We start from the raw sequence: 58,099 nt of genomic DNA on the forward strand, positions 1-58,099 counted from the left end.
CTGTCTGGGTTTCCAACATCCATCCATCCATTTTCTTCCGCTTATCCGGGACCGGGTCACGGGCGCAGCAACCCAAGCAGAGAAACCCAGACTTCCTCTCCCCAGCCACCTCCTCCAGCTTATCCGGGGGAACACCAAAGCGTTCCCAGGCCAGCCGACAGATATCCAGCGTGTCCTGGGTCTGCCCCGGGGCCTCCTTCCGGTGGGACAAGTCCGGAAAACCTCACCCAGGAGGCATCCTTGTCAGATACCCGAACCACCTCAACTGGCTCCTTTCGATGTGGAGGAGCAGCGGCTCTACTCTGAGCCCCTCCCGAACGGGCGAACTTCCAGCCACCCTTCGGAGGAAGCCCATTTGCGCCGCTTGTATTCGCGATCTCGTTCTTTCGGTCACTACCCACAGCTCGTGACCATAGGTGAGGGTAGGGGCGTAGATCGACCGGTAAATTGAGAGCTTCGCTTCTACACTCAGCTCTCTCTTCACCACAACAGACCGGTACAGCGTCCACATCACTGCAGCTGCTGCACCAATTCGTCTGTCAATCTCCGGCTCCTTTCTCCTATCACTCGTGAACAAGACCCCAAGATACTTAAACACCTCCTTTCCAACACTGAAGTGCAAATATCTGCACATTCCTCCAATGTCCACTTGAGGCTGGCACACAAAACGAGTCGACCCCTGTAGACTGCTGTGTTAAAATGCCCAACTTTACAGAATCAAAACGCATGGATACCTTCTATGGATAGTTTGTCCATTTATAAAAACTGTATGGATGGAGACATCCACCTGCATCTGGAGTTCGAGCTGTGTTGTAGGTGGGCCAGCACAAACAGCTGTAGCCAGTAGGTGTCACTTCTACTATCTGGAGTCACTGAACTGGACTTTTCCATCATGTTTCTGTTGTTTGGATCATGGATAGGATTATCTGACAAATAGCAACCCTGCAAGCAAGTTAGTTGGGGCAGCAGCATCATCTACTAGTCTCTTACATCTATTTAATGTTTTAAACTTAAAGATTAAAGTAATGTTACCTGTAGAGTCAATTTGATCAAGCTTGCTAGCATTAGCTGATAATTTAGCACTCCACCCCCAAAAAAATAAAAAATAAAAAATAAAAATAGGATTGACACCACATGGAGCTATTTAAAATCCTGTGGGACCAAATTATCTTATGCAAACACAAGAAAGAGATTAAAAAAATACTTTCTTCAGCTTGGCATGTAGGAAACAAGCTTTCACGTTTGTAAATTTTTGAGTTTCTTTTTATTATTATCTACAATTTGAACTATTTCTGTGATTGCTCTGGTTTTAAATATCTAAATGTGACATCCACCTTCTAAGAAAGTACTGACTAGTAATTGGTCAGTCACTGGCCTGTCTGTCTGCTACTCCACAGGCTCCGTAATTGATCTAATCACTAACTACTGGGACTGCAGCCAGTGAGTAATCTATTATTTGCGCAGACACGTCTGCCATTTTCTGCAGCAAGGTTAGAGGTGAGCCAGATAAGGAATCAAGCTTCAGAATCAGTTCCTGTCTTTAGTTTCTCCTTTGCTTTTTATGGGGGCTGCTGTAATTGTGAGCTTAGGTGGAGTTCATTCCTCAGCTTGGGCCAAGCTGCACGGCAGGTAAAGAAGATTTTGGTCTCCGGATTGAAAGCTGATTTTAGGGTTGTACTCAAGGTCCTGGTTATAATGTATATTTTGTGACAGGTTTGGGGGCTGGGTGATGGTACATACCACAGTAATATTACTCACATATTGAATTGTGAAACATTGCCAAACGCTGCACTAGAATTGGATTCATTATTTGGCATATTCACTCAGTAGCTTTAGTGCGGCTGTGTTCTTTACTGAATGTTTGCTGATGTTGGAATTCCCACTTTTCACCAGCAGAGGCCAGTAAAGGTAAAGTAATTCTCTCCCATGCACTCTTATACATACTCATAGTAACTGATTCCTGAAGATGGAAATCTAGATGTAATGAAAAAAGAACAGTAGCTGTACTGTATTTTTTAATAAAGCAGTGGAAATTATATAGTTTATGTTGATGAGATATCATGCAATATTGATCATTGAACATTTAGATCAAACCCATTCTAGCTACTATCTTAATGATCTGTTAATGTTTCGATGGAGGATGTTAAGGTTAACTAAAACACTGAAACTGAAAAGGCCAGAAATCACTCCTGTAAAGGTCACAGTTCACTGTGCAGTCCTGAGGAGCAGGTTAAAGCTCTAACATGGATAAAAAGCTCCTGTTTTTTTGTTTTTTTTGACCAAAGCTAAACTGATGAAAAGTAGAAAACTTTTTGGTAGTAAGATGCTCAGTTCAAGAGCCTGCAAGTCTGATGGCATGAAGGTTCATTAATGCCTATACAATCGGCAGCTTGCAGCACCATGAATGCTGAAAGGTATATTCAAGTTTTAGAGCAGCATGTGGCTGAAAGTTAAACTGGCCTGCCTGGAGTTCAGACCTTTCATCAACTAAAAAATAAACATCTGGATCATCATGAAAAGTACAACAAAGAAAACCTATGATTGCTGAGCAGCTCCATCAGATAACAGTGGGATAACATTCCTCTTCCAAACACCGAGAAAGAAGACAGGAAGCTCCACGGCAGTAAACATGACCATGTCCCATTAAATTCAAGATTACTTTATTTTGTTCTTATAATTCTCAGTTTAACCATTTCATTTGTTTATATGTGTTTTACTGTGTATAAATATATATTGGTTACATGATCTGGAAATGACTGCAAAAATAAAACTTTAGAAACTCTTGGTTTGATTTTTTTCTAATTCTAAATTAAAAATTCTGAATGATTTAACTTACAAGTTACTCCCATAAGCTTCTTATACTATAAAGGCTGTAGATGGAAATTGTTGTTTCTAAGTCCCACAGCTCACCAGTAGAGGGCAGTAGAGAGCCTTTATTGTATGTATGATTATGACACAGGGGAGGTCAAAACCTCACTGAAACACCACTGAGTAAAATGCTTAATAGATATTATAATATTTTATATATATTACAATGTGGTATGATTTTCGATATTTCTGTGCATTCTCAGAATGCTCTGTTGTTCTTTGTTTTACTACTTTCCTGTCTGTAACCTCATTACAACTTTATTTCCTCTTCATTATGTTGTCCAACTGAAAAATTATTTTAATTACAAACAGTTCTAACATATGCAGAGGTTTATATGCATATTAGTCTTGTATTGTTCGCTATATATGTAAATCCATGAATAAATACAATAGTGAATTCTAACAGCTGTTATATTGTAACATAAATAAAATGGCATTAATAGGCCATTTAATGACATAATGCACGCAGTACCTGTCCTGCTATTGCCTACTGTTGTGTCTCTATTGACAGATTGCTGTATTAATATTAATATGACATTTATTTTTGTTGCATTTTTAGTTTCAAACTAAATATTTAAGTTACTTTTAAATAAACCTGATAATCAAATAAAACAAAAAACATATTTTCATAATTATATAAAGAGCTTTTTTTTTATTGAAATCCAATGAGACAACACTGCTCTGTTAAACAACAGTCAGATGATATATATAAAAAAGAAGAATACTGGTCATAATAAGGCAAACGCTTCAGCTTTGTAACACTGAAATCTTTTGGAGAGGTCTGTAACACTTTCACACACAAACAGTTTCATTCAGCATCTGTTTCTCATTAACACTGAACACCATCAAAAGGCTTTTAAAATGAAAGGGACTTCCTGCTCAGCTGCGGTATCTGTGCGAGCGTATCTTGCGGCTGAGGGTTCGGGCGATGCGGTCGACGGCGTAGCTGATGTGTCCCTGCTTCTTGTCATCTGCAAGTGACAGGCCCTCGATGTTTCCGCTGTACCACAACACCCATCCGGCCAGAGACACGAGTAAAAACAGGGCTCCTGAGCAGAGGACACAGATTCATCATTTTTTTATTACTAGGTCATAGAAATTCATCTAAACAGAACAATTACAACCCCAGCCCATTTAATGATCTAGTCTTGAGAAAGAAGCAAAGATTATCTCCTTAATAAAAATAATAAAAAAAGATGTAGAGCACGTGTTGTTTTAAGCCTTTTTCTGTAATAGTTGATTTCCACCCACAAGTTTTCTCATATTTTTGTGTAACATTTTATCTCCTCATCTATTTTGTTGCAGTTCTATCATAAAGGTCACTCTACTCCTTTCTTGTGCTCTGTACTTCTACTGCACAGTAAAAGTTCAAATGCTGTTTCATATTTGTAGAGTCTGGCATTTGTTTGACTTTGTTGCAGTTTAGCCTTTGATATTGTCTGATATTCCACATAACTGATATTTACATAGTTTGCATGGTTAAGACCACCTGGACAAAATCACAAATCACCAGGAAATGGTAATTACATCATTGGTGTCATATATGCAGTTGGCTGGCACATTTTGGCGGATGCATGAATGGATGAGTGGATATTGCAGCCCAGCTTCCAGCCAGGAAAGAATCTGCAAATAAACTTTGCAGTTATTCTGAAAACAGCTGACTCGACTATTTTCACTGCTGTGAGAAATCTGCTTTTGAAGCTCCATCACTTTGAGATTTGGCTCAGAGAATCACATTTTGTCTGTTCCCTGAAGGTAAATGGAGACATGGCAGTCTCTCTCCCACCTATCTTGAAATTGTCTGCCTCCAGCATCAGCTCCCTGTTTGGCACCATTGTCAGAGTACTAGCTTTTTAGCTAGCGGGTGCAGAGGAGGTGTGTGTGTGTGTGTGTGTGTGTGTGTGTGTGTGTGTGTGTGTGTGTGTGTGTGTGTGTGTGTGTGTGTTGGTGTACAGCTACAAATATGCAGACAGCTATTCACTGAGTACCTGAAGTTATAATAACTTTTGCAGAGAGCTAATTTTGATGCTTTAAAGTTCACAGAGATGTGCAAAATTCCTTCCTCTGCTTGTGAATTAATGTATATGCTGCTATGACTGTGAGTTTATATTAATTCTAATAATTAAGACCCATTTCTGTAATATACTTACATATCTATATTATTGCTAATATATATTGTAATATATCTATATCACTAAAGCACTTCTGGATGGATGCAAACTGCATTTCGTTGCCCTGTACCTGTGCATGTGCAATGACAATAAAGTTGAATTCTATTCTATTCTATTCTATTCTATTCTAATTCACGCTCCAGTTGACTCGTCACTTCTGTTTAATGTCAACCCACTTCTGTTTTTGATTAAGCCACACAAGCATACCAGAGTAGACCAACACGTCTCCAAGGTCCCTGTCTTGGATCTTCAGATTGGCGAAGACCCCCACCAGCAGAGCGGCTCCACCCACTACATCCATAAACACGGCAAACGCCAGGGCCAGTTTACAGTGGGACAACCCAGTATATTCACCCATTATTGAGCTGGGAGGGAGGAGGAGAGGAAAGACTGTTACAATCTGACAGAACCACAGGTGAACTAAACCCGCTACAGGATCACTGATGCTTCCACATGTACTAGTGGAAGAATGATTCACGTTAACACTGACAAAATTAAACATATTAAATGTTTAAATTAAATGTTGTAAATACACAGAATTCAGACATTTACATTCTGATCAGAGTTTAGATTAAAGCTAAATACATGGGACAGAGGCCTAGAATCTGAAATGTCAAAAGAAGGAGGGACTGCTTTCCTGATTTGGTCTCTGAAAGAAATTTATGATCCTGGTCTATGAGAAGCTGTAAATACAATATCAGTCTCCTACCTGCAAAACTGGCCTCCAAAACCTGCTGACAAAGATGACACATTCAAATATTTTAGGGATTTTGAGCATCAGTGATTCTGTGTTAAACTGAACACCACTCCTGAGCGTTCTTAATCATAGAGTACCAGATAATGGTACCAGATAATATGAAGGCTCTAGCTCAAGTGGTTAACTAGATAATTATATTTTAAGACAGCCTTCCAAAGATGATTTCCTAAAAGACAAAACAAAACTGTTTTCCTTCATTAGAAAGCTAGGGACAGTAGGGACCTGAAACTTTCTACTAGAACAGTGTCTTTCAGGCAGAAAGATGACACTAGCTGCAATATAATAATGTACCACAGAACCAGAAGCAGTAGGTTATACATGATTCGTGACTGAGTCTGCTTTAAAAACTGTCTCAGTTTAGTTTCAAGATGATCCCTGTTAGGGGCAGTTTAAGTTCTGGAGGTAAGAAGATCCACGTCTCTGATGACAACCTGCAGCTTCCATAGATGCTCCATGTTACTGAACCAAAAGCCTTAAGAGGAACCACGAGGTTACTGTGTTAGTCACTGATTGTGTGAGCATCTGCAAAGTAATCTAAGATCGGCAAATGTAATAAAATACAAAACTTTACATGTTTAATTTCTTAAGACTATGGAAACAGTGTAATGTTATCAGCTTCTTATCCCAAATTTGAATTGCCTGCTCATCATAAGAGGGTTGATTTATGTGAAAGCTGCCTGTGTGAGACCCTTATAAGACTATACCAAACATATCAAATCAAACCAAAATTTATTGATATAGCAAATATTAAAAACAATAAAGTTAACCATAGTGCTTCACAGTCAGTAACGCAGACACACAGCTGCATTTTGAACTAACTGAAGCCGGTAAAGAGTACACTGTACACAAAGGAGTACGGCGTCACTGTGTTTGACAGGAGGATTCAATCTTTTTGCAAGCGGTCAACTAGACCCAGAGCTGTTTCTGCCTGGTTTGTAACAGGAGAACATAACAATGTTCTCTTGGATTATGAACTAAAGTTAATTTAAAGACTTTCTTTCACACATAAACTTTGACTCACGTGCTGCTGTTGTCCGTTAAGTTATAAAAAACAACGCCTCCGTAGACGGGTTTGTTCTCTCCACCGTGTTCTTCACTTCCGGCTTGATCTGCGCTCTTACTCACCTGCAGCCACCACGCCCTTCTGGTGACACGTTTCCGGTCCGGATTTCACCCTCTTCTTCTTTTTCTTTTCCTTTGCTTCTTGGCATTTTACAGCTTCATAAACGCAAAGAAATTTATTTTTAAAACGCACTTTTTATTGTTATAGTTTCACTGTATTTATTTAATGTGAGTGTTTTATTGATTAATAAAGAATAATAAGGTCCCTTTTAACACTTTTTAGATATTTCTTTTAATTTGAATGGAAATCTTTTAGGGGGTAAAAAAAAAAAAAAAAAAACACCGCCCCTCTGCGCATGTGTGAAACAACTAAATCTGCGCGCGGTACACCTGTTCCCGCCAGTATAATCAGGTAATTGCCACCGGGAGTGTGCGAGGCGGGCTGTAGGGCCGCAGGTGTGGCTGGTTTCAGGTCATATTACTGAAGTATAACTGCGCACAGAACTACTGGAGACAAATAATAACAGGTTTATCCAAACACGCGGTTTATTACCGCTCTGTAGCTGCTGCCCGGCAGACCTCTCAGCCATGAATCCTTCCACCAGCAGAGAGGATGCAAGCCCACCAGGTAACAACATGCGGCCCATCCACTTGCCCACAGCAGGCGTACGAGCGCCAGGAGTCAGACATTTAAACTTTTACACCTTCTCCAAGCGCACTCTTTCTTTTTCTTCCCTGCACATGTTAAAAGAATGAAAAGTGGACTCGCCTTTAGCTTTAACGCAGCTAAAACCTGATCACAAACATTCCTGAGAAGCAGTGCTGGCTGCCCTTTTGTGTCCTGACATCACTTTTACTTTTAAATACACGGTTCTTGTTTGTTTGCTAGTTTTCTGTAATGACTGTTTTATTGATGCTCTGCTTCCTTCTTTTCGCTTCACTCTTTGGGCTTTCACGCCGTTTTTCTAAAGCGTAAGCGGGCTACCAGGCTATGCGAGTAACCTCGGTGAGTTGTTGGTTTATTAACCTTAACAAGCGACTGATAAGCAGTAATTAATCTGCATTCGTCAACCATAAGAGTCTCTTTTTAAAACGTAAACTTTCGCTTCGTTATTTTGTTTCATATTATTATATATATATATTTTATAAATATTATGTCTTTGAATTTGGGTAGGACGTTAAGCTAGTAAAGCTAAAGGGAAAAGGTATGAGTTTATCAATTATAGCAAAATTCTGTCACTGCTACTTATTTTTGTATTATGCTTTGACTCGGGATTTTGAAAAACTGAATTTATTAATCTCTATAAAAATGACTTTTTAATTGAGAGCATTTCCTAAATAAGGCACAACCTTTGGGGATGAGCAAGAGAAAATAAAGTTGTGGCTGAACGTTGAAACCACAGAATTATTACTAATGTGGCCCAATAATAACAATAATTGTGTGTGTGTGTGTGTGTGTGTGTGTGTGTGTATATGTATATGTGTGTGTATATATATATATATATATATATATATATATATATATATATATATATATATATATATATATATATATATATATATGCCTGTACGTTCAGCACTAAGGCCTCAGTGTGAACTTAGTGTTTGTGTATGAAACAATAGATGGTGGACAGAGAGACACACTCTTGTTGTGTGGAATATCACCTAACATATTAAAATGTTCATACTGATAATATTTATTAAAGGCAAGATGGAAACATTTTTCACAGACTTCAGGTTTATTAGTTACTATTTTTGAGTTTTTTCCTCTTTTCTTTTTTTATGTCAGAGCACTACATGCCCCAGTCATCATTAGCAGCTGCAGCATCATCTTCATCAGCAGCAGGAGGAGGAGGAGGAGGAGGAGGTTTATATCTAAATGCCTACGAGGTCTCCTTTCCCCTGGAGGAGAATATAGAACGACCTCCTCCCTATCACCTGAACCAAGGCCAGCAGATGATGGATGGTATGTCACTGAAAATGTTTGTAATTCCCAAACAGTTGATGCTTTTGTTAAATTCTTTGACCAAAAACTAGAAAGAACAGCTTCAATCACATCCCGATTGTTTGATTTTAAACACATGGTGCTGGTTTATAGAAGCAAAACTACAAACATGTCACTGTCCAAAAACATTTCGACAAAACATGTATTTTTTGGCTTCCTGGTATAATACGTATTCATAAACTGTTAACTTGAGATATGTATGTATGTATTCATTATTTCCCGTCTTTTCCCTCGTCTTCCTCCTCCTGCAGAGCCAGTGGTGCAGGAGCCTCCTCACTCTCAGTACAGCACCTTCATCCTGATCTCTAACCTGCGCGCTCACCTCTACGTCACTCTGGAGAAGAACGCCTGGCTGCAGAAGCGCATCGAGGAGCTCGAGGAGGAACGCAACTTCCTGCGCTGCCAGCTGGACCGCTTCATCGTCAGCATGAGGAGTCCTGAGGGTCAGGCTCGTTGACTCTCACCCCATTTAAAGTTTTCAGAAATAAAAAAGCATTTGATTTTGTGTTTTCCCAATTATAGAGTGGAGCGGGGATGCCCAGCGTGGTGTGAAGATCCAGCCTGCCAGCTCTCCTTCCCCTCCGTCCCCCATGACCACCAGGTCCGGGATGACCCTCAAACGCATCCAGGGATCAGGATCTCGGAGCCGCCGCAACGCTGGTGAGGAAGATGCTGACACACGTATGTAAATGAATATGTTCTAAATGCTTAACTTTAAAGTAGAGAAGTCTTTTTGTCATGTTTTTGTTTTGTTGGGGTTTTTGTAGCTGTAACCAAGCAGGAGTTTCACGTGGAAGAAGACAAATACTACACCGAGGACGAGTATGTGGAGGAAGAAGAAGAAGAGGAGGAAGAGGAGGAAGATGTGGACTCTTCAGTAGAGAAGGGGATTAGGAAGAAGGGCAGAGGGCGGGTCAGTGGAGAGCCAAGGATGAAGATGAGGAGGGTCTTCAGGATCACACACGGGAGGGAACGACAGAGAGGTGAGAGTCATGTGACAGAAGACATGATGTAATATAACTATAATTCACATAAATCTTGTTTTGGTTCTGATGTGAAAAGTTTAAAAAACAAAAGTCGTGTTAAAATCCAGAACTCTGTTTTTAATCCCAAAAACATTTTTATCCAAACTCCCCCATGTTGTCAAATATACATAATATGGGCTCGACTTGCATTTCTAACCCCAGCTAAGAAGTTGTTATTAGAAACTCATCATTCTGAATCAGCAGGAAACAAAAACGCTACAACAACACTGTGCTGGAGCCTCAGCCTCCTGTCTATGACACACTTACTTCACTCAGCATTTTATGTTCCTTCCATCAGTTAAAGACCCAGACGGGGTTTTGATCCGTTACAAGAAGATCCTGTCCACCTACCAGCGGGTGAGGAGCATGTCCAGAGCCTTCCAGATCCACGGAGTCGACCGAAACACCATGGCCTCCACCTCCCCCATCGCCGAGCTGCTGCTGGTGGCTCCAGAGAAGGTGAGGACTCCTCTGATTTCCTGTTTTATTGAGCTGTTCTTTCAACTAAGTAATTTGAAGAAAAATAATAATAATTTGCCATCTGTATTGTATCTGTGAATTTCCACTATTTCTTTTTTAAAGTCTACATTTTAAGGAACTCCAATGATTCACTCTAAGTTTATCACACTTTCCAAGTAAAGCGCTTAGACTCAAGGAGACGTTTCTATTAAAGTTTCTAGTGTTGAAATAATTCTTTGCATGTAGGATTCTCTAAAAATAAGAAAACTTGATAGGAATAACTGCATAGAGCTTCTGTTTGCATATTATAAAACTGAAATTATTTTAGAATCCGTGAACAGTCCAACATTTCCTGCAGGTGTCAGAAGTCGGAGAGTTTGAGGCGTCGAAGGAGAAGCTGTTGGATTACGCCCGGAGGTGCTACAAGACGATGGATGACGAGACGCACGCCAAAGTCCAGACCATGAAGAAGACTCACAAGCTGCTGCCCATCTCCTACAGGTTCAGAAACTGAGAGCGGAGCGAGGCGGGCAGCAGGACCAGCTGGTGGGAGCTTTCTGCACTTTGTTCTCATTTTTCTTAAAGTCAGAATATATAATAGGATGTGAGAAGATTAAATGCCAAATTACAGGGCATATTCTGATTTATTTATTTATTTATTTTCATTGAACTGCTTTATTTATGTTTTTGTTTGTTTTTCCTTGTGCAGCTATTACAGTTGAGAGTAGTTTTTTACTCCTCTGAGCTATGACAGTGTTTCACACTGAAGACTGAAGTACTTGTTTTTTGGGGGGGTTTTTTGTTTTTGTTTTTTTTGCTTTACCCTAAAAATTAACTGAAGAATTAAAAAGAGAGAGCGCATATGTTGTTAATTATAATAACTCATCTCTGAGGTATTATAATTTTCTTGAGGGAACCGTCTGATTCATCAGTACCTGCAGATATTTTATAGAGCAGGTATAAGAGACAGAAGTTCGAGTAAATGTGCCTCAAAGTTTTGTTATATAAGAGAGAAATATTTATTATCTTTATTTTTGGCTTAGTGTTTGATTTTTCCTTTTGCACTGAAATGATGTACATGGATTTTTGATGTTTCATTAAAAAAACTTTATTCATTGATGTGTTTCATACAAAAGTTGTTTAAGTTAAATGTGAAAGTATTAACGGTGATGTGAATTTTTTTTCTTTTTTCAATTCTGATAACATAACATGTAAAATGCAATACTGTACAATAGATTAAATAACCTTAAATGTATTAATGTATTGTTTTCCTGACTCTGACTCATTTGATGTAATGAGGCTGACAAAGTGACAACGTGCTGAGCTCAATGTTTACAAACAAAGTCATTAAGAGCTAAAGAAATCAAATTAGACTTAAATGTTTTGCTAAAAAGATGTTATCTAAAAAAAGAAAAATTAGACTTGCAGACTCTAGCGCCCTCCAGTGGAAGAATTTGGGGAATTAGTTCATTAATAAAGAGAAATTGTTATTAGGGATCAATGGGATCCAAAACATTTAATATTGATCCGGGCTCAAAACATAAAAATCTTTTCCCAGTTTTTTTTTCATGTACATCTAAATGTATATATTACATATGCGTTTATTATAGGTCTATTTTATGCTCCACATCATTTGGGATTTGCTTGTAATTTTATTTATTTTATTTTTTCACTAATCTAATGATGAAACTGACCTCACAGCCCGTTGTTCACCAGTGGGCTAGTTTCAGTCATTATGCAAACTGAAGAAGGCTTGCTTTTTTTTTTTTTTTCCAAAATGACGCCTCTGACTGTAACTGCGTGTGTATAAGCGTGTAAAACCTGAAGATAGTCAGATTAACAGTATTTTTGTTTCTATCTGCCATTCTGCAATTCATCTCATCTAAACAATAACGTGGAGCACAGCGTGACGTGAAAAAAGGCACATACCTTTGACGTTACGTGACGAACTCTGTATTCCTCGTCCACACGTAAACGCAAAAAAGGAGTTTTTAAAAAAATCTGTTTTCGTTGATTCCAAACGCCGTTTACGTGTGGACGAAACAGCTGTGTTTTCAAAAATACCCGTGTAGGTGCGGACGTAGCGTAAAAGATTTAGTAGTTTATTTCATTACTACCTGTAATTTATTGCAGATTAGGCTACTTGTATTTGCTTAATTGTTTGCAAATTGTTTGAGGTGTGAAATAAACCGCAATGGAGCAAAATATGGGTGCGTGTGGTTGGAGGATGTGTTCGTGCGTGCGTGTGTGTTTTACATTTTTCTTGTAAAACAAAGGGGGCCTGGCAAAAAAAAGTTTGGGAACCACTGCACTGATCTATGAGCCTTTCAAGCATAAAAAAAGCACCAAACTCAAGAAATAGTTCAGTTTTGTCTACACGCAAAGATCCCATTTTAAATTGTGTCTTAGACACTTTGTAACTTGCACCCTGTTGCAAAAACACACAATTTGTTCCCATTTCTTTACTTGAATCCTTCCAAAATGACAGCAAACATCCAGCAAAGACCTGAGAGATGCATCTGACTCTTCAGTTATATCTACTGTTCACTAAAGAAATGGTCTCAGTGGAAAATGGCTGTCAGGAAGCCATTCTTAGCAAAGGAGGGGGAAAAGGGCTGAGGTATGCCAAATTACACAATAACTCGAATGCACATTAAAGGCAACTGGTCTAAAGTAGTGCTGAATCCAATTTTGAAGGTTTGGCTACAATTTGTTATCAATATTTGCAGGAGTACATGGGAGGTCACAGGAGAGTTGTGGCTATGGGCATCTGTACAACCTGGTGGAAGCTCTGTGATGGTTTGGAGCTTCATTTCAGCTGGTTTGTTGGAGATCCTATGAAAACAGGTGATATTGTAATAACTGTGAAAGCAGCTGGGAACAGCTTCATTTTCAGCATGACAGCATGGCTCAAGACTTTTGCACAGTACTCTATGTAATAATGCCATTCATTAAATTGTCAAAGGAGCTTGCAAAGAAAAGCGTCTGGACTTCTTTAAGTTGCTTGAAGACGTTTCACCTCTCATCCGAGAAGCTTCTTCAGTTCTAAGGTCAAATGGTGGAGAGTCCCAGATATAAACCTAGTGGGAGTATCCCCCCACAGAGGGACAAAAGGACCCCCTGATGATCCTCTAATCGCCTAAGCCAAGGTGGGAAACTGGGCGTGGGTCCCAATCAGCCAGAGTTTCGGGTGTGTTCACTGTGAAACCTGGCCCCACCTTATCATGCGAATTAGAGGATCATCAGGGGGTCCTTTTGTCCCTCTGTGGGGGGTCACTCCCACTAGGTTTATATCTGGGACTCTCCACCATTTGACCTTAGAACTGAAGAAGCTTCTCGGATGAGAGGTGAAACGTCTTCAAGCAACTTAAAGAAGTCCAGACGCTTTTCTTTGCAAGCTCCTTTGACTACGATGACCTGGATGACTGAGAACCTTCACAGACACATTCATTAAATTGTTATTTGCAATATGCAAAGAGGTCTCAGTTTTTTGACTAAGCATTGACTAAGCGTTGAATTATGCAAAATATTCAAACTTGTACCCACTAAAATAAACAGCTTGTATACGTTTATATTTATGTATTTATCTATTATAAACTACTCTTTTAGTTTTTAGCAGAAAAACAACATTATAATAAACGTTTACTGTCATGGCGTTCAAAATAGAAAAATAGAAAATAAATGACAACTGCACAAACTTCATTTCCCACAAGACATTGCAGCACACAGGGGGTGCGTTTAGTGTCTGAGGGGGCGGGGGGAGGTCGTAAACTCAGTTTACCCTTTAACCTTTCTGAGCGGGCCAATCAGAGCAGGAGCTACGCTGGAAGTAGTAAAACCAGCCTGTTTGGACTGACAACCGGTTTCACCGAATAGAAGCGCGGGAGCCGCCTTCGGTGCCCAATCACAGTCGAGCTAGGCGGAACTCTTGTCCAACAGGGCATCGGAGGAGGAGGTGTTCCTGGTAGCCATCTTGGATGTGCGGAGTGATTGTTTAGCGAGAAGAATTGACATTTTTTTTAAAGGAAATAACCCTTCGTGGTGAATCGCTGAAGATTTAGCGGAGTGTGGCGACTGAGGAAAGCACTCGCACCTCGGAAAAATCCAGGTAAAGTGACGGTCGAGCCAGAAGTGATGAATTTGTGTGCCTTCCCCCTATTTTCTCTCTCCCCCCTCTCCAAATTGTGTCTCCCACATCAAATAGCGCAGCCAGTGGGAAGCTGCAGCTCTCGGTACTGCCAACAACTTCAAGTGTGCGCGTTTGCATTAGAGTCGGAACTTCCTCTGCCGAGCCGCGGTGTGTAACGCGAAGTTGAGTTTGTTTTGAAGTGTATGTGCTGGGCTGGAGCTGCTCTCAGAGTAATGATGCCCGCATTGTTTGTAAACATCCCGGGCTAACAAATACTACTCCCCGGTGCACAAACGCCACCTGGGTGTCTGCTCAAAGCCTCTCAAAGAGCAGCCCGGCTGTCAGACACGGTCATAAAAGGCTAGGCGTCCTCTGTTGGTCCAAACTTAGTTCAGTGTGGACAGGAAGGGGCTGTCTCCAGATGTGTGCAGATGTGTGTAAAACTAATGCTGGAGCTTATTTGACAGTGTTTCTTTATTGTAGTTCTGTTATTCAGACTAGGACTCAGTTACTAAACAGTGAGGCTCTTTTAAGTCGGAGTCCAGGTTTCCCGCAAAAGTTTTGATCCCAGAAACCGAGTAGAGGACAAAGAGTTAGCAAATAAGTACACACAGCTGGGAGTTTAGTTAGCTAAGGTGGTTTAATGTGAGATTACCTTTAGCAAGCATACAAAGTTCAACAGCACCACAAAGGCTTCAATCACCTATTAATCCCAAACCCTGAAAGTTGAACTTCCTACATAACTTGTCATCACAGAAATAGAATACAATTTTATTTATGCTGCACCTTTTAAAAAAAAAACACAGTTTACAGAATGCTTTGGCAGACATACAGAAGTGGAATGATCAAAGTGTAGATTAAACTAAAAATAGGCAGCATACATAATAAACAAAACAAGGAAAAGCTGATAACCAGAAGACAAAGTCACAAATCACACAAGTGTTTTTTAACTTGTTTTTTTGGCCATTTCATAGGCAATAATGTACTTTACGCAGGGGGGGGTCTCTTTTTGAGGGGGTAGCAAAATTTGTCTTATGCAGGAAAACCCTGGCTTTACATGCCGGAGTCACCTGGAGTCCTTTTTTAAAATTTTTGTTTATACAGTGACAAGCGTTTGGCAGTTTCTCAAAGAGGTTTCATCCACCTCCAATGGAAATTCCCTTCTTCCAGTGCTGCAACAAAATGATTTTATTTTTTAACCGCTTGGTTCATTTGTTTTGCAGCTGGTAAAGCATATCACACATTTTTTGTTTTTAAATCAGTGGTTCAAATAAGGTACTGTGTGTACCAGTCATGATTAAAGCTAAAGGCCTTCTTCACATAAAATGGCCTTTGGGTCCACACATGGATAATAAACCCTCTGGAGAAATACTTTTTTTCCACTCTGGAAGTTTATCGGGATGTAAAAGGTGATGACAGTGCCGTTTGTTTTTTTTCTTGGCATTTACCTCTATGTGCCTTGTATCACTCGGCATCTAAACTCAAAAACTAAAGGTGTGCAAATCTCTGACAGTCTCACTTTAGCCACAGGACAGGAACATAAAATAAAATTGTATAGGACATGTGCTCCATGCCTTGAATGAGTGAACAATGATGAAACAAAGTGTGGCCTTTGTGAATCCATAGATTTCTCCCTTGTAACTGGGGATCAGTACATCTGTAGTAAACCTATGCTGCAGAGACCTCTATAACCTATATGTGCACCTACTTAGAAACATAATTACATATCATGTTGACACAGCCCACAGCTACTGTAATTGGCCTGTTCAGTACCTTGGACTCCTCCTTTGCATTTCAGCTACTTTTGTGTTGCAGTTTTTAAATAAATCGGCGAGATTATAATAATCATAGCCTCAATGTAAGGACTCTCAGATGTCAGCAGTTTCAGGAGGGAGGGATGTGAGGGAATGTACAAAGAAGTTGAAAAAGTTGAGGGTCAAATATGTTTGCCTGTAGAAAAAAAACCCATCACAAAAGTCCCAGCATTTTTTTCTATCAAGGCTGGCACTGCATCTAAAATACCAGGACACAACCACAAGGTAATTAACGTGTAATGCACCACATACAAGCATGAATGCCTGCAGGCGCGTCAGCATAGGTTATGTTATAGGCTGTCATTGCAGAAGGTTAAAACAGCTGTAAGAAGTCTTCTGTCATCATGTGGTAACCATAGACAGCCATCTTTAAAAACATTTTACAAGCGCTATACAAATACAGGCCATTTACCATTACCATGTTTTTTTACATTTTCCAGATATCCAAATATTGACTGCAAAGTTTTTATGTTTTGTACTGCAAATGTAATAATGTACCAAATACTGGTGGTCAGTCTTGGTTGTTAATTATCTGTATCGTCCATGAAAAAGTCATGTCAGTTGATTACTAATGTGTCCTTTGAGACAATAAATAGTGATATTGGCTGCCTCTTCAATGAGTTCCTCATCCCGTGGATGGACTTGGACTGCAGCTGGTAGCAGTTGATCGTGCTTACGTAGCATGGAGGAGGCTAACAAAGCAGCAGCAGCAGTTCGGTGGTGTTTCATGGCTGGTACACCGCAGCTTTTCTTTGTATGTTTGCAAAACCTTTTTTATTTAACTGCAGACTGTGGTTAAAGTAAGCTGATGTGACTGAAAAGTTCAGCTGAGTTGATGCATTGGCTTCAATCTTTCACTCTTATGTTTGGTCATTATATCATGTTGAAACTAGAGTGATGTTGGTTTGGTTTCACAATGGTTAGAAAGCTTTTATTACACGTAGGGTAACATAAAGCGGCTCAACTCAATTAGAATTTTTTCACTTCAGCTGTTGTCTTGAACAAAAAGAATGACTTGCAGTCTCTTCCTCTGAGATGGAGCTTATTAATATAACTCTGCTACTGGATCAGTACCCTGTATCAGCAGATAGCCACAGGCAAGGTGTTTGAAGCCTACTGAAAATGGAAAAAGGTAGGATGCATGCATTTTTACCATGCAATGCTACTGCCAGGGAACATTTGCTAATCATCATTAACCAAAGAGTTAGAAGAATGCATGCTACCTACCTGACAGAACAGTAAAAGGTGTCAGATGGTACTCCACAAACAGAAACATGCAAAGAGAAAAAAATCTTGTGTGGTGCACCTTTAAAAAGTAAATTGAAACAAGATCCAATGCAAAGGAGCCATTTTTGTTTTTGATTGTGATTAAATGTTCATCTCCTCCTAATTTGCATTTTAAGAACAGGGGTCAAACCTGCTGCATCACTTTTTGTCTCGGACACACTTCCTGCAACACAAATAAAAATGTAAATGTTTTTTCTGTAGCTCTTAGTTTCACTCAGCTTATGTGTCAAAAGAGCATCACAAGCAGTAGCGGTGCCGGCGTCGTCACATATGCCTTTCTTTAATGGCCCGTGTCTGAACCTGACAAGTGGCGTGCTGCTAGTTTGCGCCTTAAAGCTGACACAGCATCTTCTCAGCCTCACCTCAGGCTGCTCATTAATAACATGTCTGCACCGCCTGTCCTTACTTGACTTTGTTAAGTGTACTTTGGTCGCTTTCTGAGGCATGAGGATCATCTTCTCAATTTGATGGGTGTCCAATCAACGAAGCAGCTCTTATGTCTTTGAAGTTAGAATTGAAATATTTCAGGATCTATATTCATCTGTGTGTGGCTTTTTTCGATTATGCTGCTTATCATAAGGTTTTGGCTTCTTAACCTGCTAGAAAATAGAAAAGAAATTTATTTGTTTTCTGTTTCACTCCAAGTCTAAACATTTATTATCATAATTATAACATTTTTGGCTCTTGGAGTTTGACTCACTGTGTTACCTTAGTGCTTAAATGGTTCCAATATCTCAGACTTACAGTTGTCTATCGATTGGCTTATAATAATTAATTAATAAATCCAGAAAATTTACTATCAGCATTGAAGACATTATTGTTCTCGCTGGCTGCTTTTAAAATCGAGGGAAAACTTGAGCAGCCCGGTTTTACATAAAGTAAGTTAAACTTCAGTGATGTCAGTCCGTCCAATTAGGAAGCATAAACCACCAGGAATCCATTTCAGCTGCTTTAGTACAAATCTAAGTGACAACAGGTGCACTGGGGCATCAACATCAAGACGACCCCCAAAAAGGGAATGGTTTAAGCAGGCAGACCATTGCTCTCTGCTTAGCCCTCCCAACTTTTAAGGGTTTTTGTTCCTGCTGGTAGCATGAGGCAGTAACTGCAACCATTCAGGTGTGTGCAGGTTGTCCAGCTCCTCCAGCGAGACACGGCATCACAGGAAGCTTTGCTGTGTCTGATGTTCCCGTGTTGGTGCTATATAACATGGACTATATTTGTCCAGGTTTAACATTGCAAATGATCAATCATATTGCTATAATGTCATAGTTTTGAGATGTGGAAAAATAATCTGCTAGTGTCCACAAAAGTCAGAGAAAGCAGGCATTTAGGTTTAAATTGTGTTTGTAGTTACAGTTATGGAGTTGCGGTTTGGTATGTGGTGTGATGGTGCAAAACTATGACATCACAACAATGAGCTCGGTCACTGGCAGTGTTGAACCTGGGACATTAGTTTTGGCGATCTGGGAACAGTACCAGCACGGGGATATCCGACCGTGTGGAGATGCCAGGAGAAGTTACATGAGGAGAGCTCATGGACAGGACCGTTGGTTGTTTTGCAGGGACAAAAATAAATCTGCATAATGATAAATCATTGAACACAGAGCCATCTAATGAAACTGTTATGTAAACACTGGCCACTGGTGCTGGTGAATCCCTAACAAAAAACAGCATTGTTTCGGTAGTGACCATGAGGCTGACCTGTTGTGCGATCAGTAATGATGAATAATAGCACATAATGCTCGTCCTTCATCGACAGATTGGGTATCAAATCTGAACTTCTGCAGCTGATTAAGTGCTCCTCTGGCTTGTGCCAATTTGCAGTCAAATTAGTTCTCGCTGATTGCATTTTCCCCCTGCCGATATTAACAAACAATGATGGTGATGATTGCTTTAATGAGCTTAAAGAAACTCGCTCACTGTTCACTCACTTGTGAATGTATATAAATGCCTTTAATTACTGACAGTTGACTTAATGACTTTGTCATATATAAACCCTTAAAGCAAACTTAATTGTTAGTGTATGTAACCAGAGAGAGGCACTGAGATGATGTTCTTAATCAGACCTCTGTTCCTGCATTATGCTTTGAGTTGCTTTTAGTGTTTTAGTGCAGCTGTAGTCAAAACAGGTTCTCACACAATATTATGTTATCAAGGGGCAGAAGTAGAGTTAAATTACGATTCCACAGCATGAATAAAACATCAGTACTGGGCTGATTAAGATTGTATTTATCTGACAGAAAGAAAAATAAATTCATAAAAACAAATGTGCAGTAATTACATTGTATTGGCATTTCAAGTAAGTGCGATCCACCTGGAGGCATTGAGATCATTTATCTGCAGTCAGTTGTATCTCGAATCACCTGGAACCCTAAATGACCTTCCATAGTACTATGACAGTATGAAATTACAAAATACCTTAATGCCAGGTTTATATTTACAGTAAACTGTCTCTGAAGGCCTGCAGCTGGTATTATATTTATTCTTGTGCTGACTGATGAGCTCTACTTTCCAAACATTTTTATCTACACAGGCCACCTGCAACTGTAACTGCATGCAGAAGTACTTTAGGGCTGCTCGGTTATGGCAAAAGTCCACATCTTATGGTTTAGTTTTTCCAGTAATTGTAATCTGTATTATTTATTTAGTTAGTTAATTTAATTTATTTCAGAGGTGGAGGCGGTGGGGACTGGATGATCCGCTGTTTACAGCATTGCTGTGAAGGCAATGGGTGCCTTTGGTTCATAATATAAGATAAAACAAGAGCTTTGTAGCAACCGTTCATTATAAAACTAATTGTTTTATCAAACTGTGATTGAAATTAGGCTCTTATTATTGGAAATATTAGATTTTTGTTTTAATCGCTGTATGTTTTAATGAAGTCGTCATCAGTTGAGTTTAAGAAGAAGAAATGTGAGGAATGACTTTGGTGTCTCTCTGCTATGAAAACCTTGGAGGCCACGTGCTCAAAGCAAGCTTTTGATGAAGCCACTTATATTCATAAACGGCTTTTCTGCCATACCTGTCGTACCTGCTCACCTCTATCTGATCTGCTCAGCGCAGCAGTGTTAGGTATCACTGCTGAGTCAGATTGAATCAAAAGGTCTGCCCTGGAATGGCGGCTGTCAACTTTGTTGTTGCTTTTTTTGATTTTCAGCTGCAGAAAAGTGGCGGGAATTCAGTGTGCTGCCAACAAAAACACAGTTTTTCAGCAGGGCAACAAAAGAAGAAAGAGAACCACAATTTACAGTAAAGTCACAAACTATTACAAACATACAAAGAGAAGCTGTTGGCATCACAGGTGTGAAATATCTCGAGACTGCCGACACTTTGCTTGCAGCTTCCTCCGTGCTCCTTTTGCTCTCGTGCTAACAACTGGTGCACTGCTGCTGACACATGGTGAGGCAAACGCAGAGCAACATAGAACTGAATTGAATAGATTAGCACATTTTTACTGATACTCAATCCAGCTTTTTGAGTCAGGATTGGAGTGATGCTTCCCAGCTGGAGACCTGTACAGTAGTCATAATTACAACAGCATAGAGCCAGAGCCATATGTAAGTAAACACCTCAGTCACTGGGTGAGACACCCTCAGAAATCACAAACAAAGGCACTGGGAACTTTTAATGATCCTTCCACCCACAGAAACATTTCGACTTTTGCTTCCTTTAAAGAAGCTTCCTCACCAAAGGTTCTCACTGGAGAACCAAACTGAGTTTTAGAAGCTAATGAGGACAGTTGTGTCCACATTTCTCCCTCTGTCCTCAATCCATCCATCTTTCCACAAGTCATCATCGCTCTGCATCCTGCTTCCTTTCATTTTTATATTCTTAGTCTTTCTCTGTGACACCTATCCTGGGATTTATTAATGCAGACTCCTGTTTTTTTTCCCTGCAGTGAAAGAAGGCATGAAGACATCATCCTAGTCATCAGTCATGGCCGATAAAAGGAAACTCCAAGGTGAGATTTCTGCCTGAGTGTGTGTGTGCATGCATGTGCATGTGTAAAAGGGCATTAGTGAGATGATCAGGTGCCAGGTGGATTAGGTTAACCACAAATTACAATAAAGATCTCATTTGATCTCAATGAAGAGTTTGTGTTATGTGTGTTGCTGTTGGAAAGTCCCCTGATGTTTTGTCTGTGATAAACTCCGCCCATGTGTCACTCTGACCGGAAAAAGATAAATAGTGCACGAGCACACCTATACCTGCTTCGTTGGCAAGCAGTTTGTTTTGCGACCAAAAGTGGAAAATTTTCTTTGGTTTATTTCCTTAATTACGTCACAGTGCTTGTTTAAAAGAGAGCCAGGGCTTGTAAACAAAAGTCACATGTGTTCACAAGCAGCTTGTTTGTGGAGTTACATAAGTGTTCATCCTGCCAGGTTAGAAATGTTTGGCTTCACATGCAAGCTAAAACAAATCTGGTTTTGGTTTTCTAACTTTAACTAAAGCATGGGAGATTTACCTGCTTTGTTCTGTGTCAAATAAAAGCACAGACGAAAATACGGGAGCATCAGATGATTGGTTTAATGTGCACAGGGCTCGCAAAATTTCAAAATCCCTGGTAGCCCTTCGGGCAGACACTCTTCAGTTTTTGATAGCCCAAAATAAATTTAAGTAGCCTGAAAAAAAACAGAGGACAATTTTTTGATGGATGTTTTGTTTTGTAATAAAACATCCTTTAAAAAAATAGTTAAAACACAAATTACAACAACTGTATAAAAATTATAATCATCAACTCAAATATTTGGTTCTAATTGAACAGAAATTTCTATGAACTTGTAAGAACTGTGTAGAACATGAATTAGTCTGTGCCTGAATCTGAAATTTCCACTGAAGTCACGGGTAAGAGGTAAGTGGAACCAAGATCTAGGCCATTTGCTTTGTGTGCAAAGACTGCTACATTTTGCCAAAGTTTGTCATTTTAGCTTCTTTCTGTTTCTTTAGTCTGGAGTCAGACTGGATTCTTTCCTGCCCTCCAGTAAAATTACCTACATAGCTCATTCTCCTCTCAGGTGCTTTTTATGTGTTTGCCTGCTTAAATCAGACGGCCTGACAGTTTCAGATTGCCCTCCACTGTACATCAGAACTAACCACTTTACAAAGTCGGGTCTCTTTGAAGTGTGAATGCACATTTTCTGTTGAGTTTGTGCAATCCGAACATGGATTCCAAACATAACTTGATGATAAGGACAGAAAACCTTCAAGCACATTGATATCGATCTTCTTAAATAGGGTTTCACTCTGCTTTACTTTATTTTCTCTTATATATGTACCACTACGTTGATAGGTACCGTATTTCCCGGACTACAGAGCGCACCTGTATATTAGCCGCACAAGCTAAAATCAGGGGAAAATCCTGTTTTGTACATACATTAGCCGCACCTGACTAAAAGCCGCAGGTGTTTCAATGTTGACTTATCATATGTAAGAGAATATGCACAAAGGGAATTGTCAGGAAAGAGATGGCTGTTTGGAGACACACGCCTTTTATTAATTATTTTGAAAAACAAGTTATGGGTACATATTTGCATAACTTTTTAGGTATATGTACAAGTAGCGGTAATTACAAGTACGAAACATGTACTGTGCTTCATAAATGAGTAACAAATGTAGTACATAACAATAACCTACAGCACACCAGAAAAATAGATTCGGACTACCTTTTCGGCTCAGGTGCAGCGACACGGCTTTAACAAGAAGAAAAGTCAGTCATTCACCACCATCTTCCCCAGTGTCGGATATGAACAGGCTCAGGATGGCTTCGTCATCCACTCTCAGCTCCTTTCCTTCGTTGTCACTTTCAAAACCAAAGAAATCCTCGTTGTCAGTGTCAGAGTCGAACACCCTCTGAAGGGCCGTGGCGGTGTCCTCCTCTTCATCATGCAGCAGTCCAGCCCTTTGAAATCCGTTGGTGATCATGGATGTTTTCACACTTTTCCACGCTGTCAGAATCCACCGGTGGAGTTGGGCATAACTTGCTTTTCGCAAGTTTATGGCCGCTTGTCATCCACGCCTCCCGCTGAACGTGTAGCGCTACTTTGAAGTTTGTTTTTCGCGCTACTTGTACGGCACTATGTTGCCTGGCGGATGGACATGTGACCAACATACTACTCTTGAACCCCGATGTGTGTCCGATCACATGCCCTTCCGCCAGGCAACGTAGTGCCGTACAATAGCGGAACAAATAAAACAAATCGTCTTACGATATGACAAAAATCATGGACAATCCATAGAAAAGCCGCACCTGACTAAAAGCCACAGGGTTCAAAGCTTGTGCAAAAAGTAGCGGCTTATAGCCCGACAATTACGGTAATTATATTTGACATGTATTCCTGGGAGAAAAAATCTGCACATAAGATAAAAAGGTAATATTTTGATCTGTGAGTTATCCAGATCTACTCAAGAGGAGTTCGTGGGTAAGAAACAGAGTCACTGGGTAAAAATTCAAATGATTTTTGATGTGAGTTACCAACACTTCTTTTTAAATAAAATCAAACTAGATGGTGCTTAGCTTTTTGGTGTTAGTTCAGTGTGCCAAAAAATTAATATGAGAAACTCACGACCCAGTTACTCAGAAAACAAAACCTGTTGTGAGCAGTTTCATGTAGGAACTGTTCTCTACCTGCTGTCTCTGTCTATTAGATGTAACAGAATGGGCAGGATAGGATAAAAAGATCCTTAGTGGATCATTTTATAAAGCTGCTGAGGTTTCTCACAGTTAATTCAGCCTGTACAAGTTTGTCTTGGGCAGAGCTAAAATTTAAAAAGACAGTTCAAAATTACATTTATGCACATTATTACTTTGCAGGAGGAAGTATGTATCCATCAGCGATGAGATTTTGCCAAGGTCTAAACACTGATAGCGTGAACTGCCATGTAAGCTTGTTGTCAGGCAGCTTTTTATTTTGGCGACTGCAGGTAGAAGAAGGTTCCTACATGAAACTTGTGGAGTTCATGATGATTTATTTTCACCTCAAAGGTTTTGTTTTGTTTTTTTTAAAGCTAAGTCCCATCCATTTTGATTCTATTCAAAGGAAGGCAGGCATTTCTACAGCTGATATATTCAAAGCTTGGTAACTCGCATCCAAGTAATTTGAATGGATAAATTACAATACAAGCCAGAGGGAAGATATGTAAATTTGATTTTGGGGTGAACGGCGTTGTTTTAAAAGTTCCACATCCTTCCTGACTGCATATGTTATCTATTTTTACCTCCACCAGGAAGGTTGTGTGGAAGGTTTGTTATTTGAATAAATAAAAATAACAAATTTTGTGAATTTTTATGTATTTAAGATTTGGATCTGGAGTCAGAAATCCATTTTGCATCAAATCTTCGTAAATAACCATAGAAACTGAAATAAGGCATCATTGGCTGGCTGACTGACTGACATCACTGACTTTGGTGTGCAAGGAAATTTTCAGGCTTGATGTTGACATGCAGGGTCAAAGTGCTGTCGTTAAATTTTTGAGTGAACTGTGTATACACACAGTATAATCATTTTTATTTCCCTCATAAATTTTTCTGTCTCTTTGCATTTCCTGTTTTGGTTTAGTGAAAATGTTTCTACCTGTTTTTGTGCACAGGGTGACATTGCATCCGTGCACGCCGGCAGACATCTGTGCAAAAGTCTGCTCACTGCTGACACACTTTCACAGAAACTAGAGCATGTGTCAAGCTCTTTGTTCTATACTTTTATTTTGAAAATTTAAACAAGTACTACCACACTCACAGCTCTTGGATGATAATGCTGGGATAAAATTCTGACACTCACCACAACAAGTCTTGTAACCTGAACCCAGACCTTTGTGTGAATACCAAAAAACCTCGAGGCTTTTTTCTCCCTCCCGTCGATGTCTTTAACTTTGATGGGTTTCTCCAGCCGACGCTTGTCGCCGCAGGCTAAAAAACACTTTTTTGACAGGATTCAGCATCACTCATCCTATCACATGATATTCCCGTGAGTTCTCCGGTTGAACAGCTGTCACATTAAAAACAAAAACCCATATACGTATCCCCCTAAAATGTTGTCATGAGTAAAAAAAGATCAAGCTCCAGCACGGCCCCGGCTCTGTCAAATTGTAATGTATTATTACAGAGGAGGTAGACTTTCATCTAAAAATAACACAGCCACGGCAGTATCTTAACATCAAGGCTGTTTAAGGCCAGGCTCAAGCTGGAGTTTGTTCACACAACTTGGCTACAGCAGCGGGTTTCTCTCGACCTCACTGGTTGCTGCTTATTTCCTCATCACTCCTGTTATCTTCATTAGCAAACACACAGTGGATCAAATAAAAGTCTGATGTATTTAAGAGATTAGAAATACAAGGGTATGAAATCAAAATGTTACTTTCGTACTATGAAAATATGTCAAAATTATGGAATTTTTAAATATTTAAACATCACTCTTATACAATCATTTTGACTCATTTCTCAGGCAGTTACGGCTACAATGTCAGTCTGGTATAAAAATGTAGGAGAAAGGAGACCTGTCATAGCTTTCTCTTGTGACTTATCAGAAAACAGATCAAACATCCAGGGTACCAGTGCTTATTTCTGTTACTCTGCATCATAGACATTAAATTAGTGCAGTTGTTGTTTATTTAGTTCAGGGTGGTGGGTGTGCCTGAGCCTTTTCCAGCTGTCGTAGGGCGAGAGGTGGGGTGGACCCAGCACAGAGCTCCATTCATATCCTGGGTATACATGCAGCCGTGCTAATGGAAATCTGCTATTTTCCATAATATTGATATGTCCCAAGCTGGTTATAGTAAAAGATCCTGCTAAACAAAAATGTGATTGTAGCATTTGGAGTTAGTGTAAACATATTTTTAGCTTGCAAAATTTCACGCTGATATGCCCTGTATTTATGGGCTTATGAAGGATCAAAAACACGAGGGAGAATAGGAGGAAGGTACTTTCGGTGGCTCCCTGGATGTTTGATTTGACGGTGCTGGGTGCTTTCTCTCAAGCGACCACTCATGTGTATCTGGGCTTGGGACTGGACAAATTTCACCTCCATTCTTATGTATTTTGGGTCTATAACTCTGAAAATACCATGAAGGTAAAAAGTTAAAGTTGCAAGCTGGCTCCTAGAGACTCCAAGTCATCACCCTTGCTTGTGAAATCTCATTTTCTTTCTTAAAGCTGAGCATTTTCCATCTCTGCCCTGGGTTTTAGAAATCAGATGTCACAGTTGACGGGCAGAAAAAATGAGGATGCTACACACTCATGCAGTAGTAACCTATCAAGGTTACATGCCCAGTGCATAACCTGCTTTATCATCTGCCTTATGTGGGATTTACAGTCGCCCTGTTTTGCAGATCTATGCAAAGAATTTAACCGACACAGAGAGTACCGAGATCAAACACTGTCCATAAAACATGGTTGTCACTGTCATGTCATCCGCTGGTTTCTGTACTCTGCATTTTGAGGCTGTGTACAAACTACCGCTTTACCAAATGAGCATCATGGTGTGTTCATGGTGCTGCTGGAAATACATGTGAAACATGACAAGTTGGGAATATCTGTTTAGGAGGTGTGGTGGTTTTTGGCAGACCTTTTTCCCTCACTTCACATGTGCATGCATTTTAGTACAGTCTGTGAACTAGTCACACCCTTTATCTGCTGATTTTTGTTTCTGGAAACAAATTTTCCCATCCTTATTTTTGTTTTCCTGAACACAGCTGTTTGTCTGGCTGGTGTCATGTGTACACTAAATGAATATTTTCCACTTTTAAATGGGAAAAAGTGAATATTGGGGCTGGAGGCTGAAGGGGTTGGTGGTGGTGTGAAGAATCTCACCACTCATACCAGCGACCACAGTTTGTGTCTCTCACGGGACCAGATTCTACACTTGGCCTGTGATATTTTATGTTGTTGTTGAAACTTTAAAAACATAAATGGTTAGGTTCAGAAAATATGTAATAGTATTTAAAATTCTACTATGAGACTGGGCTGTACATTTATGATGATCTTGATTTTCCCTGACCAAGTAAACCATGACATAAAGCTGTAATTGGATGAGATACGGGTGAGCATATCATGATTTTCCACTCCAGGACTTACATTGACATTCCTCTGCGGTATGTAAAAAGCAGAATGACTAGGCTGATGTGGTCCAGGTCAGAAATGTTAAAATTAGACTGCAAGCATTTTCCTGTTTACATTTGATAGCCACGAGCTAATCCATGCGACCACAGAAGGGAGACGTAAATCTGTTGAGCCTAAATCTAGACGTGTTTGTCTCTTTCTGTCACTCCCTAATCGCTTCTGACTCTTTAAACATCCACCACACGCTATTCATGGAGCTGCATTTCTAAGATATTGGGAATTAGCTGCTGTATATGTGCCACCACTTGCTCAGGAGCATAATGTGCCTTTTACAATATGCATATTTCATGAGATGCCAGCCACAGTTTTAAGTGCCTTGTTGTTATATGGTGCATTTATCGCTTCTCTTTGTGCCCGACACAAAAACAGCCCTCCAGTGGCCTGTTTTTAAGCTGGAGCCACTTTGCTGAGCAGAACGCCTCAAACCTGGAAGCAGGAATATATTGATGGTAGAAAAAACTCTGGTTTTAATCAAATAACCAGTACAGCTAGAGCTATGATCGGCAGCGTCAGTGCTCATATACTAAATAATTTCCCAAACATGACATTTCTTTTTATTATTCTGTGCTATTGACTACATCTCATACATGTTTAAACACAAGTCAGTTTAACTAAAAAAAGAGGTCAGTGATGCTCTGACGTGATGAATCCGTTATTATTTATACTCTGTTCTTCCCACCTCTTATGAAATGACTTTGATGAGGAAGTCATGTGTTCTGGCTTTGACCTGCTTATACAGCTTCTTTGAATTAGAACGGAGACACATGTCTAATATGCTTTATATGAACTTTTTGCTCTTTTTTGGTCTCCTCCAGGTGAAATAGATCGATGTCTGAAAAAAGTAGCGGAGGGAGTGGAGCAGTTTGAGGATATTTGGCAAAAGGTAAGAAACAATCATATTATTGGGACTGCAACTTTCTGTTTTTTCATTTTGACTCAAAGATATCCTGCAATGGAGTCATGGTAGGGATGAGAGGGATAATTGCATTTTAATGCTGCAGTCAGTTGGTGTTGTGGCACAGTGATTGTCTGGGTTTATGCTTTACTTTCATATGAAGAGGAGCTAAAGTGAAAATCTAACAGTAAGACGCATTAAACAACTTAGCTGCTATAACTTTGTCTGTAAATCGAGTTGCCACTTAAAAGAGAAGGCTGATATTATTGCATGTCATAGACTGTATCTAATAAATATAGAGGTGACAGCTGTGACATCACCTACTAGTTGTGTACTCTGCATTTGGAAGCTTTCGTTATAGCATGTTGGATGCTGCCATGCTGGTTCTTGAAGCATGTGCGACCATATTTGAGTGAGAGGGTGGTGTGCTAAGTTATCAGCAGGTTAGCAACATGCATTTCTATGTTACACAGCTTCAGATGTGTCCACTAGAATCTGAGAACCTGGAGTTTTGTCTCAAACACAGTTTCACAGGCAGTTAAGAGAGACGCAGACAGATCTGCCAATATTTTAATCGTGGCTCAAGAGTTGGGAGTTCGCCTTGTAATCGGAAGGTTGCCGGTTCGAGCCCCGGCTTGGACAGTCTCGCTCGTTGTGTCCTTGGGTAAGACACTTCACCCGTTGCCTACTGGTGGTGGTCAGAGGGCCCGGTGGCGCCAGTGTCCAGCAGCCTCGCCTCTGTCAGTGCGCCCCAGGGCGGCTGTGGCTACAATGTAGCTTGCCTGTGTGTGAATGGGTGGATGACTTGTTGTGTAAAGCGCTTTGGGGTCCTTAGGGACTAGAAAAGCGCTATATAAATACAGGCCATTTACCATTTTACCATTTACCAAAACGCATTAAACAGAAAATAATATGTTCATACTTTTTTAAAATAAATAGATTTTATAAACCCTTTTGCTTAACCCACGTGACCAACATATGCCACAGTTAAAGCTGATATGGCTGGACACACTGTGTGATGACACTTTCTAAATTACCCCAAAAAGTTCGAAATTATATTCTGTTACCTATCAGTGCCTATCTGAAAGCATGCATGCATCATATTAATATATATCTGGGGTAAGGCAATGTCAAGTTCTATCCCATATTTACTGAATGTCTTTATTTTGTATAGTCTACAAAGGTATAAAAAACAAGAAATGTCTAATATTAGAAAATGTTCAGAAAAAGTGCAAATGCTCCACATGAGGTCCGTGATGTTCTCTGTGATCAGTGTTCAGTCCTGACAATATTCTGTTTGCAGTTTTAAAGAAGAATTCAAGAAGCATGTTTGTAAAAAGGTCTTAAAAATATATTAATCGTTAAGTTATTGTTCACAGATTCTCTGCCAACCAAGTGATCAATTATTATTGACTGCTCGTTCCATCTGTTATCATTCAGGCTCTGCGGGGACACTTTCTCCCTCTCAGGCTATTTGTTGCTAATGTTTCTGTGCAGCATTAGTTTCATCAGACTCCTGCATTTATTAACCTTAGTAGTTAATAAAGGTTGCCATTACCACAACAGGATGTCCAATACTCATGAGACTTATAATAAACAAAGTGAATACAGCTGTTATTAAAACAATGCTTTGCCCAGAGCGCACAGCAGCGCCCACAGTGAACATCGGCTTTGCTAATAAAGAGGCACAAAGTCATTAGCGCATTAACAAAGATCCCAGTTGCCTTTTTTCCCTTCATTACATCCACTTTTTATTGTGCTGTTGGCAGTTACTGCGTTTCCTTATGACCTTCCAGAAGCTTGTGTTCTTCATAAATACTCATGTTTGTTTGGATGACCTTTGTTAGTTTTATGTCTCACTTTATTACCCATTTAGTTCTTAGGTTTATGTTTTTGTCCTACTTAATCATGTTGTTTTTGCTACGTAATCAGTTAGTAGCACTAATCTAATTAAACAGGATAATTGTGATTTTAAGAGTATGATCACATGCTTTACTTGCAGGCTGTAAAGCTTTCAACAGATTGGATGATTTTTAGTATGGTACATTTTGAAAATGAAGGCGTGCACTGCTGCACTTCAGCTTTGACCCTTTGTCTCTGTCTGTCTCTCTCTTTTTTTGCAGCTTCACAATGCAGCCAACACAAACCAGAAGGAGAAATATGAAGCAGACCTCAAGAAAGAGATTAAAAAGCTACAGGTAAGGAACAAAGGAAACCAGAAAATAAAAGTTTTTCCACTGACAGGTTGTTTGAGGTGTTCTGGGCTCCCACAAAGCTGATTAAATCAGTATAACTTCAGGGTAGATGTGTCTGATTTTAAATAATTCCAAAGTTTAAAAAGTCAGAGAAGTCAAAAAGCAATCTCCATTAAAAGACAGACATATCATTGTCATGTTGAACTTAAAAAACGAACAATAAAACCCCTCCAGCGTGCAAGCCGTCATCAGCAAGGGTAAACAGATTTCCTGGAAGCAACCATTGTTTTTTCTAGAGGTTTTTCACCTACAGTTTGACCAAAAGCTGTAAGATCTGTGCAGTCTTCTGGTTTAAAATGTTAATTTGATTATCTGAAAGCCAGTTATAACTTTTGCTTAGTGTCATGGTGCTACATCAAGCTGGAAGATCCAGTGATTGTCACCAAACCACTGCTGGATTATGGGAAGTTGGTGTTTAAGGAGGGTTTTAATCTGGTCATTCCTTCGAGACCTCCTGAGATTTGTTAAATGATGCTTCTCCGTAGTCTATATTATGACACAAATCAATATATATTTTGAATCAACAGGACAGTGTCTCTAAAGTCTGCAGATTTTAACCAGGAAAACAGCCATTCGGTTATTAAAAATGCACTGAAACGCTGGTTTTCCTCTTAAATAAACAAAAGTGACATAGGTGTTTGCCTTCCTGAGTCAGCAAACCTTTAACTTGAGTTGAATTCACAGGTTCAGTGACATTACTGAATGAAGAAGCTGGGAATACACCCCAAACTGTAACAATTCAAAACACATCAGGCGCCAGCAGAAAACACTTGAGCCTGATTAGAGTTGTTTTTTTCATAGCTTTTATTATCATGCATCCTGTAATCAGCACCACGTTTGCAGGAGCAAGAGACTCCTCCACTGAAACTCCTCCACCTCTGCAACCGACTCTGCTTTCTGAACCGCCCACAGGTCACACAAGTTTTGACATCACTGAATCAAAATGAATGCAAATGCGAAAGGGTTGGACCACTGATAAGATTATCCACGCAGACCCTCCCTTTATTGATAACTGATTAACGAGGTGTATTTTAAGCAGACTGGGGTAATGTTAAAGTCCTGTAACAAAAAATGGAATCACAGAAACTTCAAATAACTTCTGGAGGCGTGGAGAAAGCTGCGTAAGCATTTTATGCCCACTGTGAAAATCAAATCTGAAAGTAACAATTCTCTGTTCACACTTAGCGACACATCATAACCTGTTTTGTTTCAATGGAATTTCTGAGTTTATTGTGCCTTAACATGAAAAATATGTTGTTCACTTTCTATTCTCGGCAGTGTAAGTAGGAAAATGCCACTCTGTGAAATGTGCTTCATTTCCAGCCTGAAGACAAGAACACAGGACCAAAAGCATCACAGTCACATATAGCAGTGACTGTTTTACCTTAATAAGTGACCAGAAACGGACAATAACTAATTGGCTGGAACCTCTTTGCTCTTTTGGCCTCTTCAGTCGGGTTTTGTTTAGTTCTCTTGTTTCTTCTCCTCGCTTCATCATGCTTTCAAGTTTTTCACTTACAAGCACACAAACAAAAATTAAGGAAAAAATTCAAAGAGCACGTAGGAATATCCTCCTGTTTTCACTTGTTCTGGGTTATAATTAACTGTTCAGTGTATTTTGTCCTCTTGTTGTCACTCTGTGGGCCATACTTCCTTTGCTCTCTCCACTTTGTTTGTGTAGATTTCTTGAAAGGAGGAGATCATTATTAGATGGCACCAGTGTTCAGGTGGCTATTTCAAATGCAGGGAGCATAAGGACAGCTAATTTCTCCTTTTATTTTCAGTCAGACTCACATTTTCTAAGGATTTTTGTAAAAACTGATTCAGCTTGGACTTGTTACCCTGATATTCTCGTTTCTAAGTTTGCATGACTGATAGGGCTGCAGCTGCCACAATAAAAAAAACAAGCAGATAGAAGTAAAGTAGAATTATCTTTTAAAATTAGATAACAGCATGGTGACCTTTCCACAGGTTTTCTGGAGAGACAGGCCTCTGGGAATGATTGAGTTGATTTTCTTTTCTTTTTTTGTGATTTCTGTGAAGTCACTCAGTTTAAGGCGGGGCTATCGTTACTCAGCTCCTGACTCCTTTTAGCACCAGGTGTGAATGGGTTCTAATTTGTGGCCAATCAGCAGTGAGCAGGTGAGACAGAAGCTGCTGATCTTAACCTGACGTCTCTGAAAATGGACTGTGAAGGCTGAGATGTTTGCTGACTTGAATCATTTAACCTGCCACACATAAAGGTGTGTGTTTGTAGCATTAAATATCATCTTGCTCAGCCTGAAATGTTCAGTGTTGTCATGAGGACCAAACTTCACGCCAAGCCTGTTTGCTGCATGCAGACATCATGTTCACCACCCATGACTGCTGGAGAGGAGGCTGCGCTCCTATCACAGACTTCACTGATGTATCTGTGTCTCTCTCTGTCTCTTTCTCCCTCCTCTCCCGCTATGTCCCCCCCTCTTTTGCCTTCTTCTTCTGGTCCCTCAGCGTCTTCGAGACCAGATCAAGACGTGGGTGGCATCAAACGAGATCAAAGACAAAAGGCAGCTAGTAGAAAACCGCAAACTCATAGAAACGGTAAGTAGAAACTGAGGATGAAGGTCATTATGACACGTCCTCCAGGGCCTGTTTACACTCTGGAGGACTATTTGTTTTGAAATCTGGAAAAAAAAGTCAGATAAACAAGTTTTATGAGATTTTTTTTTCTTTCTTTTTTTTTCTCAAATAATTGAAAGTTGTGCTAGGTTAGTGGTCTTTATGGAGCCATTTACCTGCAGTTATCCACTAATATTTGGCCCCAGTAATATTACCACTAAGAGCTAATGAAAAACAGTGCATGTTTTTAATTAATGTTGAGCTCTTATTTTATATATGTTTATATTTTTTGGGGTGGATTAAAGAAAACGGTTCATTGTTTTCAGTTATTTTTGCTTTTTTATATTTTTCCAGCTCTGTCAGTAAATTTTTATCCTTCTAAAAGATGGATGGAGCAGAACTGACCAATTACTATAACCTAATCACAGATATCAGTCTTTACTGGGTCTTTGCTGAATAATGCTGCTTAAAGTTCTCATTGAGGACAATGCAGCACAAGCTGCACCAGTTCTTTAGAAATGGATCCTTTGGGTCCAGTAAGTCACAAGATGGTCTCTCTATAGATCAGGCTTGTGGTGTATCCCAAGGATATTCAGTCAGATTGGGATCAGTGAGTTTGTAATTGACTTTGATCTGTTTTTGCGTCGTCCTGCTGGAGGAGGCGGCTGTTGTTACGGAGTGCTTAAAACTTATGTCTTAAAAAAAGAGAGACAATGTCCAGAAACAGGATTCCCCAAGGCTCAGTCCTAACAGAGTGTCCGTTTATTGTTTGCAGTACAGTGGCTGTAACTGAGGAAGATAAGGAAAGTTTTCCCGGATAGCAGATTGCCTGTTAGTTTATGGAAATGGAAAGTTGCAAATTTTTTGAGTTTAGTGATTGTTTTGTTTTTTGTTTTTTTTTTCATTAGTCATTGCCTTCAAGTGCTTACAATGCCAGCTGAGCTAGAAGTTTATTTTTTTTATCTTACATTTCTGTTTAAAATCATTTTGAAATGTTTTAAATGTTCCTTTTTATTGCTGTAAAAATTCTCACCGCACCTTCAAATGCACACAGACGGTGCCGCCTTTAGAAGCTCAACAACAAACAGAAACGGTGTGAACGTGTTGCCAAAATTATTCCCTAGATTACTGGCTCAGATTAAAGAGCTGCGCCCATTTTCATCTGCTCCGCTATCTAACACCTGTCCTCCAGGCCTCGGAGCCACGTGAGCCTTTGATGAGGGCTTTTGAGATGGACTGAATGTGAACCACCTGCCTGCACAATGAGGGACCTCTGCAACTCAGCAGAGGTCCCTTTTAGACGTTCTTCGAGTTTTCCTGCAGTTTTGTTGGTTGACCTGAAATTACAGTCCTGCAGGAAGCGGAGGGAGCTTGTTAGAAACATGTTGCCTCAACAGCAAAAGATCATTCACAACCTACTGGGTGTTTACACAGAAATGTGACCAAGATGAACTTGCAGTTTAGAGCCGTGAATGCAGGGTTGGTGTTGAAACCGCTGCAGGCAGAGAAGAGACTTTAACAACATTCAGTCACAGACAATATGTCCCATTTATCAGCCGCTAAGAGGCGTTCAGGAGCTCTTCGAGTTCAAGAACTACATTTATTAAAGCAACGCTTTTGTTGGTGTTCAGATTATTTAAGAAATCAGTGGAATAAATGACATTTTCTGCAGTTCTACACACTCAGTGGTCACTTTATTAGGTACAACTGTAATGCCATTTTTAGATGGTTTTCACTGTTGTGGTGCTTTATAATGACAGGTGTTTGGAAAATTATGAACCCTGCATTTTTATAGAGGATTACTCTAAACCCTGAAAAAGGGTTCAACAAATTATAAGAACAAACCTTTGGTTTGTATTAGGGGTGTCAATAATAATTCATATTTAAAAATGAAATATTCATGTCTAGTTCCAATGATCATGTATTTAAACTGGTTTAAAGTTCCAGAGCTCCATTTATTTCCATTTGTTCAGGCACTGTGTCCATATGAAGTTGTGAAATGAAACAAGAGAACCACATTACTCCACGTGCATAAATCTATCCACTGGTTGTCTCATCTCTGTAGCGTCTCAAGTGTTTTCCTCTAATAGTCAGCACCTGTCACCACTGCTGCACACCTTTTATCTGCACTCATTTAAGCAGCATATATAAAGAAGCGCCATCCGGTGGCTGGAGGTGTAAACACAAACAAAGATATTTAAAAACGGCCGAGTAGCAGCAGCGTAATGTTAAAGACTCGCTGTGCAGTTTATCTGAGCTCGACAGCTTAGCTACACATTTTATGGATGATTGCAATAAGGTGACAGTGCTGAACTAACAATCCTGTCACAGCAGCAGCTTCTTGCTTCTAGGATAAAGCCTCTAAGTTAGACTCAGTTACTCGCCCAGGTGCTGCATTTAAGCTCCTCAGCGAGCTGTACTGTTTTGCCCTGCATCTGGACTTGCAGGCGTTTCTTTAGCTCATACCTGGTCTGATTGAGTCGCTGCAGTTTTGTGCTCTATATTAGCTGCATGACATTTTGTGTACAGACTGAGTGATGAATGCATCAGTGGCATTTCTTCATATCTGTTTAGTCACCTAATTTTTGTAAATGATTTGCCTGAGTTAACCTTAAAACACAAAAGATAAACAAAATTCAGGCCGACGGTTGACTCGTCTCCACATTTATGTGAAAATATGATGGCATGGCAGATTTTTGTATTGTTTTAAATGTCTTAAATCTGAATTCTTAGGATTTTGTTTTCTGCAATTAAACCTTTTTTATGATAATCAAGTAAAATCGAACTGAAGTTGGAGTAATGTTTAAATAAGGGGGCACAATTAGATGTTTGTGAAGATCAATATATCCCTGAAAACTGAAGTTGATCAGCTTCTTATTTATTTCTTTGTTTACTTGCAGCAAATGGAGCGATTCAAGGTAGTGGAAAGAGAAACCAAGACAAAAGCATACTCTAAAGAAGGGCTCGGTCTGGCACAGAAGGTGGACCCAGCCCAGAGGGAGAAGGAGGAGGTCGGCACGTGGCTAACGGTGAGCTTCATAATCAAATGTTGTCATACGAAAGATGGGAAATGGTTTGTTTGTGACAGGAAGAGTAGTATTTCTTCTAGATTAGTGTCATCTAAATGCTGTCAAGCATCACATTAATTTGTGTAGAGTAGTACTTTCTAATCCTGTAAGTCTAATCACCCATTTAATGTAACCACTGCTGTAAAGCAGAACAGGCGAGTCGAATGACACCGTGGTGAAATCTGTTCTTATTCTCAAACGCAGAAACTACTTTGAGTCAGCGGCTCAGTTCATGTGTCACAGCTCGGGTCTCTCATGAGGAAGTTTTCTGCTTGAATTGTTTTTAATTTTCTTTTGCAACGAAACCTGGAACTGAAAGTGAAATCAGGTGGAACTAAAACCAAAATTAAAACAAAACGCCGTCTCAGCTTTCAACGAAAACAGACTCCCATTAATCGACAGCCATTTCTAAACATGACCGTACTTGTGTTTGGCGCTCTATAAAATGTGTCGTCATTCTGATCATCAGAGTAAAAAGGCTGATTTTGAGCAGAGATGTTAAAACGGCGAATCACATAGTTAATTAATAATTTATCTTATTTGTCAGGTTAAAAATGTCAAAATTTGATGCCCATATGGAAAAGATATATATAAATCTTATAAAGTTTGTATCTGTCTTGTGTGAAACTTGTATGAAAAGCATATAAGTGTGAAAACAGATATAAGATCCCTTGAAAAATTATATAATGAAACTTGTATGTTTTGGATACTTACTAAAACAATATATGAAAGTAATGCGAAAGTGGCCACTTTCATGAGTAAATCATGTAAGCCTTATATGATTTACTCATGAAAGTGGCCACTTTCATGAGTAATCACATAAGTTTTTACTATTTCTTTTCCGTGTGGGTGGTTTTGTTTATACACTTGTTTATTTCATCTTAGACTTAATGGGGATTTCCCCCAAGTCTCAGAATGGTGGGACTAAACTTGTATGTATATTAGCCCATCTATAATAAAGGCAGTAAATCAATGTTGCCTTTATTTATTTATTTATTTATTTATTTATTTATTTACCCCTCAGTTGTCAAACACTGTTTGGGGTATTGTTGTCACCCTGCCGGGTGGGCAGGCAGTGTGGACACAAGTTTGTAAATGCAGTAACTCAAGAATGAGATGCAGGAGTTTAAAATTGAGTCTATAGGTATATTTCCTAGGAGGCTGAGGAATAAGGCTGGTGTCCAACAGTGTGTGTTGGTGTTTTGTGTTCCCAGAAATCTCTTTTTACATTTTTTCTGTGCATTTTATGAACAAAAATATCTATTTTGATTGAATAAATGAAATCTAATGTAATAAACCTGCTTAATTAAATTTTAGTCCATGCTTTGGGAATCCTTCAGCGATGGCTGTGGCTCATTTTCAGGTGTGGCTGCCAAAACATTCCTCCGTTATGGAAAAACTTATGCTGCACGACACATTTTAAACACTCAATGACTTCCTCCTTTTGTTTTGCCTTTTGTAATCTTAACAGCAAAATTAGGCTTTTTAGTTTAATACTTGCTGTTTTTTACATGTTAAGCCTGGGTAAAAAAAATTTTTTAAACTTATCCGAACCTACTTAATAAGCGAGCGAAGGAAAGTCCCGTTTTTCCACTATTAAAAAGCCACTTCTGGATCTAAACATGGTTTGTTTCGTCAGCCGATGATTCCAAACGCCAAAGAGTTGATTTTTAATGTCATCCAAGGTTTACAATGGCAGCAAATATTTAAAGATTTTAATGATAAATTTCTTCAAGAGCCGATCTAGTTAAAGGTCTAATAACCAGCTGAGTTTTGTCACACCGCTGCCATGTTAACTTTTAATGTCTTTTCTTGCTCAGAATACGATAGACACTCTGAACATGCAGGTGGACCAGTTTGAGAGCGAAGTGGAGTCTCTCTCAGTCCAGACGAGAAAAAAGAAAGGAGACAAGGAGGTCAGTGTGTGCTCTCATCTCTGATTCATTCATTATTTTCTTCTCTACTCGCCTCTGAGGTTCTTTTTCTCTCAGCCTTCTCCCTCGTCTGTTTACAGCTGACACAGATCACTCGGTCAGCCGGCCTTAGCCTTGCAGCCTTTCTCTCTCCTCTTTTATCTCCCTCTCTGCTACAGAGGTCAGATAGTGTGTCCTCCATTCATCTTCTGTCTCTATCCAGACAAGGGCAACTCTCCTGACTTCCTTCTTTTGGCTTTCGTTTCAAGTCCTCTTCAGGGATCTCATTTATAGAGAAACCTGTGGATGACAGTGCAGATATTGCAAAAAGCATGAAAACTTTCAGATTCCATGTTTGAGTTTATAGCTCATGCTGAAGAAAATACTTTTGTTATGTCACAAAGTGTTTGCAGCCGACTTTGTTAGCCTCGCATTTAGTTGTGAGCACGAATTTTTCGCCGTGGACGTTTCATAAATGAGACCCAGAGGAGTTTATTTTTATCTGTATCTTGTGCGGTTAGTTTAGCTGGCCAAAAGCGTAGGACCGTCTCTCTCAGCAGAGATCTTCAGAGTTACTGTTGCACTGTACTGCTGCTGTAAGATTGTGGTTTTCAGACCAAAAGTTTAAGGCTTAAAATTTCTTTTGGTATAAAAATCTTCACACAGGGTCTCTCTCTCTCTCTGTTGTGCTTTGTACTTTGATTTTTAAATGTTCAAGATGCAAGAAGGATGAATTTAAAAAAAAAAAAAAAAAAACAAGCTACAAAGTGTGTGCAGAGATAAAGAGGGGTTCTGGTTAAATCTTACGTTTATAGGCCACTAAGTTGGCTCCTATTAGGACATGTTGCCACTCGCCACTTTAATAGGTCCTTACTAATACTGAGCTGGACCTTCTCTTGCCTTCAGAACTGCCCTAATTCTTCATGGCATAGATTCATATATTGATTGCGTCACACAGTTGCTGCAGATTTGTTGGCTGCAGATCCCCGATATAAATCTGCCGTTCTACCGCATCCCAGAAGGGAGCTCCATTAGATTGAGATCTAGTGATTGGAGGCCATCTGAGGACAGGGACATGTTCAGAAAATCAGTTTCAGGCTACTCTGCACAAAGAGGAAGTACTGGCAGTATAAATATTTCTTATTGTTCTCTTTGGATGAAAGAAGCTCATGACTAAAATTTTTAACATGTTTTTTATTTTATTTTTATTTTATAATTTACAGGATACCTCTGGTGATGTTTTTTCCTCTCACTGTGAGCGTGTTGTGTTCTTCCAGCTCTGTTGTTGTCCAGAAACTATTAAAAACTCGAGTCCTCCGATACACACTGCTGCATTAACATCAGACACACACACTCTTTATTTTGTTCTGCTGCCCCAAATACTTACCAGAGCACCAAATGTGTTTTAATCTACAATTGAAAACGATTTGCTGCAGACTGCTGTAGCCGGACCGAAGAATTCATACAAAACTCACAACTTTTTTTTTATTTTTTTTTATTTTTTTTGTTTTTTAGATTAACATTACAATATACATTATATTTTCAGTCTTTTAAGGCTTTATTGGGATCAAAATAGGGAAACAAAAAATAAAAGAAAACAATTTGTTTTATTAATGTTAGAGCCAAATAAACTTGTATACAGGCTTGGACCGTTTCTTAATTACACTTGTGGCCTGCATACTCATGGACATGAACGTCATGGGGTAGTTTTGGATTTTCCCATTCAGAGTATTGCTCAATGCAGTAAGTGCTGTCAAACAAATCCTTCATATCTTTGAGGCTGTGTGGATTAGAGAAAACAAACTTGTGCAGCCGATTGTTTTTAAACTCATTAAAGATGTGTGCTGCACCATGATGCCACCCTGGAAAAAACAGTACAAGGATGATCTTATTAATTTCATGCTTCTAAGTACATATAAACGTCTGACTACAACTGTAGCTGTGGCACAAGAGGCCAAAGAGTTCAGGTGTATGTTGGAGGCTTGTTCATGCCTCTGACTGTTCTGGTGCAGTGTTAAAATGCACTAAGGTGAAACATTAACACGCCACACTTGGCTGCCTGCACCAGCAGCCACACCAGACATTTCCATAAGAGTCCTGACCGCCTGTTTTAACAGCTGCTGTGTTGTTATAATCACATCAGCCCAGCTTGCTCGTGCACTCTTTTCTTTTATTCCTCAGAGGTATCTGGGTGTGTTAGTTTTATCTAAACTTATCTCTGGACAAAGAAACGCAATACATGGCTGAGAGCTACAGAATATGTATGAAGCTTTAGAAATATTAAATATTGAAGTAAGAGGTGCAGTTATGCGTGAGCTAGCTTATATGATGCATTAAGCCATAAAGTGCACATGTAGCGGCATGTTACGCTCGCACAGCCTTATAGCTGTCAAATGCTCCGGCTGCTGTAGGTGTTTTTTTTTTTTTTTTGTTTTTAAGTCCAACAGTAAATAATTAATGTAGAGAATTGGCATGCTCAAACATGTTAAGAGATTTTCATAACACAGATATAATCAATGTTTGGACTTAAGCAAATTAAAAAGTAGATTGTGGGCCTGTGTTGCCTCCTTACATTACTTAAATTGCTGTTTTGTTTTTCTTCTTCTCGCCTATTTTTGGTTGTACAGAAGCAGGACCGGATCGAGGAGCTGAAGAAATTCATTGAGAGGCATCGGTACCACATCCGGATGCTGGAGACGATACTGAGGATGCTGGACAACGACTCTGTGCAGGTGGAAGCCATCAGGAAGATCAAGGTCAGAGGCTAGAGTGATTGGTGTTTTCTGTCCTTTTCTCAGTTTTAAACATAGAATCAGCAACTAAATGTTTGTACAAAGGCACAGTTTGTGTCCACAAGATCTTCTTCGGGTGTTACTTGCAGAAATAACTTATTCTAATTTAATTAGTGTGCCAAACTTTTCCTAAAAATTAGTTTTACGGCCTTTTTCTTTGTTTTTCCATCAACTAAATGAAATATTTATACAAAAAGTGTAAACCTTCATCAGATGAATTTATTTATATACTGCCACACACAAAATTAGTTTAAGAAATGTTGTATACGAAACTTTCTTGTAACTTTCCCTTCTATCTGCACTTTCCGCAGGATGACGTAGAGTATTATATCGACTCGTCGCAGGATCCCGACTTTGAGGAGAACGAATTCCTTTACGACGATCTGGATTTGGAGGACATTCGTAAGTAGAGAAGGAACCGGGGTTTGGTTTCTGAATTCACACTTTTTATTTGTTTACGTGTAATTGTGTGAATGCCGTGAGGCTGAAAACTCCCTCAGTTTTCAGCCGATTTTCACCATTCAGATTTTAAACTGTTCTGCTCTTTCTGCTAATGCCAGCTATATCTTTTGGCGCTCGTAACATTTATACTTTTTGAAATATTAAGCATTTTATGCCCTTTTTTTTTTTGGCCCCTTGAGATGAATGGGACCACATCACAAGTGTCTATGCTGATTTAGCTCCCCGCGGGTGGGCTGTGTTTTAGCTCAGTGAGATGAGCACCCGTTCTCAGAGCGGGAGGCCCGGGTTCAAATCCCACCTATGGCAACAATTTCTTCAGCTAACAGTACAACTTTTTTTTTTTTCTTTAAAGTCTTTTCAACACAAATTTCAGTTTCTTCACCTCTTTTCAGAAAAGAGTTCAACAAGTTCACCTCCTTTAAGCAGAAAGTTCAGCTTTTTCACCTGTTTTCAGCACAAATTTCAGTTTCTTCTGCTCCAGTTTGGTTTAGTGAGATGAGTAGCCGCCTTGAGACCAGATGGTGCAGGTTCGAATCCTACCTATGGCTGCTGCCCCACATCTTTTCCTCTTGCACTCGCTCCACCCTTTCAAATAAAGCAGTTTTCACCAAAGAGATAAGCTTCTACGCCTCTTTTCAGCAGATAGTTCTGCTTTTTTTCAGATTCCACTACACGGCATTCACACTGCATTTTCACAGGAAATGCAACTTTTTCTAGTTGCACGTAATATCCTCCCCGTATCCCCAGCATCCTCCTCTGTCACACCAACCATGTTTTCCGTCACTACATCCATGAATCTTCTCTGTGGTCTTTCTTTTTTCCTTCTGCCTGTCTGCTCCATATTCAGCATTTTCTTCTTCCAGTCAATCCAACGTCTCTATTCTGCACATGTCCAAACTCATCCTTTTATATTCTCCTTTCTAATCCCGGTCACTTCCAATGGAAAATCTTAACATTTTTGACTATATCATATATACATCATATATTATTAAAATGGCCCAAACCACAGTTTTTTGTAAACAGCTTTAAACATTTAAACCTACCAAAGTCTTAAAGGCCTTTTGACTTTCACTGACCTCCCTCTCTGCCTCTGCTTTCTCCAGCTCAGTCGCTGGTCGCCACTTCACCGCCGGGGCACTCGCACTTGGAGGACGAGATCTTCCAGCAGTCCAGCAGCACACCCACCTCCACCACCTCATCTTCACCCATCCCCCCGTCGCCTGCTACTTGCACTACAGTAAGAGAACTTTCCCCAGAGTTAGCTAAAGCTTCTGTTATGTGTGTGCTTTTGTCTGTGCTAGCTGTGCACTAATAAATAAAACACTGAGGGCTTTTTAAAGTCATTTAAAAAGGATTAAGAGTAATTTGGACCCCACTTGTTGCTCACAATCATTCAAGCTTTTCTGCATATTATTTGCATCCTTGATGTTCCCGTCCCCAGTGATATGACAATTAAAATTACTTTAAAAATCCAAATGAATAAATTAACCTGCTGCTTTTCCACCAAAAATAATCATCCAGTTTTATCTCATCACTGACTGCTGAACCTGTCACTAATGGTTCTATTGAAATAATACTGGTAATCGAGGGAAATTAAGTCGATTGTTACACTCAAGTTGAGTCAATATCTAAAATATAAATGAAAGATAATTGCCTTTGTAGCTTTTGTAGTGCCCTGCCATCTGCTCTCATTGTTCTGTTGCGTTGCCTTTATATCATCTGTTCTTCCTATCCGCCCACACACAGTATGTAGTGAGAGCAGTTATTATAGGGCTCGTTTGTCTGAATAGAAGGCGTGGTATTGTTCCGCGCTGCTGATGAGAAGTTACACCGTGGCATTAAAGGGAATGTAAAGGATGAGGAAGGTCTTCAGTAGGCTGCTCTGACTCAGCTGTGAAGGTTTCTAGAAGTTGTTGAGTTTGTTCGACACAGACATACATGATGATAATGAGACGCAGTATAAGTTTGGATGTTTGCTTTACCTTAGAGTTTGCACTAAAAGTCAAATGTAACAAAACATCTGGGAGTCCCAAACTACAGACGGCTGTTCTACGAAGCAGAATCTGGAAGTTTTAGTGTTCCAGAGGTAGTTAATTTTATTAGCATTCACTTAAGCTACAGGGCTAATCGGTTCCAGAGCAGATCACGTGCAAGATAAAAGATCAACGCATGTATAACCACCCCCTACTGACCAATCAGTGCTCCAGAAAATTGCATCAGCATTCATTGTAGAACTTGTTGAACTTGATGCATGGAGGGTATAAAGTTTTTAAAAACCATCAAACATCAGGTTTTTTAATTTCTGAGTTGATACTGATCTCCAGTAAAAAATGTAGATTCAAATATGAAACTTTATTCCTATGTTGTTGTTGTTTTGTTTTTGTTTTTTTCCCCCTCAGTGGTTTTATTGATCTGTAAGGCTAAACATATATAAAAAAAAAATCCTAAAATAGGGCACCTCTTGTACTTGCTGACCTTTTGCACATAGTCTGAGCCTCAGTGTGATTTTTTTTTTTTTTTTTTTTTTTTTTTTTTTTTTTTTTCTCCTCCTCAAACATTAAATCTGTACTTGCCCTGTTAAACACTGTCACGGCTGCAGCTTATAAAATACAGCTTACATTGTCTTTACCATAAACACGTCTAAGCAATGATAGAGCTGTGATACTGATAAGTCTGTTCACTTAGTCTGCCTCTTATGTTCTGCCAAAGCACTTACAATATATATATTCATACAGTGTTTTTTCTTCTTCCCATACATACACTCGCTCTACTTTGGCTGTAGCTGCTGTGTTGCTTTCAACCTGTAGTATGTGTTCACTTTGTTTTATTTTTGCGTTGTGCTTTGATTGTCTTTATAGGGTTACTCGCTCTGCAGCCAATTTTTAGAAAAATTCCACAGCTTTTTCCGTGACACACCTTTGTGTTAACATGCACACAGGAATGGGAATGTTGCAGGATGCACATTGCAGATAGTGGGTTGATTCTGATGTACCAACATGTACACAGACTAATGTTAATGTAAGTGCACGCTTCTTAAATTGAGGTTTACTTTGCATGTTTCTGCACACAGTGCAAAAATCTGAAATGAAAGATGATCTCCATTTTCCCATACACATAAGCAGCATAAGAATTAAGCAAGACTGAGAAGAAAAAATGTGCTCGTATAAAGTTGTTGATGGTAAATACAAATTAAATATAAAGTGCATTAATTACTTAACTGCAATGGACAGCTATGGATACTTTAACCAGAAGAATTAAAACATGAGACCCAAAAAGCTCTGCAAAGCTTAAATCTGCTACTGCCTGCTTCCCCCCCCCCCCCACCCCCTTCTTTTCTTCTTCTTTTCTTTTTTCACTTCACACACATTTGCATTGGCGCATATGAGGATGACAACCATGGTGTTTGTCTCTTAACACACATGGCCCTAATGCCATGTGTGTTTTTTTTTTTTTTTTGTTTTTTTTTTCAGGAGAACTCAGAAGATGATAAGAAGAGGGGACGTTCGACGGACAGTGAAGTTAGTCAGGTTAGTGTGAAGATGCCGAAACCTCTCCCAGTAAAGCAGGAGTGCCGAAAGCTCCAGGAACATCATTACCTTCTGAGATTATCATAAAGTGCTGCAGTTATCAGTTAATTTTCGTTAAGTAAATAGTCAGACGAGTGTGAACGTCATAGACTGCATGTAAAGCCTATGTAAGTGCATGCCTTAAACCAAAGTCCATCTGGACTCTGGTCTAACAACTCTGGAGTCATCTTGGAACCAGTCTGATCCTAAACAAACTAGGAAAGAGCCAGAACCTCAAACCACAGTATCCAGAGCACCAACACTGCTCAACACACCACAAACAAAAAGTGTAAAATTTCTACATCTTTACTAAAACACAAGAGTAGAGAGGTTTGCTACAACATAGCTGAAACTGTCATAAACATCTATGGTCATGCACCGGGGCAACAACATTAATTAGTATGTACTAATATGTTGCCTGTTTTTACTACTTAAATTTTAAGCCAACCACCTTCTTTGCTACTGCAAAGATTTCTATTCAGGATTCTTTGAGTCTCCTCACATGACGTGTCTGCTTAAACCTGCAATCTCTCCAATGTCCTGTAGGGGGCGATCCCTCTGGTTGCAAAAAGACGTCTAGTTCTACATGTTAAAAAAAGCCTTCATGGCAATGGCAAAAACACTTAGGTTGAGACTTGACAACAGGATTCTTCATAATGGCTACACCTTTTAAATACAGCCAATGGTGACAGCTATATATAAATGTTGCACAGTCTCTTTGTTATCTCCTTCATCGATGACTAGCAGGGGAAACAAAGCACTATCCTTTTCCTGTTTTAAGTCCACAAATGAGCCTGAAATTTTCATGGAGATTTTTCCCTGAAATCCCCAAACAGCATACTTATCTCATCTGCCTTAAAATATATTGTTGTGTGGGTCAGTCCCTCATGTTCAATCGAATCTTTGACTTTGGTTTATGATTTGTCCTCAGCGATAAATGAGCAGTGTTCATTGTACTGTAATTAAACAATGATGTGTTATTGGGCAAAAAAAACAATTGTTGTCCATCAGATAATGGAGCAACAAGAGCAGTGCTTTGAAAAGTCATTGATTAAGACATCAGGTTAATTTTTAATTAATTCATGTATTTTTTTTATATTTTTCAGTCGCCTGTGAAGAATGGAAATCCCTCCTCTTCGTTATCCTCTTCTTCCTCCTCCTCTGCTTCTTCTTCCGTCTCGGGACTGACCTCATCTTCAATGATCTCTATGGCGACCATCGCTGGGGGAGGAAGCAGTAGCTCTGGGGGCAACAGTCATCACAGCAACTCAGCAGGTCATCTCACCAACACTTCCGCTGGCAGCTACAGCAACGCCACCCAGCAGCCGCCGCACCCGTCAGCGCAGCAGCAACAGGCCAAAAACTCCGTTAGCTCCTCTTCCTCCTCCTCAGCTCCTATCTCCAACTCCAGCACCTCCACCAACAGCCACCCTGCCTCACTGGCCGCCTCTCCACCCAATGCCAGCACACAGGAGCTCCGTGCTTCAAATTCGCAGCCGCAGGCTCCATCAGGGTCCACGCCAACCTCCAACAGCCTGGGCCTTAGCCTGGGCCTCTCTTTGGGGAAAGGCATTTCGGGCGCCGTCACCACCAGCCCCATGTCCGGAGGCCTCGGCCTGTCGGGGATGCCGGCATCCCTGACGGGCACCATGGCAGGCCTTCTGTCCAGTAACACCCCTGCACCCTACGCTCAGGCGGTCGGCTCCAGCTTACCAGGCTCTTTGGGTGGAGTCAGCACAGCAACGACCAACAGTGCTGTAGGCTCCATCGGCAGCGGGAACATGACAGTCGGCGGGCCGACATCCTCGACAGGTCTGCTGGGTGCAGCGCCGGGCGTGGTTGGCTCTGGGATTCTGGGTTTGGGCTCTAGTCAGTCAGGGGTGCAGGGCTCATCCTTGGTGTCACCGAGCTCGGTGGGAGGTTTATCCCCAGGTAGCGGAGTAGGAGTCATCGGGAGCAACGGAGGCAGCTCGGGATCAGCAGGGAGTGGAGTAGTAGGAGGAAATTCGCTCCCTGTCCGACCACCGAGCCGACAGAAGCAGAACGGTAGCACTAGTGAGTATCTAATGTCTGCGTTTTTCCAGCACCTGTAGAAATAAAGTTTCAGAGAGAAATTACACCTGAGGATGATTTCTAAGTGCATTTATGTATTTGTTTTTATTACAGGTTACAGTGCTGTGGTAGCAGACAACACAGCAGACTCCGCCCTCAACAGTGCCAGCCAATCCGCCCTCAACAGTGCCAGCCAACCCTCATCTTTGACCTCTACAGCCAATCAGCCGTAAGTAGCCAAAGCAGCTGGTTAGAGGACATGATTGTTTTTATAGAAGCATTTTAATGAAATTGACTGTCACCACTACCCTCTCCTTTTTGTTAGACTTTATTTCTTATTTGTCTGATTAAAAATACGCGTAAAAAGCATCCTTAGAGCCGCTCAGATTCCATAGCTAAAATGACTGCATTAAAGTCTTCCTATATGCACTTCTAATTAAAAGCCTTTTAACCTTCGGCCTGCACAGGAGTATTTGTCAAAGGGGATTTTATTGCGAAACTTCTGCTGCTTGTGGAAAACAAGACTTTCTGTAACTTCTTTAGATTTGTGCTCCTTTTTGACTGTGACCCCAGCCTAAACAAATCCATGTTTCCTATTTCCAGTAAGGACACTGGTCCCAGTCTACTGGGCTCTATGAGTTTGTCATCCAACTCTCCATCCCCGGCCTCTTACAGCGAGGCCAAAACGGTGAGCGGCAGCAACCTGTTGAATGGGCCAATGTCCTACTCACAGCAGTCCTCCGACAGCATCAAGGTGAGACACATTTGAACATACGAAGGTGAACAGCTATGTTTTTAATCGTTTTGGGGGGATATGGGAGTTTGATTTGAGTGTTGTTTGCTAAGAGAGCAACTTAATCTCCCAAATCTCCACAGACTATTAATTTGCATGCAGACACAATAAGAATGGCCTTTGCTTTAATTAATTCGTTCTGCCAACAGTTAAATCCAAAGGGGAGATGATTACAGTCTCATTACTGCTGTTTGTTGATTAACAGAGCTGTTTAAAGCAAATTTCAGCAAACACTGAGAGAACAGTGCCAAAAATCAATAAATGTCGACACGGAGGAACCAAATACCTGCCAAGTTAGGTTGGTACAGTAATGTTTTAAAGAGGTATGAATATACACCGATCACACACATAATGACCCCTGACAGGTGAAGTGAATGACTCTGATTATCCCTTCATCATGGCACCTGTTAGTGAGTGGGGATATCAGGGACCAAGGGAACACTATGTGCTCAGAGTTGATGTATTAAAAGCAGGAAAATTGGGTAAAAGTACAGATTTGAGCATCAGAACTGGACCACAGAGCAACAGGAGGCCTGGTATGATGAAATGGCTTTCTTTTAAATCTTGTGATTGCTGCGTGTTTGTGCCGTGCTTACCTGGGGACCATCTGGCATCAGGATGTACTATTTGAAAGAAGGCAAGCCAGCAGAGGCAGTATGATGCTCTGAGAAATGTTCTGCTGAGAAACTTTGGTTCCTGCCATCCATGTGGATGTTACTTTGACATTTACCACCTAACTAAGCATTTCTGTAGGCCATGCACACCCTTTCATGGAAACTGTATTCCCTGATGGCTATGGCATCTTCAGCAGGGTAATGCATCCACCCACAAAGCAAAAAATGGTTCAGGAATGATTTGAAGAGCAGAACAATAAGTTTGAGGTCTTGATTTGGTCTCCAAATTCCCCAGATCTCAATCCAGTTGCACAAGATGTGCTGGATAAACAAGTCTGATGCATGGATCCCTGACCTAGCAACTCACAGGACTTGGAGGAACTGGTGCTAACATTTTGGTGCAGATACCACAGCACACTCAGGGGTGGGGTTGAGTCTGTGCTTTGACGGATCAGTGCAGCAGAAGGGGGGCAAACAGAATATTAGAGGTGGTCATAATATTGTGCCAGATCATTGTAAGTTCAAAAGTGATCTCCAATTATACAGTGTTTCCATGGGGATATAAAAAAGTAAGATCATTTGATTCTTGATGAATGAAATGTTAAAGCTGCAAAATCTGAATTACTGAAAACTTGCAAAAACAACAGTTTTTGCTGGAGAATTTGCAGCCCTGTGAATTTCATACAAACTTCCTGTTGTATAAAATTTCAAGGCGGTGTAAATCTGTAACAGAGCTTATAGAGTCTTTACATAAAAGTGAAGTTGAACCATGGCGACAATATTTAATATTTATTAGTATCAGGAGAAAAGTCTGTGGGATCATTTTAGCTGGTAGGTATTCGAGACTCAGTGTGAAGTGAATATTTTACCAAAATTGAAATGTTTAATTTGCCCAGTGTGAATTTCTTCCATTTCGTATCTTTGCATACGCACAATTGAGCTCGAGTTAGCCTGTGACTAAACGTACTAATTTCTTTGGCTTTAAGTTCAACTTTATTTTTATGGAATATGTTAGACTAACTCAGTGTTTCTCCAACTGATTTTGGATGATCTGAGAAAATATGGAGAGTAAAGTAGGACTTTTGTAGGGGATGTACAGAAACAAGAGGTTTTTTGATACTAGAGTGCTGACCTCCTTCACTAAAACTCATCTTCGATCTTTTTATATTCTTCATGATTTGGCACTCCATAAACAGTCTGAATGGCTGCACTACAGACCAATCTAAAGTATCTTTGAACCACCTGGATGTGCCTGCAGACACGAGTACACACAACTTTAGGTCCACCACATAAAACCTGACCGCAGTCAACACACCAAACGAGAACAATAATTTCTCTATGGATGTGGTTGTAGTCGATTTTGTTTCTTGTAGTAACAAAAATCTCTGATCTAAGAGTTAAAGTAAATCACATTATTGCAGTATGATATTGAAGGACACTCTCCAAGCTATCCACGTACTTGCGAACATATAGTGCATTATTTTTGTTGTTGTTTCGTCATGTCATCTTGAAATCACTCCTCAAGCTGCCTGACGCTACGTCACATGCATCTTAGGAAGGGAGGGCACAGGAGCAGAGAAACCAAACAGCCCGAAAACTGAAGTCAAAGTGATTTCCATGACAACATTATCAGTGGTGCGGGAACTCGAGTTCCTGTGTTCAAGCAGGTATGATAACTCTGTGCACACGTCCTGGAGAATCTTTTTTCCCAAGTGTCTCCTTGTCTGTCCTCATCAGCCCCAAGAGCCTCTGAGCAGCCTCAAGTCCATGGCCGAGCGAGCAGCAATGAGCTCAGGGATCGAGGGAGATGTGACCTCCCTGCACCTCACCTCAGGTAAGACACACACACACACCTTGATAAAAAGAGATGGAGGGTTACCATAGAGCAGAAATAGAAAAGCTGTGTTTTAATGGAACAAAATGTCATCTCACCTCCCACTCTCAGCCGCCTCTGAACAAAAACTGCTGATGATATTATCATCCCTGACTCAACTCCACTTTTCTTTCTCTCCATTTCCAAAACCCGAATCCCTCTCATCGTCACTTCCCCTCACTCTTTCCTATTCAGAAATATTCCCCAGCAGCACTACGGCCCCTTCAGGCCCCCCATCAGGACCTCAGCCCTCGCTGTCAGAAGTCAGCATCCCCCCATCGTTGGGGGTGTGTCCGCTGGGCCCGGTTCCCCTGTCCAAAGACCAGGGCTACCAACAGGTCATGCAGGAGCAGGCGTGGACGCATATGCCACACCCATCCGACTCCGAGAGAATCAGGTGCAGTGAAATTTTTACCACCCACCTTTTCTGCAGTCAGAAAAAGCATCGTTATACACAACACACTACAGGCAGCTTCACAAACAAACAACTGTTTAAATTCAGAGGAGGCCAGGGTCAAGTCAGCTGTAAAATAAATAAATAAAAATAAAATAAAGCCCATTTCTTTACCTGAATCTAAGAAGACTCAGTAGTTCACTGCGGTACAACAGTGAGTGTCTACAGTCATCTGTAAAACACGGTGGAGACTCTGTCATGCAGAACTAAGTCGTACATACAGAAAGTCAGATTTGCATCCTCTATGCAATATAACCTGGAAGGTTACTCACTGATAATGTCTTAGTTCTGCAGCATGTCAGTGATCCCAAACACATCCCAGTGCAGTATATTCAGTTCACTGTGTTGAATAAAGGTGGTCATACCAAACATTGACTTTCAGGCTCATTAGTGCTGCACTTTTCTTCCCTCATATACTGTTTTCCACTCATAGCATAGAATGAAATGACATGAAATGTTGTACATGCACAACAAAACTGTGGAAATTCATGTTTGTGCACTTTCCAAACATAAATAAATCACTGTATCTATTCCATATTTACCCATTTACAAGTGACTTAACTTTTGACCAGCACTATACACTACAGTTGTTAAAAGATCTCCTCACAGTGACTCTATCAAAACATCTACGGATCAGATTGGACAAAAGCGCCTCAGCTCTTTGTGTAAACAATAGTAAAAAATATTTAAAAGAGCAAAATTCAGTCAACTGAAGTCAGTGGGAGAAACTGCAGCACAGGGAATAAAAACCCCACTGCTTTATTCGATTTGTGTGTAGTACAGTCTGATACTGGAGTGCTCAGTAATGTAGCCCACCTGTACACACACAGTCATAATTGCAGAAGTGATTATACTGGTACAGTATCTACAATGCAGTCAGCCCACACAGATACAATTGACATTTAAATCAAACACTCAAACCCTCTTGTCCCACAGTACCTGTTGTGCTTTACAGATGAGAGAGCGCGCGCGCACACACACACACACACACACACACACACACACACACGCAGAGCGTGGATTTTGTCTTGTTGTGATTAAAACATGACTCTGTAATAAAAGCGTGACAGACGTGTTTGTTCCACCTGTTTCTTAAAGTATAATTTACCTTCAGCTTACACGCACACACTTGTTTCTCCTACACGCACAGAGCTCATTTCCTCCACGTTTGATTTGAAGTGCTCACATTAGTCAGACACTCGCACACTTTCTGTTCTGCTCCGTTTGTGGGACTCTGTTATTTTAGGCGCGCCCTCGGTGCACACAGCTTCATGGAAACAGACAAACTGGGTTTGTCATCATTCTAAAAATACTCGGAAAAGTGCATTTAGGTAGAGAGAGTGACCCACTGCTGAATTTTCCTACTTTCTGTGAATCCATCAGGGAAGGAAAATCTTTATATAGATCATTGTGTACGTACGACCCACATGTTCCTCAACATGTGACATCTCGGTCTTCAGATCACATGTTGGTAAAATGAGTCTGCCGTGAGAATAACTCTGATTCTCACAATTAAACACATTATAAATGTTAGGCTTTGATTTTTCTTACATTTCGACCAGTTTGTAGTTTCTGATGTCACGGTGTCAGTGGTTCTGATTGCCCATCTTGACTTGGTGTTTACAAATGGGAATCTCAACCTGTTGCTTTACTTTATTTTTGCACTTGTAGTGTTTGCATTTCTTTATATTTATTTTTTTAAAAAGCCTTAAAACAGAGCTTCTTCACTTTTAACTGTGCAGAGACGATGGGTGAAGTCTGTCGATGAGGGTTGTTTAGGTCATGGAAGAAATCCTAATTGGTTATTTTGTTCTGCTTATTTTCAGCCCCATATTTTTATTCTCAAGCTCTACTACAAAAATCCATCTGAGCTTTCGTAGAGCCCATCAGTTCATCTGCTTTTAAGGCCACCCTCTCTTTAAGCCACCTGTCTTCTGATTGGCTGCCCCTGACAAATGGAAGGTTTTAAAGGGAGGTGCTTCAGTACTTTCACCTTTTTCTGACAGCACAAGTTTTAATTGTGGATTTTCTTAAACATCTAATATAGTTGAGATGAAAAACTGATTTTTAGGTAAAGATGTTTAAAAAAAAAAATGAGATCAAGACAAATTTTTTTTCATCTTTTCTGTTTCTCCCCCCTTCTATACTGAAGATAAGACTTTAGGAATGCAGCGTGTTATCTAAAAAGTTATGCTAAATTCTTGCCATTTTCTTCATTTATAAACCATTAACTCCCCTCTCTGTCTGTATTACAGGCAGTACCTGATGAGAAACCCCTGCCCCACCCTGCCTTTCCACCACCAGGTGCCACCGCCCCACTCAGACACTGTAGAGTTTTACCAGAGGCTTTCCACAGAGACCCTCTTCTTCATCTTTTACTACCTGGAGGTAAGCAGTGTTGGTCCGTTTCTGCTTAAATGTTGTTTACAGCAAACTCTTTCTGTGAGACTGTTTTAGGTTATAATTGGATCTGCTGAATCGGAATTTGGAGGATGAAGATGATTAGTTTAAATGAAAGAAGGGCCTGTTAGGGAGTCCAGGGTCAAGACTAAATTGATTACACTAAAGTCAGATTTAATTTAGGCTCATGAGGTATTTATGAATCATATTACAAGTAAAATTGAGGATTTCTTTCTCCTCAGAGCCAAAACGTGCTCCTAATTTAGTCTCATTTCTCAGCACTCGTCTTCTCCTCTCTCCCTCTCTGCAGGGCACTAAGGCCCAGTATCTGGCAGCCAAAGCCCTGAAGAAGCAGTCGTGGAGGTTCCACACAAAGTACATGATGTGGTTTCAGAGGCACGAAGAACCCAAGACCATCACTGATGAGTTTGAGCAGGTGAGAATCACATCTGTGTGTTCAGCCGCAGAGTTTAAAAATGTTAACGATATGGATGTTTCTGCAAACATTTAGTCGTGCGTTGACCGCCTTCCTCTTTGTCTTCAAACTTAGTGTTTTCTTTGCTTGTTTTAGGGAACATACATTTACTTTGACTATGAGAAATGGGGCCAGCGGAAGAAGGAGGGCTTCACGTTTGAGTACCGGTACCTCGAAGACCGAGACCTCCAGTGACGTGCAGAGAGAAGCGACAGGACTGACAGCTGAGAAAGTGAGAGATGGACGCATGGAGAAGGTTGATCCACCTGCTGACATTCCTGGATTTGACCTCAGCTCGCTGGGAAAAGGAGACGTGCGGGCCGGAGGGGGGCGGGCGGGTTTCGTCCCTCCTCCTGACCCTCCAAATCCCGCCTTACCATCCTCACACCGGCAGTGATAACCCCTCCCACTCCTATCATCTCCTCCTTTCTTCTTTCTATCTCTTCATCAGCAGGCCTTTTTTTTTTTTTTTTTTTTTAAAAAATAAAAAATATTTCCTGGCTTAGACAAATCACACAAACACACACACAAAATAATCACGCGTATAATGTTCTACTATCCCCTGCCCTCGACTCTGAGTTATCCTGTTAATTTGGCTTTAAAACTGTTGCTTCTGTTAGCCCCGCCCTTTAAAGGCCAAAGATTATTGGTCAGTTATATTCTCAGCGCAGGCTCTGTCTACTTTAAACAGACCAATGAAAACCTGGAGATGTGAACTCCATCAGTGAGGTAACACTTCTCAGACTTGCATCAGCTGAGAGAAATGAATTTTAAAATCAAGTGAGAAGCAAACGAGGACGCGTCAAAGAGGATGAGCAGCCAGCTCTTTTCTGCTTCATGAACTTGACAGCTGCTAATGTGACGCTTCGCATAACCTGAGACATAATGATGCTGAGCTTCTGCCTTGTTTTCCACTGGTTTATAATCCAGATTAATTTGGATTTGGAGTAGTGGAATAAAATGATAGCAGGGCTTCATATCCGTGGACACACATCATTTTCGTGCCCGTTAATACGTCAGTCTTTCTGCTTCAGTACAAATTAGGTGGAGAACTTGAACAGCCACATTGAATCTACAGTGAAATGCAGTTGGTGGCCAGATTATTAGGTACAGCTGTGCACTTAAATCGCTCTTCTGTAAAGTCGACCTTCATGATCAGTGTGGTTGTCTCCGTTATTGAGGTGTTAACAGTGAAGTATTGGTTAGAGGTGGTGCTAACCAGGCTCACCTGCACCCTTATATATGTAAAAGTAAAGTTCATCTCCACAACAACAAGAGCTGATTGGGGTCTTGTTGGAGTAACAGGAAGTCATTCACAATGAATGAATCTGTTTAAAAGAGGGAAAAAAAAATTTAAAAAAATACAAAATTTAGTTTAAAGTAAAAGTAAGCAGAACTAATGAAAACCTAATCATGAAATTTAAAATTATTTGCTGTTCTGCATTTTCGGATCTATTTTTCTAACTCGTTATATCATCAGACGCCAAAGGAGCTGAAATAGAGCAGCGGATATCAGATGCTGTAGGTGAGGCTATTAATGAATGAATTCATCCGCCTCAACAAGCGAGTAGAAGCTGATATTTAGGCCTAGCATCTCTTCCCCCAGTGTGGCGGTTATCATTGGAATCACAGGTGTCAAGTTCCTGAGGTGCAAAAGTGTTGGATTTCTGTGTAAAACAGCTGATTAATGAGGTCACCTGCCCTGCTGCTGTGACGATGAGGCGTCCTTTTACAGCTCTGTGAAGCCGGAGCTCAGCAGTTAGCTTCTCTCTTCTGGTCTGTTTGGGAAAACAAGCAACCAGCAGCCGAACGGGTAAACACTGGTCGTAGGTGGCACCGCAGGCCTCGCTCGCACTCCAGAGGTCCCGTTTCTTGTTATTGTTGTTGTCGGTGTTTGTTTACTTGTGAGGTGGTTCATGCTTTTTGTCCGCTGGTCTAAAAATATCCCGCCCTGCCTACTCCCGTCTATCCGCAGAGGAGGAGTGTGACAACGCAGCCGGCGAGGTGTTGGTAGTAACTGTCTTTTACCTGGTGGGCAGCGTTATGTCATAGTTTCACAAAAATGGCTTCAAACTGGGAGAAGCTTGGACAACTCAAGTTGTAATTAAATCTTCTCCTTTCCCAGTTTTCTCGTCATGCACAGTTTAAATTTTTCTGCGTTCACTCAAACGCAGCGGAGGTGCACGGGGATCCTCTCACGACTACAATAATGGCACTTATGAATACCTGCTGAAAGCTCAGTCCACAATGTTCCTCTATAGAGTTTTTGTTTGTTTTGTTTGTGCACAGATCAGATTGTGTCCACCTTCGCTGCGCTGGCTTGTCGGCAGAAATTTTCCCATCCGGCTGCCAGACAAATATACGATCAGCTGCTCATGTCAGTGTCTGTACGCAGCAGAAAGATGCTAACCAGGTGCTTCTGATAGCTTTCAACAAGCTAAGCTACAACTTTATTTAGGTTTGAAGCTTTATGCCTGAAAATACGCCAAAATGTTTTCATCCCAAGACGTCAGATACTGGCGTTTTGTCTTCAGCAGTACAGACAGGGTCGTTTTTGCATCTCTGACCAGAGCAACAGTGGACACAAAGATCAGAGAGGCCATGAAGCTCCGTTTGGGAGCTTTGTGTCCTGCTCTGTCTTGTTTATGACAGATTACTGTTGCTGCACCCAAGGGGGGCTCAAGCACACTTTTAGTAACATGTGAGAACGCTAGAGTCCCCCGCGTTCTGATCAGACCTTGGCCGGTCTTTAATCTGCCAGCCCCTTAGTGCAAAATCTGTGTGCTGCATTGGTGATCTATCAGCGCAGCTCCCTCACATAAATCAAGCCAAATATTTTCAGGACTGCGTGTGGGCCACTTCCTGTTTTGTGCCACATGTGAGAACTGACAAGTGTTAGAAAACAAAAAGCTCCTGACCTGCTCTGTTTGTGAAATCAGCCTCTGTGACATCAGCAGCTTTGACAAAATTTCTCTTTGACGGCGTCGGTATGAGACCGGGCTCATGCTACACCCGACACTCGGAGCGCCTCACACCCTGGACGTCTAAAACTGAGCAGCAGGTTAAAGCCAGGGGACGTGATCCTCTTAACACAGAGCAGCTCCAGCAGTTATCATGGTGGGTGTTGGATGCTGCCGGCAGCTGGATGGACAGTTTGTTCGTCTCCCACCAGCCTCTTCTTTCCTTCCCTTTTTCCTTCCTCCCTCCCTCGTCCTCCTCCTCCTCTCTGTGCTCGAGCACAAACAGAGCAACACCAGCACTGCTGCCCACATCTCCTCTGTCCTCCAGCTCTCTGCTCCATGTTTACACACTGAAGGGTTCGACTGAGCCGACTGGGCCCACACCAAACACAAACACACTCGTTCTCACACTGCCCGAGCTTCTTCCACAGCTGCCAGCAAAACTCAACAGCAGCTCATTTTTTTTCTTGTTTTTGACACAAAACACTTGAGTTTCTGTCTCTTCCTCTCTCTCTTAGCCGCCGCCTCCTCTCCTCTTCATGCCAGGTAGATATTTCCTTTATTTCTCAGGAAGTATTTGATAGACCATTTTATGAGGAAATGTATCCGCCAGCAGCTCCCATTGCCACAGCACAACTACAGTATATCTTCCCCTCCAGGACAGACTCTCACCGCAGGTTTAATTTCCATCCTTTCTTCTCTTTACACCACAGCGGCCCTTTTCATTTCACTCTTCTTTCTTTTTTTTTTTTTTTTTTTTTTTTTTTTGTTTTGTTGTTTTTTGTTGTTTTTAATAAAAATATCCTCCAATGTTTGGAGCAGCACCTGGAAGAGAGACTATCTTTATATTTTGTATCAAGTTTGTGATAGGTTGTGCTTTTTCTTTGTTTGTTTTTTTGTTTTGTTTTTTTTGTTCCAGAAATGGGGGAGATCATTTTAAAAGCCAGAGGAGAACGGGGACTGTTCTTTTTAAAGATCAGCGACTTCTCAAAGGAGTGTTTTTATAACCTGACACACAACTCTACACTTATTCACTTGACTGACAGTCGTGCTTTTAACTTTTTTGGGGGGGTTTACTTTTTTTTTTTTGACAAGCGGGAGGGATGAGAGGTCAATCCGAGAGCTGAAATGTGAATCTCTCTCTGCCCCTTGGCAAAGAAGTGTTGTATAGACTTCTCATCCTTCAAACTTCCTTATTTTTTTTTCCTTCAGTTGTTGTCATCAGACAGCATGGAATA

The 58,099-nt window shown here is 40.5% G+C and overlaps 3 protein-coding genes across 4 annotated transcripts; 2 read left to right on the forward strand and 1 right to left on the reverse strand.

The window, feature by feature from the left end:
- Positions 1-3,491: 3,491 nt before the first annotated feature.
- tmem238a (transmembrane protein 238a) lies at positions 3,492-6,950 on the reverse strand. Its single transcript, XM_080864036.1, has 3 exons — positions 6,818-6,950; positions 5,247-5,404; positions 3,492-3,917 (listed from the first exon to the last, which is right to left on the reverse strand). The coding sequence occupies exons 2-3, from the start codon at positions 5,395-5,397 to the stop codon at positions 3,748-3,750; spliced, it is 321 nt and encodes a 106-aa protein (XP_080720162.1). The 5' UTR covers positions 5,398-5,404; positions 6,818-6,950; the 3' UTR covers positions 3,492-3,747.
- A 351-nt stretch (positions 6,951-7,301) lies between these two features.
- LOC308384174 (coiled-coil domain-containing protein 106-like) lies at positions 7,302-11,568 on the forward strand. 2 transcript variants are annotated; one of them, XM_080862566.1, is made up of 7 exons: positions 7,302-7,486; positions 8,648-8,824; positions 9,115-9,306; positions 9,386-9,544; positions 9,631-9,846; positions 10,187-10,347; positions 10,706-11,568. In XM_080862566.1, exons 1-7 carry the CDS (start codon positions 7,447-7,449, stop codon positions 10,859-10,861), a joined length of 1,101 nt encoding a protein of 366 aa, XP_080718692.1. In that variant the 5' UTR covers positions 7,302-7,446; the 3' UTR covers positions 10,862-11,568. The 2 variants fall into 2 exon arrangements, with proteins under 2 accessions (XP_080718692.1, XP_080718693.1); XM_080862567.1 differs by having other exon boundaries at positions 9,386-9,523.
- Positions 11,569-14,303: 2,735 nt separating this feature from the next.
- Positions 14,304-57,640, forward strand: LOC308385276 (CCR4-NOT transcription complex subunit 3-like). The gene is made up of 19 exons (XM_080864115.1): positions 14,304-14,455; positions 21,479-21,541; positions 28,507-28,574; positions 30,710-30,784; positions 33,332-33,421; positions 36,340-36,468; positions 38,328-38,423; positions 41,048-41,176; positions 41,524-41,614; positions 42,778-42,911; positions 45,145-45,201; positions 46,347-47,295; positions 47,407-47,521; positions 47,896-48,046; positions 50,437-50,533; positions 50,768-50,969; positions 53,282-53,414; positions 53,737-53,862; positions 53,998-57,640. The coding sequence occupies exons 2-19, from the start codon at positions 21,517-21,519 to the stop codon at positions 54,094-54,096; spliced, it is 2,766 nt and encodes a 921-aa protein (XP_080720241.1). The 5' UTR covers positions 14,304-14,455; positions 21,479-21,516; the 3' UTR covers positions 54,097-57,640.
- The last annotated feature ends 459 nt before the right edge of the window (positions 57,641-58,099 follow it).

Source organism: Rhamphochromis sp. 'chilingali' (genome assembly GCF_963969265.1).
Source record: "Rhamphochromis sp. 'chilingali' genome assembly, chromosome: 17".
In the NCBI taxonomy this organism is placed as follows: Eukaryota; Metazoa; Chordata; class Actinopteri; order Cichliformes; family Cichlidae; genus Rhamphochromis; species Rhamphochromis sp. 'chilingali'.

What these genes read in the sequence shown, in the direction of transcription:
- LOC308384174 (XM_080862566.1), top strand. Translation starts at nt 7,447, where the DNA reads ATGAATCCTTCCACCAGCAGAGAGGATGCAAGCCCACCAG. An exon ending in CAGCATGAGGAGTCCTGAGG is followed by an intron (nt 9,307 to 9,385) that starts GTCAGGCTCGTT and finishes TCCCAATTATAG; the next exon opens with AGTGGAGCGGGGATGCCCAG. An exon ending in CGGGAGGGAACGACAGAGAG is followed by an intron (nt 9,847 to 10,186) that starts GTGAGAGTCATG and finishes TCCTTCCATCAG; the next exon opens with TTAAAGACCCAGACGGGGTT.
- tmem238a (XM_080864036.1), bottom strand. Translation starts at nt 5,397, where the DNA reads ATGGGTGAATATACTGGGTTGTCCCACTGTAAACTGGCCCTGGCGTTT. An exon ending in AGACGTGTTGGTCTACTCTG is followed by an intron (nt 3,918 to 5,246) that starts GTATGCTTGTGT and finishes TCCTCTGCTCAG; the next exon opens with GAGCCCTGTTTTTACTCGTG.
- LOC308385276 (XM_080864115.1), top strand. Translation starts at nt 21,517, where the DNA reads ATGGCCGATAAAAGGAAACTCCAAG. An exon ending in CGATAAAAGGAAACTCCAAG is followed by an intron (nt 21,542 to 28,506) that starts GTGAGATTTCTG and finishes GGTCTCCTCCAG; the next exon opens with GTGAAATAGATCGATGTCTG. An exon ending in TCCGACTCCGAGAGAATCAG is followed by an intron (nt 50,970 to 53,281) that starts GTGCAGTGAAAT and finishes TCTGTATTACAG; the next exon opens with GCAGTACCTGATGAGAAACC.